Source organism: Hoplias malabaricus, chromosome 3, assembly GCF_029633855.1.
Source record: "Hoplias malabaricus isolate fHopMal1 chromosome 3, fHopMal1.hap1, whole genome shotgun sequence".
Taxonomy (NCBI): domain Eukaryota; kingdom Metazoa; phylum Chordata; class Actinopteri; order Characiformes; family Erythrinidae; genus Hoplias; species Hoplias malabaricus.
This window is the reverse complement of record NC_089802.1, coordinates 20,008,114-20,080,202: the sequence shown is the minus strand read 5'-3', so window position 1 is coordinate 20,080,202 and position 72,089 is coordinate 20,008,114. Positions and strand designations below refer to the sequence as shown.

Here is a 72,089-nt window from a genome sequence, read left to right as displayed (position 1 = left end):
GAAAGACCCCCCTCTGCCACACAACTATGCCAAAAATGATGAGTAACACCACTGCTATGAATGTAATGGGACTTTGCCACAGCACTGGCGAGCTCTGTGCTCTTGTTCTTTTATGGGCTTATGCTGTTGGTCAATGTGCGTGTTAAAGACATGAAAAGGCATGCGAATGTGTTTATGTGAATTAACATTCATGAGTGTTTACAGGCCGCCTTTGAAATCATATTTTTTACATCATAGCTCTAAGGTAATGCTTAGTAATGCAGAATTTAAGGTCTGTTCCTCAGTTTACTCCCTGTGAAGCTAAACGTCTCCCCTCCTCCTGTATTAATCTAATTTGGACTGTCATTGTAAATTACTGCAGGGGTGGTGCACTGTCCTTAATCCAGACGCTTGGTACAGACCATGCTTGGAGTCCCCCTAAATACGCTCAGGGTGAGGATGGGCAGTATGCCGATGGTAATACACAATAACATGTTTAGTTGCCCTGGGGTTTATGAACAATCCTCAAATAAACCAAACTGTAGATGGATCTGCTAACTTAAGGCCTGCAAAGGTTTTCTTATCAATGAGGGGAAATGCTATGTTGTTTCAATTCCCCTTTAATAGGGCAACGAACAAAAAGAAACCAAGGTGGAGAAAGGTCATTAGGAGACAGGAAAAAGCGGATAAAGAAGGGTGGAGTTAGTGAGTGAAAGCCTGGAATAAGGAGAACAAATGGAAGGAACATGGCACGGAGAGAAGGAGAGAACAGATGGCGCTTACAGAAGCTACACAGGGAGCATGACCTTACAGGAACTTTTCCTCAGGATGTAAAACCTTTTATGTTCGAGTCACTTCTGGACTGAACACACTTTGGAATACATGTTTATTACCAATTTGTAGGAGTGGGATTTTTTTTTAAAGACACTATTTTCCTATACCCATTTAAATAATAGACTATAATAGAAGTTGATTTTGTGATTATTCGCTATGGTTAGTCAGTGCCCATTACAGGCATCCACTGCTCTGTGTGTGTGTGTATCAGTGGGTTGCATGCATGGAGATGGCATGTTTTTTGGAGGGTAAGGCGACTCCGTCTGTTGGAAACTGTTGCCAAGACAATCCAATTGTCATGACAGCAGGAACCTTAGATCACACAGCCGTAGAGGGTATAGCAATAGTGACATCCATGTCCAAAACTGTTCACTACTATGTGTAGCCTTCTTACAATGCATTCCAAAAAGCCCCCCCCCCAGTAGATGTCTATTATCCATAATGCAACATGTCATGTATAATGAAATGTTACTACTGTTGCATAAAAATAGCAAAATAATGTAATATTCAGTCCCTTTAACACAAAAAGAGGAGCTGTACAGTTCCCAATAGAAAATCCAGGTAATGTCCAATTGAGCCATGTGTGACTAGAATCCATCTGCAGAACATTTCCTGCTGTGAAAACAGATCTGACATGGAAAATCTCCAGCTGTACGCTACATGTGTGTAAGGGCAAGAGACCTGATTCTCCAGGCATTTTCTGAGTTTATATGCTCATCTATCTAATCATTTGGTTAATAAAAGTAATAAATCCCCAATTTCACAAACATTTCTACATAGATGATGAATAAATTTCCTTTACAGCAATTTCTACTGTAGAAAACAGTGAAATGAAAACTATTACATTTCTGTGTTTTCTTTAAAAATTGCTCTATATATTTCTATAGACTACTGAATATTTGCAGCATTGCATGCTTTGATGAATTGCTCTGGTAACGCTGACAGGAAAAATGTTCAATGTACCATTTTAAAGACAATCTATGAGTGAACCAGAAAGAAAGGGACAAGAGAGAAAACAAAGAAGGCATATAAATATATTGTTTCACATACAGACTCATTTACTGTTCCAAGATAAATAAGAAATGTTATCAAACCAGTTTGACTTTTCCACTGTATTTATGAGAATGGCTGCCAAAGGCAAACAGGAAATGGACATGGAGGATTAGTGACAGGGTGGAGCAGGAAAGTCTACTAAAATGAGCAGCATGAGTATAAAATGTAGATGCCTTACCTGGCTTTGCACTTTGCTTTGCTGCATGAGCCGCAGGTTTTCTGGAGTATCAGCCACACTGGTGAAGGACGTCTTGGGGTAGTGTCTGAAAAACACAAGTGCAAAGATGCTTAGTATATTAAATAGGAGTAAATTTTATATTATATGTTTTATTAGTTATAAGATAGATTAAATATTTAAAAAGAGTGAGGTGAATCATAACAAGCCTCAATGTAACACCAGGTAGACCACCAAAACAGATAAACACAAATAGAGCTTTCACTTCCGAGAGAGACTAGAAAAACAAGCTCCACACTTGTTTTAAATGGACAGGTTTTTTGAGTATTCTCCTTGCGTGAGAAGAACTCAGGGATGCAGAACTTATGCGGAAAAATCTGTTACTGAGTAAGGGAAACTGACAGAAATGGTGCAGAGGCCTGGAAATCACTTAATGTGTTTGGGACTTTGGTGTTACTTACACACTTATATAAATAACCCTATAAACTGAAAGCAAGTTCTTCAAGACAGGAAATTGTATCATTTTATGTTACATATTTAGGATATGTTTTTCCCCTCAACACTTACATTCAACGGCTGTTGGTTTGGTAATAAAACAAATGTATGGTGGTGTCTTTAGACTTTTGCATTGCACCGCACATGGTACTGTTTCTAACTATAATGACCTTTTCACATATGCACTCTAATCCAGAGATTTTCTGGGGTTTCCCTGGATGGGCTGTGTGTGTGACCACAACCACCCAGAATATTCATCACAGACATTACCTGGACTTTATCCGAGTAGCCTGGTAGCATGGTGAACATGGCACAAAATGTTACGAAGTTTGCATGCACTGCCCTGGTGCTACTCCATGTCTAAAGCATGTGTTTCATTTCTCGCTGCAAGAGTGCACCTAACACTGAAAATCTCCTGCTGAGAGCTGCATGTGTGCATGACCACTCCGGGACATCTCCTGATATTTCTCTAAAGATTCTCTGGAGTTCACGTTTAAAAAAGGCATAAGAAATATAAGTTGGGGGTTTGAAAAAGTAGCTTTCGAAGCTACAAATTACTTGTGATTAAAAGTACCCTCTTAAGCTAAACTATGTTACTGTGAAAGACAGGTAAATAAATTGGCACTACAAAAACATAAAAGTTAGGATTTTTCGGAAGTGCAATAAAAGTTTCAGGATTGTTCATTCTCTTCATTTAACAGACAAACACACACATAATATTATTTAAAAAACCCAACAATGTTTTCATTTACCAAATTAAAGGGAACATCTACGATTGTGGGGAACTGCAGTTCTCTCTGATTTGGTAACGTTCAGAAGCTCTGCATATTTTAAAGTGGAATAGCATGTTTGAAGAGAAAAATTACTGTTGTTTTTAAATGTCTGAAGTTTTTATTCACTGTTTATATTACCAGAGAATCTCATTTGTAACTAGAGTTGTCTAGTTTTGCCACATTTTTGATCTATTTACTTGCATGCAGTTAGCAGTAAATACTACCCACATATGGAGCAGGAACAAAGTATTTTCTAAAGAAAATATTTTCTAAAGGAATATCTATTATCATGATTTTCCACATTCTGAGGTCTATTTGCTGTTTTCTGTGAATAAAGATAGAGAGAAAGTCCAGCATGTCTGACTGAGCCACTTTGTTGCCTGTAAATGTATTCTATATATACAAATTCAGAATTTAATGCTTGTTGCACACTCCAAAACGTTGGGACAAGGGCACAATAAGACTGAAAGTTTTACAAAATATTCAAGTTATAACATTTAGAAACATTCCACAAAGATTAGGTGAATAGAAAGGTTCAAAATAAACCTCCAACAAGGGCTCACACTTTGCAAGAATGACTCACCACAAATTTCATGATTGCCTGACAGTTTAAAAAAAAAAAATCCTCAACACATGTTTTCACCATTTGAAGCAAGCACTGATGAATATGCATGACTTTGAGCCATTGGGTGGCACTGCATTAAAAAATAAATAAATAATAATAACAATAATAATAATAATAATAAATAAAAAATAAAAAGGCATCATGCTACTGATATAAACCCATGAGCATGAGAGTACCTCTGAAAACCTTTGTCCCTTAACAAGAAATGCGACCTGAAACTCAAGTATACAAGGAGAAAGCCATATATTAATTGTGTAGTAACTCAGCAAGTGCTCTAGGCCAAAGCTCATCTTACATGGTCCAAAAGATGATCCAAGGAAATATGTGCTGTGGGCAGACAGTTTTGTTTGTCTTTAGAAAAAGTGGATATTATGTTTTCTGTGCCTAAGACAAACAAAACCATCCATAATGTTATAAGTAAAAGATGCAAAAGCCAATATCTGATGTTGTTTAGGGGTACACAAGTTAAAATTGTACATTTTTAATCATTTGGAAACTGAGGATGCCAATTGGTACAGTTTTAACACCGTTGTAAATATGACTCTATCCCATTTTTTTTATTGTCACAGGCATCAAATGTAAATGAGTTTTATATTTACAAAAAACTGATCAAGTTACTCTGTGACAACATAAATTCTTTTTATCTTTTGTAAGTAGCTGGACAACAATTCAATATCAATATATATCACAATATAAAATGTTTCAATAACAATGATATAATTTGTATACACATTTTCAATATTTGAATGTATATTATTTACAGAATTTCTCACTGACTGACGGTCATTACAGGGAGCTGTCGTCAGTTCATTACACTCAATTTTAAAAGTTAAAAATATTAATAATGACAAAGCCAAGAGGTTTTTGTTTGATGATGATCACAGGTTGCTTTGAATTCTTGCCAGTTTTTCTGTGGCATTTTTATTGTTCATATATGTATTGGAATTACATCGCATTGACCAAAATTAAGGAGTATGTTGTAATGTAATTTTTTGCCATATAGCCAGCTCTAGTTCAAAGTGTCAAAAGAATTGACTACGAATTGTTTTCTTGCATTTTACAAAATAATAATAAATACATTTTCTGGAAAACAGTGGTTGTTTTTCAATAGGAAAAATTATGTGCTTATTTTACTTTTAAAGCAAATTAAGAAGAATTTAAATGTATGCAGTTAATGCAATTTAACATTAACTGCATTTCTTTATGCAGTGAATCATATTAAAAATCAATAAAAAAGTATGATATTAAAAAGTGTTTATTTATATATCTCACATGCAATATTAGTGCACAGACCCCGCTTTTAACTGCAAGTTTTAAAATGAACTGGATCAGAGATTTTCTAATATTCTATAATACAGTATTCTAGTTATAAATACTGGTGGACAGTCTCTGGCTGTGTCTTAGCTTGGCGAAAAAGGCTGGTTACAGTAGGAGAGATATTCTCACCTGCCTCTTTATTAGATACGCCTACCTTTTATCTAAATACACATTGTCCTTTTTACCAGCTCCAGCTATAATATATAAGCACTTGTGTAGTTCTACTTACATACTGTGGTCCATCTGTTTCTCCACATACTTTCATATTCCCCTTTCACCCTGTTGTTCAATAGTCAGCACACCCACAAGACAGGCATAATTTGGCTGGTGGACGATTCTCAGCAATGCAATGACTGATGCAGTGCAGTTAATGTGTGCTGGGCTGGTACACATGTATCAGACATCAACTAGGTGGGCAGTGTGTGTACGCAATGTTTAAGGACCTGTTTCAGATCCACTCGTACCAGTGCAACACACACCAATACATCACCACTATATCAGTGTCACTGCAGTGCTGAGAATAACCCACCAGCCAAATATTACCTGGTAATAAAATGTGTGCAAGCAATATTTAAGTGGTCAGTGATCATACACAGGGTGGCACGGTGGTGCAACAGGTAGTGTCACAGTCAGACAGCTCCAGGGACCTGGAGGTTGTGGGTTCGATTCCCGCTCCGGGTGACTGACTGTGAGGAGTTTGGGGTGTTCTCCCAGTGTCTGCGTGGGTTTCCTCCAGGTGCTCCAGTTTCCTCCCACAATCCAAAAACACACGTTGGTAGGTGGATTGGCGACTCAAAAGCGTCCATAGGTGTGAATGTACGTGTGTGTGTTGCCCTGTGAAGGACTGGTGCCCCCTCCAGGGTGTATTCCCACCTTGTGCCCAATGATTCCAGGTAGGCTCTGGACCCATCACGACCCTGAACTGGATAAGCGGTTACAGATAATGAATGAATGATTGTACCCACACACACTTCTGGCAATAAACAACAGTGTTTTGCCACACTACACACTAGTGGAAAAAAAGTAGCTTCACTACCCTCAAGCTACTGAAAATGCAGTTAAGCTACAATTGTCACCATTCATAGCTAACAACTTCCCTGCAGAAATACATATAGGAAAACAGAAATATGCATTATTAAACACTATTTGTAGCAAATTTGAAGAGAAAGTAAACTGTATTAAATTGAGTTTGACTAAACTAATGTTATTTCATTTATATGCGCTCCAGGTAACAGAGGAGTTACCTGAATGAGTTGGGAAAATGAGAGGAGCAATTTAAGGAAGACATTTCAGTTTGAATATAAATATTGAGCACCAGAACTATTCCTGCAGCAGAAAACCTGCTTAGACATGTCTTTCCCTGCATTCTAAGCATCTTTCTTCACTGGAATTCTGGAGCAGGGCTGGAGATAAGCTTAATTACTGTGTGAAGTTCCCTGTAACCCTTCAGTCCATGCTGAGTCCCTCTACAGAGAGACACGTTCGCTTTTTGGTGAGACTGAGACGGAACTCAAGTCAGGATGTAGAGCAAGTGTGTGTGTGTGTGTGTGTGTGTGTGCGCACTGACCACAAGTCTAATAAAAAAAAAAAAGGTTTGTTTCAACAGCGTTTATATAGATTTCAACACTTACATCATCATCCTGCTGCAAAGATAGTTGCGGGGTGGAATTACCCTAAAACTGGAATAAATTTGGCTTGATTGTTCATGATAAAGAAAGAAAAAAAAAAAGAAACGTATACCTCAACTTCTCCTTAATTCCATTTTCACAAATTCTTGTGACCTGACCTGTGGGTGCAGCAGAGCGAGTGGACAGTACTATGCACTTGTAAGTGTCCAGCTGGGAAAAAAACATAGTCTTGAAGCCCAATAACCCCCTAGATATTTGCAAGTGCACAAGGAGAAAGGGCATGGTTCAGTATTGCTTGTATATTCAGCCCACACAACCAAACACTGTATATTTCACCATGCTCTCAAGAATGTGCAAAATCCATTCCAAAATCCTGGAACCTGTACTTAGTGACTTCACCGTGTTTGTGCATGCATGAACGTGTCTCTGTTCCAGTCCTGACCTTAAGTGACCTCATGGCAACTTTACAGTCCCTTGAGGAATCATGTTTGAGCTGGTAGGTAAACTACAAATGCACAAAGACCTTATTCACAGAAAATAATGAAATAACAGGAAATTGGACAGCCAAAAAAGCAAAATATCCCAGAACATGATTCAGTTGTGGTTGTGATGTCATATATAGAATACAAGGACAGTTCTTTGCTTCTATCCTGATCCAATTCATCTACAGTCAGTTCATGAGCTCTTTATTGTAAGGATAAATTTCCCTGCTGAAAATGTGTTAATAAATGTAGGCTACAATAAAATGCTTTTGAAATTTATTGAAAATTTATTGAAATTTGAAATTTTGCACTCACAATTTATGATCTCAGTTTATCTTTCAGTACTATCTTAATATGCTAAATGCAAAATGTAAATGTTAACATATAAGCACTGAGCACAAATTCCGAATTTGTGAAGCAGTTTTAACCCCTTGCAAATGGAAGCGAAGTAAGAGCTAACTAATAAAAATAATAGCATAATGAGGGCACTTGGTATTCTGCAGCCAGTTACTATACACTGGATGTAGTTTTACAGGCTCTGTGCAATTGTTCTAAACGTAGAATTCTCATAACATTCTTACTGCATTCCCTTTTTTTTTTATTAAAAAACAAAAAAACAAAAAAACACCCCACCGATTCAGTGGGAATTAAAAAAATAATAATAAATAAATAAGAATAATAATATTATATATATATATATATATATATATATATATATATAAACTAAATCAGTGATATGAAAACAATCGAGCAATGTTGCCATGTTCCCCAAGAAACAGTTTTGGTCAAAAGGCAAATCAACTGAGCCCTGCAGGCATGGCAACTAGGTGGAAAATTGAGCTAGTATGAACATTCCCCTTCTCTCAGGTATAGAGGAACAGACAAACGAGTTCAGAAATAACTCACCATCTTGTGTATTTAGACATCGTGAAGTACTATCCTGATTTTAAAATGGATCAGAGAGAATTGAGGTCAGATTAAACCTCATACGGCTGTCTAAATAAAGCCTGCTGAAATGAAGTGTCTCCGAAAGAAATCAAGGATGAAATCTCTCTCTCACCCTCTCCTTAAGACGGTAAACAAATAAAGGCCATGTAACTCATGCATAGAGAGATATGTCCGAAAGTATTCAGCACTCTGGCATTAAGGCCTCAGCCTCAGTTTGGCTTAATCCCTGAAGAGTGAATGGAATCAATCTATATTCAGAAGCTAAAAACACATGTGGCCACAGAATGTTTTGTAAAGACCCACACTCAACTGCTCATGCTTGGCGTGTAAACAAATTTACCAGAATGTTACATGCACACATACAGATTTGTATTCCTTATATAGAGTACAAATGAAATTTGAACAAAGCATCGTTTTTCCTGGTAACCCATGACATTTGCCTAAGCTGCAACTGTAGCATGACACATGAGAAGGTCATGAGAAGACACTTTATTTGGCACAAAACAAACATCAGTGCATTGTACAGTTGGTGCAGAAGTGAGACTTGAAAAGGTAACCTTTGACATTTCCATGTGAAAGTAGCATTCTGATGCTTTAGTCAATTACCTTCTATGGTTTGTTTGTGCATTCAATTAAAATCTGTATAATAATCCCAAATCATATAAGAGGCTATGGGTTACTTTATAGAGCCATCAGTTTTACAGATTTTGTACATATTGGTTCACAGCAAACTACTTGCTTACTAAAACTTAATATTCTACTTATTTATTTATTTAAGATGTGATGGGAGTCTTGGTGTTTCTTTGTCTTTAGTGAGCTGTTCTGGGAGTGATGAGCTGCTACTCCAAAAATGGCTTCAGAGAGTGTATTTTCTACAGTTTAAATAAAGCTTAAGCACATTTTTTTGCACTTTTTTCAGCTTCCAAGACTTAAATATGATAATGCCTTTTTGCCCTGTCCCATCATCCGCACAATTGGAAACAGCCCTACATATGTTTATATGTTTTTTTTCTTCTTCAAAACTGCTTCATCCCAGACTGACACAGAACACCATTGAAAAATATTTTTCAATTCTTAGAGGGCTTATTTGTATTCTGCAACCACAGGCAACAGCTGTAACCCTAAGGCCTGTACTGATATAAGTGGTTAACCTTTAACAGATTTGGCAACCCCAGTTCAATTCCAGTTGAGTAACTGCAAAAATGATTTGGCATGAATCCACTGAATCCCCCAAAAACAAATAAATCTTGACACCTCCCCAGTGTGCTGCATTTTTGCAGCATGACCAAGTGACTGGGCTTCAAATGAACAGAAGCTTGGGTGTTTATAATGGGTGACCTGATTCAATAAGGAACCAAGCATGTGTTTGCTTGTCTATGAGACCTTGCTTTCCTTTCAAGATTTTGGACCAGTGACCAAATAGTCAAATGTTTAAGTCCTACACAAATTTTCCAATGTGAGGAGAACCCAGAGCACAATAAATGTCAAGTATTTGCATTTGTTTGTACTTAATTTGTCACATCACTGCAGATGCTGGCTCACACAGAGATTCACACACTTGAGATGAATTCAATGTCTGCCAAATCCCCAGACCCTAGTTGCACTTCCAGGATGGAAGACAGATTGAAAACACACTCTCAAGAGGCACAGGGAGAGATGGAAGGGTGGACAAAAAGACAGAAGATGATGATGATGATGAAGAGAGGGACTTACTGGCTGCAGTAGGGTTTCTTGTCAAAGCCTTTGTAGTTCTTCATGTTTAGAGTCATTTTGCAGACTTCGCAGCTGAAACATCCTTTGTGCCAGTACTGTAAGAAGCATAAGGGAGAGAGAACATTATATTAGAACAATGCTAAGAATGCTGGGGTCACCAAAAAAGCATAAGTAAAGAAGGTGCTGAATTATATACATACATTCTGAACTTCTGATATTTTTCAGTAAATAGAGACCAAATACACTGCAAATCTAATGCAGTTAGATTCTATGCTATGAATATATTAGCCACACATACTGATATTATTTGACATAAGCAATGATGATGATAAATTTAATATATATAATATATATAATAAAATTGTGATCAAAATGCAGTTATTGAATACTATACTTTACCGTACAGTAGGGTTTTGCCACATCGTATCATTCACAGTAATATCATTATTATTTTAAAAAAGATTTTAAAAAGTCAATATCGTGATATTCTAACATGTTTACCTAATGACATCATCCAATTAGCCATACAATGGCATACGTTCTTTGCATGAGTCTTTTAGGCGCAGTGAAGTATGGTGGAAAGTGGCTCTGGATGATTTAAATTACATTTGTATTAAAATAAATCTTTTTTAATTAGTAAAACCATTTAATACTTTTAATATATATTACATATAGTTAATATAATGATTATTAACAAAAAATGTTTGTTGCAATCGTGTTTTTGAAATTAATAAAAAGCATTTTTCATAGTTTTGTCATATCGCCATCGGGTATCGTTATCGATAACATACCCTAAATTATCATGATATCATTTTAGCGCCATATCGCCCACCCCTACTGTATAGCACATATTTTCACTGATGATAATATAATTACCATATATTTTGCCCCTTGGCTGACTTCTACTATTACTTGGAAACGTTTTCATTTGATTTGTATATTCACATTTACATGTTGCATTTGTATACAAAGGAAGTTATTTGTTATCTAGGGAAATTACTTACTTGTATGTGTTTATAATACATATTTAATGCACCTGGAGATTAATTATCAGTGGTGGTGGTGGTGGTATGTCTTCAATCAATCTAATTTATCATATTGTGGTGTAAAAAAATATTAACATTGATAGTAATATAGCAGGTATCATTAGTTATAACAATACTATAGTGTTGATTCTAGGATTGTTTTTACACTCAGGATGTTGACAAAACACAGAGGCCAGCGTTTTAGGGTCATGAAAGCAGTGTGTTGGTTAATGTCTGGTCATCGTCATTTAGGGCAGTGGCTGGGGCGCTCTCATTCTCTACCTTGATTTTAACAGATAAATATAAATTATTCTCAAGAACAAAATGTGTTAATAAATGTTATGTTTTACTATCTCAGCCATGATGAGGTGTTATGTTTCAGAAATGCACCCTATTTGTTTACTGCAGTCTGCATACTACTCCATGGATCAACTTTTACAAATGCTACGTGATGAACACCAGTGTTTTAACTCTTGTATTGAGTATCAATATATTGCAGTGAAACAACTAACTCCAGCCAAGTCAGAAATGAATGCCATTGGTCTGTAAACTCTGTACTCCCTTTGGTGCAGTTTGCAGGAATAGGATGTTGTAACAACCACGACCGTGTTACAGTTTTTTCTCACTGAAGGAGTGTAAGATATCAAATATTCCTGTAATTATTTTAAAAAAGTAACATACACAGTGTGGATTTAACATCCGTAAATCTGTTGCACACAACACAAATTGTATTGTGAAATGTATGCATTGGCACAGCCTTTCCTGAGTGTCCAAGCTAAACAGGCAAATATTATAACCTAACTTAATTGCACTAAACTCTGATTCTGGCCATTTGTCTACACTTTCCCTGACTCTCTAGCATGACTTTTTACCTCTACTTAATAACATCTACTGTAGGTCTAGGAAGATATATTGTACATTTGAAGAGAAGCTGCTTGCAGATGTTTCAATATAAACAGGCTGTTGGGTTAAAATATAACATTTTTGTAAAATTAAAAAGAGACTCTAATGTTTTGTCATGCCATTGGAAATTAAAAGTGATTATTTAGAAGCTGAGTGATGCTATCTGAAGCAGGTCTCCACAACCTCCCTGAATTCAGGCCACTGCAGAGGAAGCAGCACTATAGAGATGCACAAGTCAGTCCAATCTGCAGGTATTTGACGGTAAAGACCAGAGAATCGCCTGACTATGTTTTCACACTCATACCAAGGATAGCATTAGTCACTGCCCATAACACGCCCACACAATTATAGGAGTGTACACAGGCTTGGGGAAGTCTCTTTAATGGGAAACAATGAGTGTTTGAGTTGACTTATGAATAAGTGCTTCCTTTTTTTGGGAACGGGATTGGTCAAGCTAACAATTCCTTTGTGTAATCTATGTCCATCCTCTTTTCTCTGAAACCCTATGAGTGATAGTGTGTCATGGGCACAGTGACACTTTGGGATTGGACATACAAATTATTTATAAACTATAAAAACACATTGCTGAACATGTGATGTCTTGCAATTGTTTTGACCAAACTTTTTTTTTTTACATTTATTGGATCTTGTAAAACTGTGACCCTGAAAAATATGATGAGGATGATGATGGATCTTTTGACACCCTTAATTCATAAAAATGCACAGAGAAGCAAAAACAGCTGTGTCAGTATGATCCCTGAGCATAAAAAGTAGGGATATTTTGAGTGTCTTTTATTTTATTTTCCTTTTTTTTGCTGTGCCTTTCAGAATCAAATGATCACTGTTGTGATTGGATGCCCTGAATTGTGTTTCAAAATAAGCTGTGTGGGCTAAAATTTGTTTTTAATTTTTCCCGTAACTAAATGGAGTTAAGCAGCTACAGGCTGAACATGTGAATACATACATTTGTTGAATTTTGCTAATATCACAAAAACAATTCATTTAAAAAAAGCCTAGTTTCCATGTATGGACCGAGTGAAAAATACGTTTTAATTTTCTACATTATAAGTTAACCGTATTACAAAAAAGAAAAGAGGTGTTGTACAGACCAACTAGTTAGTTAAGAAAAATTGTAGGATATCAGGTAACATGACATTATCAAAAGGAAAGGCTGGAAAGAATTGAAAGGATCTGATCCAGTCTTTATATACATCATATAAATTCATGTTATTTGCATGAAGATTTCATCCTGTGGAGTAGCACATTGTTTGACAGCATACTTTAAGATGCTCACCTTAAATGCATCAATTAAAAATGGCTGAAGGTTTCTATATCGATAGCAGCCAGCACTGTGTAATCCCTAGCTATCAATTCTCTATTATACAACTCTCAATGAGATTTGCTCTTCATTGTCTCTCCCATTGATACATGTATGCATCATTCTGTCTTTCAAATTGGCTGAGGCCAGCAATGGAAACTGATGGGAACTTCCGGCACTTACAGATGTACAAATGCAAACACCAGTTAATTCCATCCCTCCACCCCTCCTCCTAATCAACCCTGCTGATCCAGACACAGAATGCAGAGACTCAAAAAGGGGCCCAATATGGGAGAAATTGAATCAGTGGTAGACAGTCACTGCAATGTGGAGTAAATCGGCAATGACAGCATGAGAACATTCCAGCAGCTGGGAGAGGAAAAGACTCTGCTCATCTGTTCATGACTCACCAACCATGCCATGCAAAACCTGGGGATGTAGGTTTTTCACCACTTCAAAACTGAAATGAAATGACTGGTTCACACTGTAGATTGAGGCCAAGTTAAATTAGACATGTTGCAAGTTCTACCAATATTCTCAGCAAAGGCAGCAGAGGATTTCCTCTTTTTTTTTGATGGTGTTGTCTACAAATGTGACAGCAGCTTGGAAAGAGTTGAGAGATGACTTTGTTTTGAGAAGCTGGTGTTCAAAATGTATAACATTTGTTTCTTTTATGTTATGACCTGATATTTATCACGTACAGCTCATCTTGCAGCAGGTCAATGGCCTACAGTTTTCCACAAACACGCCTTCACAAAGGCTTTGCTGAAACCTTGCCACAAATATTACACTCAAGCTAAAAAGCAACACATCCGGAAAGGGTGTTGTCATCACCACAAAGTAAAATCCCCATGGCCATCTACTTTTCAGGTTAAATCTGCAGACGAATCTCATACATACACTAGAACATGTTATATTAAAAGCAAACGTTTAAAGAAGAATTATACCTATTTCAGTATTTTAAACTATAAATCTAAATAAAAATAAAAGAATCACTCAGAATGCTCTGATGTGAAATGCTCCACCACCTCTGTAAAGAATGAGTCAGTAAATCTATCTAGAAGGCATCACTCCTCATAGCACCACTGTAAATGCCTCTGTTTGAAATCCCAATGTGTGAATATTGGATTTTCTTTAAGTAGAACAGTACTGTAGTGTAGTGTCAGAAGTTCATACAGAATGAATGATCCCACAGATCAAGGATACAAGCACAATACACAATAGCACTACTAGAGATCATAGGTTGGGGGAAAAACAGTCAGAATAAGGTCATTTGAATTCCTTTGTCTCTCTCTGTAAGCACATATTTACAACTTCAATTCTACAGTTTGCACTGACACTTATCTAGGCCTACATTAGCCTGCACAAACCAGTGCAGCAAATGGCAACGCCCACATTCTTCTTATAACACAAGAGATGTACAGAAGCAAGAAATAGTGGTCTTACACGTGTATATTGCAACTACTGCAATTCTTAAAAAGTTCTAAGTGCAACCTGGACAAAGCCGTTTTACAGTGGAGAGACAGACGACTGCAAATTTAGCAATGTGGCACTCTGAGAAATGCCTGTTTAAACAGGAAGCGGTCGTACAAGAACAAGCACAAGTTACAAAGTGGAGACAACTCAGCGAGGTCGTCTTTGCTCACTCTAACGACGCTGGATGATATAACTGCACATGTATTCGTGATTTTTATTAAGGTTGGTCTCTACAGAAATCAGTAAACGCTGACATTAATGATAATTACAGCTCGTACTAGCGAAAGAGGCTCCCTTTGTTGTGAAAGTTAGGATTATTGACCGGTAGTGAAGTGTAATATCGGCTAAAAACGAGCTGTTAATCGGAGCTTTATTCTATCAGAATGGACAACGGTAGGTATGACTCACCTTGTCCAGGCAATTGACTTTTTCCGTGGGATACACGATCTTGTTACATCTGCTACACTGGGGGTTCATCTTGCTCGGCTCCTGCTGCCTCTTCTACACGTCTGTGGTGGTCCCTGTCTCGTCAGTGGGTCACTGCATGTATGTATGAGGCGGTGTAAGGATGATCCACTCTCCTGAGCAGCGCTTCAAAAGCCTGCCTTGAATGTGTGAGAAGAACTGGGCGCGGGCACGGTACTGTCCTCGTGCACGCGCGAGAGGGAGTGTTCTGTAAACGCGGGTGGGCGGGGCAAGTGTAACACGCTCACAGCACCATAAAAGGAGTTGAACGGGTAGGGCGGGGCCTGGGGAAAAGTGACCGTTAAAAAACTCGTTTAAACTAAAGCCATTTCAAACTGGCTTTCATAAAACTCTAAGTAACAATGAGTGAAGGTCTTATTTATCTAAACATTATTAAAACATATGTATTTATATGTGAGGTACGAGTTGCTGAACTCGTTTCAACTCTAGACTGTTTGTTATTAATTTACTGCCCCCATTTGGAATTTGTTGACATGACAAGCCGCACTGTAAAAGACAAATGAAACGTTAATGGAGCAAAGGTTACTTACATTTTTTAACCCATAAGACATAAATGGGGTAAAACTTACACAAACTAGTATGATTTAAATATGTAACAAATTAATACTTGAATTCCTTGATATTCCATGTAGATAAATATGGTTGGTGAGTCCCACATATATTGTTCACACATTCTGAAAGAATAAAAATATTGCAAGATTTGGAATGACTTGCAGTTATTATCACATGTGGCATTTTACATAGAATAAAAAAAAATCAGTTTAGTTGGATACATATATTTAACCTGGAAAAATGATTTTCATTAAATGTGCCCATATTTTCATGAATGAGATGTATCATTTGTATATCATGGACTAATACTAATTTTTTGTTTAGCAAACACACGTTTTAAAGTTGTTTTCAAGAATTCACTGAAAGTGACAACACAATGTGCTGCATTCAATGGATGATGGAACATGGCAAATACCATTTTCCCACTTTTAAGTTTGATTCAAATTTCTGCAAAAAAGTTGTTTTTACTGGTAAACCTGGGATTCTATACAATACTTGACTTTATAGGATGACATACAATAAATTCTCAGTATCAATATAATCTCATAATCCTGCTGTTAATTTGATAAAGATCCTAGTGACAGTTCCTCAGGTTAGCCTATAGAACAGAAACATCAGCTCATTCAATAATTAGCTGTATATTGTTACATACAAAAATAAACCATTATGAGCAACAGGAGTAAATTTGGACATTTGGAAATTTGGACGGTTTCATGTGTGATTTTCTTTATATCGCTACTGAGAACTCACTGAACACCCCTCTTCCCCTGGAAAAAAATGGCAAGCCTGTGAATCAAGTTGTTATGTGTTTTAGATAAAAAAAAAAACAGTTGTTAAAATTAGATTTTTTTATTAGTAAAAAAAACGTTATTTAATAAATAATTTTTTTGGGGAGATGGGTAAGATTTGGTACTTTTGCTCCTGGGCCCCCCTTACCGTTTCAGAGTGTAATTCACTTTTACAGCACCGTTTTGAAATCAAGAACGAGGAAGGGTGTGTGGTTTACTCATTCGTCAACTTCATACTGTAGTTCCTGCCGTGTTGAGCCCGGAATAACAACGACAGGGACCCTATTCTCCTTATCACAGGCCAGTGAAGTATCATGACGAGGCTGTAATTTTTTGCAAAATATATTAACGAGTGTTGCTTTAACATTCTTGCGATGAGCTCCCTATTCCCTCTCACGCCTGCATTCTGGGTTACTCTGCACACATTATATACTTTCTATGTTCACTGCTCTCGTTGTCAGATACGGGTTTATATTAGGTTATAGTGGTTATTAGGTAACATGATTATATCTCATGGGCGTTAGACACTCCGACTAGTATAAAAAACAAATTTCTCCGTAATGGAAAATCAGCAGCAACTGATAAAACGTTGATTTAGAATCGCCATTGTATTTGTATTTCGCAACCTTTTAAAGCTATATTTCTGCTTCCTTCCAGTGGATGGGGGTATAGCTCAGTGGTAGAGCATTTGACTGCAGATCAAGAGGTCCCCGGTTCAAATCCGGGTGCCCCCTCTTTAATGCTTTTCTACGTTAAAGAAAAATGTAATTTAACAATGAAAAACGACTGCATCGAGGTATAAAGAAAAACAGAAGCCTATCTCTATTTGTCAAAATTAATTATTTTTGAGAAAATACTTTTAGGGTGTTTTGCTCACTGTAGTTGAATTAGAGTAAATAATAATGTTATAAGGCTATAAGCCTATAGACTGAGTTTAGGTAAAACGTGACAGTGTTAATGACAAATGATAGAAATGATCAGACCTTTAATTACATTATGATTTTTCATCAGCCAAATTTCCCTTTGATCATATAAAATGCCCTGTTACATTTTAAATAAACAATGTGCCTAAAGGTTTAGCAAATGTCTAAATCTACCTTAACATTTAATGACTTGAAGAATAAATGCATTAACGCTGGTTCGACACAATATATATATCATTAAGATTTGGTATATCTGTGTCACCTCTACTGGCCTGCAGGTGCTGCTGTTGGCCCAAGTTTTAAGTATTGAAAGTACACTATACGGCCAACCGTTTGTGGGCAAATCCTCATCCAACATTTCTTCTCAAATGAAGGGTATTAACAGGTAGTTTTCCTTCGGTCCATAATCAGATTCTACTTTTATACAGTTTTACACTAGATATTGGAACTGTTACATAAGGATTTTGGTGGTATCCACCATTCAGGTGTAATTCAGTGAGGCCACATACCTGAAGGTGGATGAATAATTCTGGATCACCAATGACTTTCCAGCTCAGTTGAATAATGCTCCATCACTCAGAAACTTTAATTCTACTCCTCCACAGCCCCATAATGCATCATTTTATATCCCTCAATGCATGGCACTGTGCAATGTGGTTTAAGCTCATCTGCTCCAGAGTGTCCTATTTCATTTTAAGCTTTTCTGTCAAGATTATGCCAATTGTGTGTGCACAACTGAAAATCTGTGTCCACATGATGTGTGTGTGTGTTTGAAGAATTGCAGTTCTACATATTATTTTATTAACACTGAGTTTTAAAATATTTGAGAAGTCCTTCTCCATGTAAAGGTTGACCACAAGCCCCCATTAACATAACACTTACTTTTTTCTTTCTTTTAATAAAGAGCATTTTACTTTATTGGTTCACTCTTAGCACACTGTATGTTCAAAATGTGACACTGTAATGTAATTTGTAAAAAAAAAATTCAAACTTTCGATATCATCTCAACAGATTTTCTTATGTAACCATCTGAGCTTACAAAAGTTCTTATTAAGTTCTTTAAGTCTAAACTGTAACAATCATATCAGTATTGTCAGTATATGTAAGTATACTTCATACAAGTCTTTTAAAGACCCCCTCCATTGAAAAACAAGTTGTAACATGCTGATATTTTATATGCAGTGAAATAAGGAGTCAACAACATGGGTAAGCTATTCCGCTTTGAAATTGCGATGTATCAAAGATAGTCATAGACATGTGCAAATAGAGACAACAAGGATTACTTATGTACTAAATTTAAGGATCCAATCCAATCAACCTATGGGTTGGGTCTTTGAAGCTGCAGACAAACAGCAGAGGGTTAAAAGGAGATATTTACTGAATGAAGGCGAGGGTGTAGAGTTACAAGGCATGTTATTTGTTTCTTGGAAATAACTTTTAAAGTTATTTTATAACTTCTAATAATTTTTATTTGACAGATATGAGTCTTTAGGGGTTTAACTGTTGTCTAGAGGGGGACTTTAAAAACCATAACTGTGAAGGCAGACATTTGTTCGCAATGTTCTTTATTGAGTTTTCTGTCATTTTGGGTAATGGGCTTGAAAGAAACTTAATCCTAAGGGGCTAAATACAAAATGTATTAGATCAGATTACGACATGTCACTATTACTAATGAGATATTTCATTTAAAGTGCCGTCCAGTCCATGTAGCTAACTGAGTTCATATACCACTTTTTGTTTCATTGAACACATCACATTAGAAAACACAAAATATATATTTTTTCCAAAATGAAAATTCTATAACATCATATTGTACTGTACATGAACTGCAGGATTTCATCATGGTCAACACAAGTCCCATTCACACTGGCTTTGCAATGTGTGTAGTCAGCCAACTTGCCAGTAACATCTGCAGTTCCTTAATTTAAAAAAGGTAATTTCTTCAGTTCTAAACGTATAGCATGAAAGGTGTTGTAGAACAGACTGTAGAATTTAGGGAGTGCAGAGAAAGCTTGCAAAGTAACTATGATCAGTCTCAGGTATCCCTTCAGAGGTGGTTAATAGCCCATCATTGTTCCTTGGTCTTTGAGCTTTTTCCACCAAAGGAAAGAGAGATAAAATGAAAGATTCATAGATGGCTCCTTTGTGCAGGAAGTCCAGCCTCCTCAGCACTGCTCTGCCTCAATAAATCCCTCTTTTTCATGAACACCCAGTTCAACCTCAGCATAGCTGGAGTGACAGCCCTGGTTCCGAAACTTCATGGAGGGCCAATAATTATTGGTGCGACGCTGCAGAACAGAAAAAAAATGGTCACTGCTGTTGCATTTAGACATCATTCTAGAAGTCTTTCCAAAAGCATGGACAGCTAACGCCTTCAGTCATTAGAGTTTATTTTGTTATTCTGCACAGAGTGATGGACATTTGTAAATATTTCAAAAAAGTACGTAAGCCACGCAACAGAAAACGTAACAATAGCTCATAGCTATATGTTTAGCTTATGGTCCCAAAAACAACAAAAGTAAATGTATTATTTATATTAGAAAATGCTAGGTAGTAAAAGGGGCATTGATAACACATGCTCAGCAACTAAGGAGATTTATAGTATTTCTGTTTTTATTTTCTCAAGAAAATGCTAAATGAAAGCAATAAATAAAACAATTCCTTAGTGTTAATATATTCTACATTTCTCATGTAGAACCAACAATAGTGTTCAATCACTTCAACAATGTAGTGTCTAACAGGCTTTTTACTAGATGCACAATTGTGGCAAGCAGAGGGTACAGCTGTGCCCCTCTAAATCCTGTGTGTGCCCCAGTAGAACAAGTAGTCTAGACACAACACTCAGAAAGAAATATAACAAACTGTCACTGTGGTGGTACACTCAACAGATTGTCTTCAGTAGCTTTAAATAAGTCAAAATGATGTCACATTCAGTTGAGATAATATTATTAGGTTCCATTAAAGGAACACTAGGTAGTATTTTAACCTTTAATTAGCAAATTCAAAATTATTGTGATTCTCCACTGACCTGTGATAGAGAGAATAGAGTGAATAGAGCCTCCATCACAGCAGAAACTGCTCTATGTAACTTCTTGATTTCAGGATAGTGCTGTAAATATCCAATTACACTCTGCAACTGTAGGGGGAGCCCAGGAGCAAAAATACCAAATCTTACCTAGTGTTCCTTTAATGACATACACTTCATCTTGACTCTCCTTATTTTTCATTTACAATTAGACCTTACTTTTTAGAGGTCTTTTGCATTGGTTGTACCTGTACTGTAGCTTTTTACTGGCAGTGTATCATTCAGGTTTTACCTGCATGAGGTAGAATGGAGGTGCTACAGTGGGATGTGTATTGATGTAATAGACAGCCAACAGGGTCAGGAACACCAGCAGAACAAGAGCGGCTACTACACCCGCGATGATCGCTGTGTGCTCTGGAGCTTCTTCCTCCCCTGTAGAATCTGTCTGCATATCTGAAAAATACAATGGAAATTTAAAATAAATGCCGCAGCTGTTAGATGATCCCTGTTTCAGCTACAGAATAATGCATACCACAATAATAATAATAATAATTTAATGATACTGCAAAATAGTCCTTATTCTGTAGAGCTGTGATACTTCTGAATAATTAAAAAAAAGACAAAAACAGGTCATCACAGCACATTCATTGTGGCCATCAACTCTGGCACTATGCTCTTAAAAAAGGATCTTCTGAGAAAATGCCAGACCACTTCCTTGAATGGCTCCAAAATGTGTCATTGTCTGACCCTTTTATATTTCAAATGTCTAACCACCTTCACTCAGCCCTAACTATTCAGCTGATATGCATGAGTTTTTAGCTGTTGTTAATTTATCTTACTTATTACTCTAGAAATTATCTGAATATTTAATTTTGTTTTATTGGCTCTGTGTTAATTCTTTGCCAGTGACTGTGTTTAATTTGAAATCTTTCTCTTTAACAACTATTGAAAAACTGAACAATGGTTCTGATCATATCTATTTTAGCATTTTATACATCTTCTTTGTCATCTTATTTTTCAGTCCCTTTGCATAGTTACTTTTGTCTGGCAGCACAGAAAATGAATGTGAAACATATTACACTTTATGCTGTAGGTATAGACTGTTCAAAGTAAAAACACATGTTTTTACACCACTAATCTCTATGTGCCACATAAGTAGCTTGTGGTTAATTACCATGACCATAATATGATTAATTTCCCTGTGCTTAGAAAAATAAACAGCTTCTATCAGTTTTGAATCAACATGTTTCTTTTACTATGGACATTTGCTCATTTATTACATGATGTATTACAAATGTATCCACTTAAACATTCTTAAGTAAACTAAAGGCGTTTCATCTGTGGCGTTGTTCTAAAGCAATGGTTCCAAAAACATTTCTGTGCTTTCCCTTTTGAGCCCCACACACAGACACACACATACACATCTTTTGCTTCCAAGTTCTACTGGAATTTATTTTAAAAACCGTGATTTATATTGCAACAATTTGTATTAATTCGCCTTGCTGTGCCCCCCTGCAGTTTGCCTGCAATAATGCCCCCTACTTTGGGAACCTCTGAGAAAAAAGTAGCAGTCAGATGGGTGTTAAGCCAAATATAGCTTGAAAGAAAGATAAGCTGTAGCTCAGTGCATGGCGAAATGTGAAATGTGCTCAGAAATGTGAAATGTGCTCCATCCAAAATAACTGAATGTTTAATTAAACAGAGTAAAAGTCTTTGAAAATGAATGCTACAGCTGAGCCGCGATTACCATGGACCACAAATAAACCAATGACCTCATTCAGCAGAGAATAAGAGTTCAGACAAGGCCAGATAATCTTGATCGTATCTCACTCCTGTTAAAATTTATGCAAGTATCAAATGTTCTCTGCTAGTACCACATTGTAAATCATACATAACCACTTAAATTTCCATAAAAATACACATTAGAAGCACCAATGCAGCGGCTAACTCACCATTGCCATGGTGGCGTAAGAGGAGTTTGGTGTCATCTGAAGAGAGAGAGCGTTGTTGTACATGGAGAGATGGCAGAGCACAGATGGAGGCAGGAACAGCACAAGAGCAAGTTTAACAAAAACGTCCATGCAGTGCATTCACCACACACAAGACAAGCACAGTTAACTTGTTAATGTACTTCACAGAGCAGGTGCAAGGCAAAGTGTTATTTCAAGCTCCTTGTACTGGGTTAACAAGGCATACATTTAATGGCCCAAATGCACATGGCCACCAATTCACATATTTTAGCCACACATATAGCCACACACGCTAACAGGTATAAGATCTAACACAGCTATTCAATTTATTCATTCATTGTCTGTAACCACTTATCCAGTTCAGGGTCATGGTGGATGTGGAGCCTACCCGGAATCACTGGGTGCAAGGCAAGAACATACTCTGGAGGGGGCGCCAGTCCTTCGCAGGGCGACACACTCACTTACACCTATGGACACTTTTGAGTCGCCAATCTACCTCCCAACGTGTGTTTTTGGACTGTAGGAGTAAACCAGAGCATCCAGAGGAAACCCATGAGGACATGGGGAGAACACACCAAACTCCACACAGACAGTCACCCCAAGCGGGGCTCAAACTCACAACTCCAGGAACCTGGACAGTGTCACCACCATGCCAACCCTATTCAATTCCCTTAGTTAAAAAGTGCTAGTAGAGTGAAAGATACGAACATAACTTGTCACTGCCATAAAATGCCACAAGCTTTTTCATATAGCCTAGTAGATCTGCCCTAGTAAGCTCAGATTCAAAGAAGTATACCATGCAAACTCACAAAGGGGGAGGAATTGAATATTGAAGCTTGTAGCATGTAAAAATGCTTTTTTGGTTCACTCACTATAGAGTTTCAAACTGCTTCTGGAAGCAACATCAATACAAGAACTGTATGTTCTGAGCTTCATGAACATGCACAATGCCAAGTGTTAGGTAAAGTAGTTTTTGGTGGATGATTTTTGGTCTGGGACTTTTTTTAGGGGCTGGTCTAGGCTTAGTTTGTGTGAAGGGCAATATTAATGCTACAATTTGTGACATCTGTTGGGGTAGCGCTCCTGTTCATTTAGTCCTGTTCAAGGCAGTCTATAAGAACATGATTAGTTTGACATGGAAGAACTCCAGTTAATTGCACAGAGCCCTGACATCAGTCATATTGAACACTTTTGAGATGAATTGCAATGAAAATTGTGAACCAACATCAGTTCTGAACTCACAAACACTCTTCTGATCCACTTCCCACAAATTCCCACAGACTCACTAACAAATCTTGTGGAAAGCCTTCCAAGCAGATTGAAGGCTGTCATTAATGTGGCCAAATCCATATTAATACCCATGATTCTGGAATAGGTGTTCTGGTCAGGTATTAAGACACTTGTAGAACACATAGTGATTGTGACCTTAATGACACTAATTGTATAAGCATATATCTACAGACCTCTTCAATAAATAATACCAATCACAGATATAGTACCTGTAAAACTACACAGTGTAATAAAATAAATATGTAATATAGTAAATGAATACTGCAAAGATCAAATCTGAGAAGTATATTTGAGTGTATTTCATACTTAATTTATATCAATATATACAAAACTTGAATGTGAAATTTGAAAAGACCTGTGATCAAAGCTAGAGAACAAAAATAACTGTAGCAGAAACCAAGCTTACAGTTCAAGTTTTTATCATTATGACTTTCAAATATTTGAAGAAATTTAGAGGCACTAACTTTGAATGACTTCAGCACATATTGTTTGACTTTGTATCATTCTCTTCCACATTTTGGTAAATGTAGTGGGTTTCTTAGCCATAACTTTGTCAGCTGTAATAAAAATCGCTGGCTGACAGGGAGATGTATGCAAGGAAGGAACCACATGCTGCCAAATGTTCTGAAAAACATTAGTATTTACCTTGCCATGTAACTGTAGTAGAGCCCCAGCTCCTGCTGAAGAATACATCCCCCAAACCAAGACACTTCTTTTTCCAAAATTAACTGGTTCTTCACATATTTTTGATTCTGTATCCCAACTAAACAAAACTTACTCCCATCACTACAGTGAACTTTGGATCAGCTCTTCTCCATCCACACAATATGCTGCTGGGTAAAAGTAAGACTAGCCTTTTGATTCTTCCTGCAGATGAGAGGCTTGGTCTTGGCTGCTGCAGAGTGGGCTTTCAGTCTGAATTTTCTCAGACCACAAGACATTGTATGCAGAGAGAGAACTTTTTAGTGTTACTTTTAGTTTACTTTTTTAAGCCTTTTTAGTGTTAATGAGAAATACCAGCTGCATTATTGAACTGATTCCATAACCAGACTTTCTGTAGCATCCTGTTCTCTTGCACATTTAAGTCTTTTACATTGTGATTGTTCATATATTTAATATATGAAATATGCATCATTTGTGTCTCCTCTATTAATTAGGTATATTAATATATTAATTAGGTGAATAAGGTAAAGTTACATTTGAACATGCAGTGACTTAGAAATTTAGGAATATATATATATATATATATATATATATATATATATATACACTTTATTTCCAAAAGTATTCACTCATCCATCCAAATCACTGAATTCAGGTGTTCCAATCACTTCCATGGCCACAGGTGTATAAATCTAAGCCTAAAAGACCTAGACATGCAGACTGCTTCTACAAGCAAGCTATATTTGTGAATGTATATTCGCTACTAAATTTTCCACAGTCAGTGGAATTTGTATTAAAACAAAGTGTAAACAATTGGGAACAGCAGCAACTTAGCCACTAAGTGGTAGGTCGTGTATAATGACAGAGCAGGGTCAACGGATGCTGAAGCACATGGTAAGCAGTCTGGCATGCTTCTCAGTCTGGCAGGCCGATGGACGAGTTTGAGTTTGGCAGTAGTCAGGAGAACGGTACTTGTCTGACTACATTGTGCCAAGTGTAAAGTTTTATAGAGGTGTGATTATGGTGTTGGGTTGTTTTTCAGGAGATGGGCTCGGCCCCTTAGTTCCAGTGAAAGGAACTCTTAATGCTTCAGCATACCAAGAGATTTTGGACAATTTCATGCTCACAACTTTGTGGGAACAGTTTGGGGATGGTGATAATTTCAATATTGATAGAAACAACATAAAAGCCACAGAAAAACTGCCCAGAACAAACAAGAAACATGACATCACCTTCAAACACAAACGTGTTACCTTCGTCAATATTAATATTTTTAAACTAACTTTAAATTTGAGAGCAGTGAATTGGGCAGCGCTCTGTATTGAATGGCAGTCAGCGACAGATGCTGTAAATAATGCATACTGAAATATTGAAAATGTGTTTATTGTTATTGAAATATTTTACATTGCGATATACAGTACTGTGCAGAAGTCTTAGGCACCTAAGATAATTATATATATTTAAACTAATGCCTTCTCTGTGAGCGTGGTGCTTGTATAAAGTTATATAAAATCACAGTAAATACAAAAAAAATAAATAATAAAAAACAAATGAGAAATAAGATTTATTTTTCTATAAAGTAGTAGGTAAAAGTGAGTTTGAAGAACAATGTTTTGTTCAGATTGTCCTTGATTGTATGAATTTGTTAAATCATTAGCACACATTATTTCAGATAATTATTTCTTAATCGGTAAAACTAGGTATTGACTGATAACCTCAAATATTACGGACTGCCACGAGGAGAGGTTTGGAAAAAGTTAAACCAACACATTCACACAAAGAATATCACACTCACTGGAATAATGTTATCTGGTTTTATTCTAATGTTGGGCATTATTTGTTGTTTGTTTTTTGTTATTTTAGCAAGTAAACACTTACCGCTCAGATAAATGGCTTTTTAAATCTCATAATCTCTAGTGCCTAAAAATTTTGCACAGTACTGTATATTGATATTCTCACCAGTGCACAAAGCAAAAGTCATAGCTAAGCGAGTTTTGTGTGGAAGAACTTGACTGGCTTGCACAGAGTCCTGACTTTGGGATGTTCTGTCAGGTCAGGCCTTTCTGTCCAACATCAGTGTCTGATTGCACAAATGTGCTTCTAGAAGAATGGTGATAAATTCTCATATACACACTCCTAAACCTTGTTGGAACGCCTTCTCAGAAGACTTGAAACTGTTGTAGCTGCAAAGGGTCGGCCAGCATTGTATTAAACCCTATGGATATGATATCACTCAAATTTATATGTTTGACGGCAGACAAGCAAATACTTTTGGAAATATAGGGTATATATTTGACCCCTGTTGGACTGTACTGTTTGTGAGAAGTAAATGTGTAAAGGTGAGGTCACTCACCCTCGGTTACTGGGCTTCCTGGCCTTGCTGCAGGAGAGGGTGTGGCTGGGGGAGCAGAGGAGCTATATGGGCTAATGGTGCTGTCTGCACCTCCCTGAGCATAATCTTCACATGTGCCCTCTTTTGCCTAACCACACAGGAGAAGGATCATGTAAGACAGACATTTTCCAAGTATTTATGGGTCCTAGGCTACATATAGACTACATATACATAAACATATAGGCTAACATTTACCTCACCTCTTCATTAAGCTACAGTCAACATGATAAAACAGTAAACTGCTATTTAGCCCCTTGGTTCAGATTAGCATTCAACTAGCATGAAACTGCAAGCAAACATTTCCCTAAAACCATGCTGAATTGTTAAGACATCCTAAAGTGACTTATGCTTAGCTCCTTGTATCTTAAAAAAATAGTTAACCCTTTCTTTTTCTGACCAAAGATAGAATATACAAAAATTCAAATAGCCTCCAACAAATAGAAAATCACCATTTAATTGGTATCATTTTCACAGTAAATGACCAATAATTTCAAGTTACCAATTTTTCAGTGTGAGAATTTTGAAAAAGAAAAACCACAATGTATCACATGTAATCTATCAGTATTTCATTTATCTGCTATTAACTTACATGCAACCTACTTCTCTACCATTCTTCAGATCTTAAAACCACTGATTTACAACTGAGCCCTCCAAATGGAACTACCGAAACACACCTCAGCTGCCTTTTCAATTTCTTATGCATGTGCATCAAAACTGGCTAAAGAGATCATTTTGAGTAAATTAGATACAAATCTACCTTAATAAATAAGAAAACCAAGCAAAAATTAGTGTAAAGTCTGAACATTCAAAAATCTAGATTTCCAAATATTACTTAATCATTATACCTCCTCTGAGCAGCTGTACTCGAGCCATTCTTGTCTGTGTCTGTCTATCCCATCGGAACACCTGAACATCAAAAAGCAAACAGGTGAAAGGCATTTCACCGCTATTTGTGCAAATAACAGCAATCACAAAGTCATGCATTGTTTCTACCTCTGCAGGACATTGCACCAGCCACACCCTGATGTGAGGTTTGAGTGCAGGCACTGGTCACAACTGGTGTGCTGGAGACAGGCTGGGTGAATCAACATGGAAGGAAAAGGGAAAATATCATTAAAACAAATCCATCCCTGTAGATGTGTGAAATATAATATTGACATTGCACCAAACACTCACTAGGTAATGGAGTGAACTCAAAAGCAGAGTGGTTTACAATCTTCGAAGTGTCCACTTCAACACGATGATACTCATAGATTGTCCTCCTTCTACCATCTGCTGGATGAAGAATGAAGCTATGTTAGCCATTTCTCATCCCATGAGATCTGATCCCATGAGAACTGAGGCTTTTGGAAAGATGCTAAAAAGTAACTTTAAGAAGGAACAAACCTGCTGATTGTGAAGAAGAGAGTAGGGCCATGAACGCATCAGAAAGCCCCACCTTCACTGGGTGCTCGGTGGAATTGATTTTCTCCACAGGTAAAGGCACCTAATGAAAGAAGACAGTGACTGTAAAGAGGATCTGCATGAGCCTTATATCTGTGTTACAGCCTTTGAAATAACTTTGGCTGAGTAACTGAAGTGTTGGTCATTTAATTAACTTGTTTACTGCATGCATGGCAGACGTCATTGAGCAGCTCTTCTGTTTTTTCAAAGTGATATCATGTCGAGGCCCTGGAGCAACAAAGGGTAAGTGCTTTGCTCAAGGAGACTTGTTTCCAGCCCAGACCATCTTTGTTACTATGCTATGATAAATATACATCCCCATTTTCTCACTATTATGGTGCTATTGATAGTAAATACATAATAGTAAAAATGTGAAATAAATTACTACATTTAGAATATCTATACTATGTCATCCTATGTCAGTAGTTACATACCCTGTGCAAACCTGCAACCTTTCTCTTGAAAGTTATCATTTCTTATATAGTTATATAAGCAGTAAATTTTTAGTAGCCACAGTCTGCAACACTATACAGACTGATTTGTCCTTACTGAGAGTTGATTATTTTTCAGTTGATTTTGGAATGGTATTTACATACACAGAGTATGATTCTTTGGAAATGGACAAAATATTCCAGCTTACCAACTTCCAAAAAGCAACTTGAATTAATGGAAAATGGCCAAATATTGTTCAAAAGTATTTATGCAACTTGAAATAATGTTTTCTCAACTGTAAAATGATAAGTTTACAAATATCATTAGCATATTTAAAAGCAGGGCTGTCAAACTTGGTTACTTTCAGGCCACAACTGTCCAGTGACTCTACTCCAGTCAATTCATGAATTATACCTTTGCTGTCTAAAGAAAGGCTTATCTCCAAAATAGTAACCTTATAGGAGAAGGGGACTAAAACCCTTACATTTCAATGGACGTTAATGTAAAAAGATTTAATCCAAATCTGCAGAGTTTTAGCATAGATGGAACTATAGCACCTACTGAAGTTGTACTATATCATCTAACAGTAATAACTCTATCTTTTCCAGGTCTCTTTCCTCTCCCATCTGCTAACTAGCTTTTCACATTGTGCTATATTAAGAAAATTCTAATTTGTGTTCAATTTTTGCATTTTATTGATACAGAACCTCAACAGAACAGATTCTCTGTACGGTAGTAACACTGACATGGTGTTGTTGTTTTTGTTGTGTTGGTAATTTGGTAAAAAGGTAGGGTGCTGCTAGAGATACTGACGATTGTGCCCACTAACTGGCCACTATATTAAAAACACACCTTGTTGGTCCATTTTTAGATGCAAATTCAGAGACAGTAGCTCATTTGTTGCTACTACAGTTTATGTTAATCATTTCCTATTCCTTCAAGAATGATCACTCTAAGCGGCCCAGAAGACACTGCCACTTTAGTTGGTGGACTGTTGTCAGTCCAGCAGTGACAATGATGTTTTAAAAACTCCAGCAGCACTGCTGTGTCTGATACACTTTCAGGAATGCAGCACATCTACAGGCAATGAGCCACCATGCAAATAACGCCATCTCTGGTGGTCCTGTAGACGTCTTAACCACTGAAGATCAGGGTGAAATGGAGGCACCAAAAGACTGCAGAGATTAAATACAGCCTGAAATTTTAGAACTACAAAGAATGAAGAATAGGTGTTGAAACAATGTGTCATTTTAATGTTATGCATGATCAGTTTATCATAAACGTTTGCTTACAATTTATTAATGAGAAAACAATTCAATGAACTGCAAATATTGATTACAGGGCCCAAGTTCACAAACAGTAACTAGAAGGTAGCTTAATTTGTGTGGGGTAATTATGGGGGAGAAGCTCACCAGTGTAAGATGTCTTCCTACCTTCTTTCTCTCCTGATCAAATGATTAGGACAAATCTAAACTCGACATGTTTCTTGAGTACTTCACACTGATACTGTACCTTATATTTGCCAATTTCACCACTGTGTTGTTATTGTTCATGTTAAAAATGATTAGAACTTCATCACAAAAAATGGACAGGTTGAGAGGGAGGGCTTGTTGCTGCTTCTGGGAATAAACCTGGAATGTCCCAGCTCCAGCATATCCGAATTTCTGGCCCGGAGCCCCGATATGCTTTAGCCAAGAGTTTTTCTTAGGTTTTCTTATATTTCTTGGCTCTATTCATTTCATGGATCATTTTTCTTGAGCTGACCAGAATCAGTGTACTAGTGGATGGACTTACATCTCTGTAGCCAAAAACTATGGTGCCGTTTCGATGAAGAACAGTTTGGAAGGTGAAGGATCCCTCTACCTCCCTGCCCTGAAGCCGCACCTTGTCCCACTGTACCACAAACACTTTACCTAGAAGACCAGGGGTTAAAGGTTAAGTCAAGGCTTTTAGTAACTTGTTAAATTCACACTGTTTATAAGCACTTGTGAAATACAATCAGGTGTACTACAACAGGTTATACTACTCTGAGAATTTTTCAAATAGCAAACCATTTTTGTCTCCTGTGCTAAAAATATATGAGATGTGCTCATCCAACGTTTTTTCCACAAACCAAAAATATTGATTTTGCTGCAGTAACAGCTTCTTCTATTCTGGGAAGTCTTTATATTTACGATCTTATTCTCATGTGCTGCTTTTTATTTTATTTTCTTAGTCAGTTAATAATACAGAATACATTTTTTTCAGCTGCAGTAATTTATATATTGACAAGTTTATTTTAGTTGAGTGGAATCCTAAGTTCTCAAAAAAAACTTGAGAATTAGGGCCTCCAAAAGAGCTGGACACCTCTCCATTAGGGTCATTTTTAACCTGCTCCATTTGCAGAACTTGTACAACTTTTCTACATTTCTTTACTGCTTTTCTTTAGTCATACAAACTGTGTGTGCTCAAGTGAACTTTGTCAGCAATTGATTTTTGTTTCTGTAGAGCAATTATAAATTGTATATATATGTTACAAAAAACATTTGCACATTGTTTTCTTGTGTCAATATTTTACCATCATGTGATTGTCTCTGGGTGTGCATATGCCACAGCCCAACCTGGAAGTCCAATCTGTCCAAGCATTTACAACCGCATACCAAAGAACATGGGAACAGCCTCCTTCAGCACCTTAGCCAGGAGCTGACACACCATGAGGCATAGAAGGGTGGAGCTAGGAAACAAGACACATCTTTTCCCCAATTATCTGAGGTGGGATGCAAAATAATGACCAGAGAGAAGAGAGAGAGAGAGAGCTCTAAAAGGCAAGAAGACTCTTCTACTCTAACCCTTCTAGTCTTCTCCCAAGCAGTCTCAAACGACTCAAAATTGTGAGGCTTTCCACCTTACACAGACAGGGAGACTGCATGGATGTCCTTAGTTCTCTCCACCAGGTTTCCATGAGTGACCAGCAGCCACCCAGGCCCACAAGGATGCCCACCTGGCTCAAGGATTTGTGAATAGCTCCACTCTCCCAGCTAATTCCCCTGCTACTGGCTGAGAACTTTAATTTTTCACGTCTCTCTGTTTTACCCCACGATTTTGGTTATGTGGCAATAAAATGACTTTTGCAAGGTATGCGTCTGTGCCCTGTCTCACAGGACAGTCTCACACTACACCACCCTGTCTATTACTATCAAGACCAGGAGTGGAGATAAGGTACAACCCTGACTGAGAAATGTGACGTACTGCCGTGAATGTGAACACCGATCACGCTCTGGGAGCACAAGGATCAAAAATCTGACCTCATTAACCCTAGTACCACACACTCTAAGATCAGCTCCCACAGAATATATCAGGTGTATAATTGAAACAAAAATATGTTTTGTACAGCTTTTCTGTTGTTTTCACAACTGTAAATATATTAAATGTTCTCTTTTTAACCTGACTCACCATTGTCCAGGTAACGCACAGTGGAGTTCTTGGAGAAGCTTGGGTCAAAATTGGCCATGAGTGGAGCTATGTATTGTGTGGCTGTCAGCATACGGTGTGTAACCTCACCAGTAAAGATGAACCCTGTGAAAGGTCAGGAGTTAAAAATAACTGACTCGAGTCAAAGAAACCTAAAGAACAAAGCAGACAGGTTTTTTTTTGGCATGTACAATATTATCTAAAGTATTAAAGATCATTGTACTATATTCCACTGTGGTATAAATCCATTTCCTCTCAAAGACATGAAAATAATTATGAAAATTAATTAGTGCAGCAGACTGTGGATCTGGGATGCATCGGCCACAGACGGATTCATGGTCACTTTTCCCCCCTCAGTGAAAGATATGCAAGAGTGAATCTTTAATTAATAAAGCCTTCTTCATTATCGCTCCATTTTTCTCAAGCTAATTTAAGAAGCAGCCAATATGAAGAAATCATTATAAAGTTTTTAGGTAAAGTATAGCCCATCAAAGACAAAAGAAACTGACCCATCCATACACAGAAAAAATGGTCTACAGAATATCCACTTGGAGCCCTTAAAATGCCAATGTATTATTCAGTAACAAATATGAAAATAAAATGCCCATTCAGTAGTTATTATAGAAAACACCTGATAATCCATGTTCTGTGCGTAATTACATGAATTTATTTTAAACCATGGTTGATTCACATTCATTTTACAAATTCCTAACAATGTCAGAATTCTCTGATAAATCAGTCAGTTTTTTTTATATTGTGAAATTAAACTAACCATTATTTAATTAATTTCAACAAAATAATCCAACCCATTAGCAGAGTTTTTTTATGCTCAACAAGGCACTACAATATGTAGCAAGTGTGCTACAATTTCACATTTGGTTAAACATTCATTCACTCATTATCTGTAACGGCTTATCCAGTTCAGGGTCACGGTGGGTCCAGAATCACTGGGGGCAAGGCAGGAACACACCCTGGAGGGGGCTCCAGTCCTTCACAGGGCAACACACATGAATACATTCACTCATGCACACGCTCATACCTACTGACACTTTTGAGTACCAATGTGTTTTTGGACCGTGGGAGTTAACCGGAGCACCCGGAGGAAACCCACGCGGACACTGGGAGAACACACCAAACTCCTCACAGACAGTCACCCGGAGCGGGACTTGAACCCACAACCTCCAGGTCGCTGGAGCTGTGTGACTGCGACACTAACTGCCGCACCACCGTGCCACCCTTGAAACATGATTCAATAAAGTTTGTCCAAACAAATATTACCTGGTATTTTTGTGTATTTATAGGTCAGTCCTGGAGGAGTTAAGGGGTTAAGAAGAACAATATTCCTGGGACATATCATAACACACTGACCTGCTCAATCCTGACCTGATCTAGAGGAACTATAGGTTAACTGTATGTGTGTATGTGTGTAGTACCTCCAGTTGCTATGGTGATTTGCCTCACTTGGTGTCCATAGAAGGGGAAGTCAAAGGACAGAGCCACTCGCTGAAGCGGGTTAGAAAGACAGCAAGTGTGAGAGAGAGAAAGAGAAGATGTGAGTGACGGAAATGTGAAAAACATAAAATATGGATTTGAAAATGGCCAGTGAGTACATAATTATAAAGTAAAACAAAATGTCTGCCAGCGTTCATAATCGTGCTGTTGCCCTGCATGTAAAAATACTGTTGTGTGGGCATGTGCCTTACCGCTGCCTGTCGGTGTGTGTTGGACAGAATGCCATGCACCCGCACTTGACCCTGCTGGACTGAGTTCAGGTCCACCCAGAGCTGCGCAGTCTGTCTGTCGCCTGGACCAAAGCTACTCCATGAATAATACCTCTGAGAGTCCTTCTTTGTGAAAGAGAGAGAAAGAGAGAGAGAGAGAGAGAGAGAGAGAGAGAGAGAGAGAGAGAGAGAGAGAGAGAGTATAATGAATAGGTTTCAGGTACAAATAGGACACATTCTGCTTTTGTATGTACATATGTGGTTTACGAGTCTAAATGTGATTTATAAGCAGCATTTCAGCTGGATGACATATATGCATCAAGAAATAGATATTGGTGTCAGAGTAGTGTTGCCTACTCGGAATTACTGGACACATGGCAGGAACATACACTGAACAGGGTGCCAGTAGATCCCAGGGCATCACACACACTTACTCAGTCACTCACACCAGTTGCCAATTCCACAGCCAATCCACCTACCAGCATCTGTTTTTTTTTTTTTTTTTTTGACTGTAGCAGGAAACCAGAGCACCCATAGACAAACCACACAGAATATGAAGAACACACCAAAACTCCTCAGAGGCAGTAAACCGTAGCAAAAACTGAACACAGGACCCTGAGGTCCAGAAGCTGTGTGGCACCGACATAAAGCACCACCCTAGATAATTTTAATGCAAAATAAAAATTTTATTTGGGACAATGGTGCTGTGAAATATCAAATTTTGAGACACTGAATTTTATCACTGCTCAGCATTATGTCTTTTTTGTTTACTCAAACATATGCATTTCAGTCATGTTTATTCTTTATCTGTAACCATTTATCCAGTTCAGGGTTGTGGTGGGTCCAGAGCCTACTTGGAATTATTGGACGCAAGGCAGGAACACACCCAGGAGGGGGCGCCAGTCCTTCACAGGGCAACACACACAGGTACACTCACAGACCCTTTTTTTGAGTCGCCAACCCAACTACCAAATTATGTTTTTGGACTGTGGGAGGAAACTGGAGCTCCCTGAAGAAACCCACGGAGCAGGACTTGAACCCACAACCTCCAGATCCCTGGAGCTGTGTGACTGCGACACTACCTGCTGCACCACCATGCCACCCTCCAGTCATGTTCAGCTAAGTTCAATACAAAGTTGAAACTATACCTAATCACACTGACTAGGTGTAAATCTGTAATACTGTTTCAATGGCATGTTGTTTTGGAGGCTAGACTGAGACACAGGCCTCAGCCATGTGCCTGAAAAGAATAACACTATTTCAACAGAAAAACATTATATCAACTCAGAACTGCTTCAGCGATCCCCAGTGACTCCTTTGGGTCTCGTGCCAGTTTCATACATTTGTTTTGAGGCAGAACATATCTTATTTGCACCTGAAACTGGACCAAGAGCCTGAGTACATCTGGCCTTATGAGAGGCAGGAGAGACAGACTGATCAGAGACACATGAGGCAGGGAAGAGCGAGAGAAGATGGAAAGCACCAGACCCAGATAACATCACATCACTCAAAACATTAACTAAATTTATTCATTAATCTGCCTGGAACAAGCTTGAACCCATGTGCTTTCAATTTAATACTCGCACATAATGCAACAGGGTGAATTGTGCAGTGGGATTAAGGAAGCTGTAAGTCATGACTATTTTCAATTCTTTGCAGTGACACGACAAACAGTTTACATCAAGAATATGCAGGGAGGTCACTACAGACAAGCCAGGGAATGCTGGGAGAGGGAATTTCAGCGTCTGACGAAGTACAGATACAGAGAGACAAATGGGTAACCTGGGATATCTCATGGTATCATTGCAAGAGTGAGTGAATGTGTGTGTGTGTGTGTGTGCGCGCGCGTACGAGTAACAATGTGCTTGCTTTCCACATCTTTGCTATTATAAATGCATTTTCTGGTTGAAGTTGACAAGAAAGGATGAAGGCACTGTGTTAGAGAGGTATGGGGAGGAGTAGAAAGTAGAGCAGTTAAAAGCAGTCTCTCTCTCTCTCTCTCTCTCTCACACACTCACACACACACACACACACACACACACACACACACACACACTGCAGCAGTGCTCCATATAAACGGCTGCGACCCAGATTCTGTGATAAACGCCTGTGTTTCTGGGGGAAGCCTCCAGCTCCAGCTAGCTCCAGAAGAGGTGCCATTCTCTGCTCTCCTCTCCCTGCAGCACTCTCTCTCTCTCTCTCTCTCCGGAACTGGGATGTTGCTTGAGGCCAAGAATGCCCACTAAGAGTTTAAAGTCTACCCAGAGAACTCCAAAACAAAGCCCCAAAGGCACCCATAAGGCATCTCAGCTATTATAATTGCTGGGTTGCTTGTGAGACGATTATCTAAATAAAAGCTTTATATGCAAAAACACTCAAATTTATTTGAACATAATGTCAACAACGTGGGGTCTTTCTAAAACCTGATAATTAAAAAATATATACATTTACAGTTTGGAAGGCAGATATAATCACAGATTTAAAGATGCATTGTTATTCTTGTCCAAGGACTGTTATACACTCATTGATCACTGGATTAGGAACACCTACGTTGTATCTACCTTTACTTTTCCATTTTATCAGCTCCACCGATTATATATAGGAGCACATTGTAGTTCTACAATTACAGACTGTATGACTGGATCAGACACAGCTGTGCTGCTAGAGTTTTCAAAGCCTTCAGTGTCTCTGCTGAACTGAGAATAGTCCACCAACCAAGAATATCTAGCCAAAGGTGTCTTCTGGGCTGCGTCCTGTGACAACTGATGATGGACTAGATGACGATCTTCACAAACTGCTCAACAGATGAGCTACTCTCTCTGACTCTACATCTACAAGGTGGACCAATGAGGTAGATATGTCTAACACAGTGGACACTGTTTAAAAGTGGAGTGTTTAAAAACTTGAGCAGCACTGCTGTGTGCGATCCACTTGTACCAGGGCAAAACACTATAACACAATACCACCACATCAATGCCACTGCAGCGCTGAGAATGATCCACCACTCAAATCATACCTGGTCCTGTAAGGGTCCTGACCTTTGAAGAACTGGGTGAAATGAATAAGAAAATATGCAGTGAAACAACAGGACTGTAATATGTAATTGTAGAACTACAAAGTGTCCCTGTATGGTCTGTGGAGATGATCAAATGGACAATGAGTGTAGATAAAGCGTAGGTGTAACTGTTTCACTGTGTTCCAATTCAAGAAAGTTCACTAAGCATAGTCTAATGTCTGGTAGTGGTGGGATTTTTTGTGAAAAATCCTACTGTGATTTCATATATGTATGAAAGGATTTCTTATACGCTGATTATTACTCTTACACTCACATTTCAAAACCTAATATTACACTCAGTAGCCAAAAGCAAAGCTTTGGGGGAAATAATTTTACAGTGTCAATATATGTATTATATATATATTATATATATATATTTCCTACAGCAGAGCCGGACCGTCTAATACGCTCATTACGCATTCTGCGTAGGGCCCCGCAAATAAACGTATTCCCCCAGCTCGTCTCCCTCTCGCGCCAAATTAGTGTTTCACCCAAGGATTAAACGAAACTATCTTTCAGCATTTGAATAAAAATACACCACGGGACTGAGCAGCGGGAACAGCAGACAGGTAAATTGGTGACTGTTCTTCTCGAGGTTGAATCGTAAATAAATAAATAATAGTCTAGTAACCTGTATAGGGTGACCAGATCTGAGATGGTGAAAAAGAGGACACGTCTCGGTGGGGGTGATGAGCTCTCGCCCCTCGCTGCCATTGTATGCATTGTTAGCTGAACCTATGTGTGCTTTTAGGTCCTTTACACCTTTATTTGCTACACAAAACATGGGAGGTTCTTTTTTAATTCATCCGGGAACTTACATTTACATTTCGGCATAGCTGCTCGGGATGAGGGTGGGTACATGAGCTTTGCCTGACGTAAACACGGACTTATGATGTGCAGACTGACCAATTTAATGTTTACAGAGAAGGTTATCGACCAATAACGGTAGCTCTACAGTCGGACCGTCCAATCAGAAGATTTTAGGCTACTTCACCACTTTCAGCAGCGTAGTTTTGCAGCATTACAGTAAACCTGCATGAATCAAACTTTAAAGCAGAAAAGTAAAAAAGTGAACTCATAATCTTAGTTTTATAGTATCTGATGCCCCTTTAAACTCCCCCAAATACACCAGTTCACTCTGAAAATTTCTTACTAGTAGTAGTTACTTCCAACTGGTAAACTGAGTTCTCCAAATTCATTTCCACCTTAAATGCTCCCTCTATATTTACACACTCACACTAATACTGGCTTATTTTATGTTTTTGTTACACCTTAAACAGTGAAGTAGTTACAGGTGCCTGGTTGAAACTGCTGCACTATTTAATTTGACACAAACTGCAAGCTGGTTTTTCTTCTATTTTCACCTAAAATGCTGCAGCTGTTATAGAATTGGTGTTGGCTTCTTGTTCACCAGCTGCTTATTTGATTTTTTCTGTTTCACATTAAATAGTGGAGTTAAATTAAAGTGCTACAACTTGGTTTCTTACTGTTATAGTTATTCCACATTAAATTATACATCTGCATCTTTAAATCCTGTATCATTTTAAAACAAGGCAATGGTTATCCAGTCTCTCAAGTTTAGTTGTAGCCTAGTTATATCCCCAGTAAAGATTTAGCGTTAATGACTGCCGTCTAATCAATGTTTTGATTATCAGAATTTTGCTTAGGGCCCTAGGGAAGTCTGGACAGGCTCTGTATAACAGTCACGAAATTCCTCTTCTAAAAATATACAAAAACACATGTATACACACACACAGGCAAAAAATATACACACAATCACAATCACACTTGATGCTTTAAAAAAAACATGTATTGGCACAGCTAGTGGTTAATCTGGTTTGAATATGTTTTGAGGAGCAGGAAGCATATCACAATTTATGGAAATTATCCTTAGGTGGTTGTTAGAGAGAGAAAAAAATACAGAGGAAGACTTAAAAAAAAAACCACACATTGAAGGTTGCTGTAAGATGTCTTCATCCTCCCACTGGGATATTTAAAGAATGTTTAGGACCCGCTCTTTCATCTGCAGAATTTCATCATTCCATTGCATAAAATAATAATTCCTAAATAACTTTTTTTGAACAACCCTACCGAACATCAAGTGGTTTTCTACACTTCATTAATGCAAATTGTAAACATACACCATGAAGATAGGTCAGATAAAGTCTAAATTGAAACGTTCGAAGGTGAATGACTGCTAGAAGAACAAGACTGCATTTCAGGGGACTTTAATGGTAAACACATGTGGAAGAATCATGTTATGAATGAATGTTATGAAAAACAGAACTGAGTGGATTACAGCAAGTGGCTCATGTAAATACAGCAGCAAAATCGGGGATGACTAATGTGAGAGTGAAAAAGGAAGTGAAAACAGAAAGGGGAACAGCCGAGCATAGAAAAGAGAAAAAAAAGCAAAAAAGGAAACATGAAAAATAATAGAACACAAAATAATAGAAAAAAAAGTGAAAAACGGAAATAAGGAAATGAAAAACAGAGGGGGGGAAACATTTCAAAAGAAAAAAGTATTCAAGGGAAGAGAAGAACAGAAAAGAAAAAGGAGAAGAAAAGAGAAAATTATTACCCACCATCACTCTGGTCATATTGTCCGGCAATGTATCTATGTCCAGGCCTGTGGACACATCTTGGCCGGGCTTGTTCTGTAAGCGTCTGCTGGACTCCTGCTGATCTCTCCTGACTCTCTGGACTGCAGAAGAGTCTCCATCTGACCGAGAAGTTCGGCCATGAAGTGGACCTAAGAACAAGACAAATCATTTAAATCTCTCAAAAAAATACAAGTGCAAACATTCATCATCCTACACCAAAAATAAAGCAGCCAGCAGCAATAGCAATTATATATAATAGTAAAACAAGAGAACAGAGGGTGTGTTACCATCAGTAATATCTAAACCAGGCTGATATATAGCATCATGATAACACAGTTTGATTGTTCTATTGCTTACAGGTTTTCAAAATAAAGTAACTGCTAGTAGCACCCCCTTGTGGAGAATTTTCACCCTGATAAACATCAGCAAGTGAGTTACAAACCAACCCATGAAGAGATTAACTTCCATAAACGTGCAGATTTCAGAGATAACAATAGGGTAACCATAGATATACATAACAGTGATGTAGATAGCTATGGATGTCATACTAGGCCATGTGATTCATTATATTATAAGAATGGCTGTTTTAAACATAGATGAGGAACCAAAAGGTCTTAGCCTCAGGCTTGACCATAAACCATGCTGACACAATGAAGAATGACTGTTCGAAACATGACTTGACATGTTTAATGTCTGGAAATAAGATGCCAGTCTGCCAGAAATACAAACAAAACAAAACAAACAAGCAAACAAACAAAAACACTTATATAGTAGACACAGAAGATTCAGTACATCAGGACAGTACAGGAATAACACAAATACATTGTGATTGGATAGGCTAAAATTATTTTGGTGAAACTTACAAAAAGTTGGAAAAGTATAACAAGTAATTATGTGCTTCCACAAAGCAAATCAACATATCAAATGAAAGATTACAAAATTAGAAAATAAATGTATAGCATCCAAGAACTGGGCTAGAGGCATGTCAAATTTTACTGCCAATGAATATCCTTTCTAACTTTACTAAGTTTACAACATTCATTCATTCATTGTCTGTAGCCGTTTATCCAGTTCAGGGTCGCGGTGGGTCCAGAGCCTACCTGGAATCATTGGGCGCAAGGCGGGAATACACCCTGGAGGGGGCGCCAGTCCTTCACAGGGCAACACACACACTCATGGACACTTTTGAGTCGCCAATCCACCCACCAACATATGTTTTTGGATTGCGGGAGGAAACCAGAGCACCTGGAGGAAACCCGCGCAGAACACACCAACTCCTCACAGACAGTCACCCGGAGCGGGAATCAAACCCACAACCTCCAGGTCCCTGGAGCTGTATGACTGCAACACTACCTGCTGCACCACCGTGCCAAAATCAAGTAATGGAAACAAATTATTTTATCAAAATTAAATGTTTAAATTCTAACAGAATTTCTGGAAGTATGCCATCATTTTAAACATAAATGAGGTACCAAAACTTCTGTTTTTTAGTCAGTGCCTCTTTCAGTTACATTTAAACAGTAATTATGTGACATAGCCATATTCAATGTGTTGTGTTCTTTTGTAAAGACCCTAGGCTGCTCAAATATGTAATTATTAGAAGTTAAAATGCTAACAGATATTTGATATTTTCTTGAAATCAGCAATGTTTTGACCAAGCGCCGTTTTTTTTTTTTTTTTTTTTTTTTTTACATATTTCTAAGTAAAAAGCCTTAAAAACATATTCTAATATAAGATATCTTTGAAGAAATTGTTAGTCTAGGGTGTCTGTTAGTTGAACATAGGAGCATTTTTGATGATAATTTATTACACTGCATGTTACTGTGACAAAATAAATGAGTAGCATCAGCTGCACTTATTTTTCTTGAGATTTTCAGCTCTAGGATCTATGACTGATAAAACTCAAACAGTCACAGCAGGCCCAGCTTTTGGGCATTTTGTTGATGAAATAAATACTTGTTTATGTAGAATACACACAATGAAAAATTATTTAAGCTTTTTAGTTATCTGGTGATCTAATCCAATATTATTTGATCTGAAACCTCATAATTTTTTTTTTAAAAGTTGCATGTTCTTTGTTTAATGGCTCGTTTTTTTTTCCTGCCCAGAAATAGACAGGGTGGACCCCAGACTGACTCAAAACAAATGTGTTTGAGCAAAAAAAGTGAGTTATAATAGCAGAATAAAACATGCATTTTGAAGGACCACATATTTTTAAGCTGTTTTTCACACAGGATTTCTCACAGAGGCTTCACCACACTGTGATGAGAGTGCTATTTTTTATAAATGGTAGAATATGTGGATCACACCAATGCAAGTTATAAAACTGAAAAGATAAGGTGTGCTTTACTCCTCAAAATGCGGGATTCGGGTTCTTTAGCTGGTTCCAACCCTAAACAAAAGGATGTGAGGTTAATCAAAATTATTATTTAAAGCAGTATTCAGATCTGAAAGGAAAGAGGAAGTTAATAGATTTGGATGAGAGGTAAGCGTTAATTTGAGTTAAATTCAGCCGAGTTTGCCTGGGCTCCACTTCAGCAAGCAAATTAGCTAGCAGCACAGACTATCATCTCTTACATTTACATTTATGCATTTGGCAGACTCTTTTATCCAAAGCAACTTACAAAAAAGGATCTAGCATTCAAACTACAGCACAATTTATACAAATTACCTTACATTGAGTGCAATATGCCAGGAAGTAATAAGTGTATTAAAGAAAGACTTTCAGTGCAAGTGATACTCTCGGAACAGCTGGGTCTTCAAGGATTTCTTGAATGCGGAGAGGGTTTCTGTTGTGGGACTGCACCTCTATCGACCATGAAGAAGAATGAGATGAGGGGCTACTTCTGCTTTTTACACATACTTCCCCAAATAGGAACTTCGAAATATGGCATAGGCCTCTGTAAAATTGAGCTGCTTTCAGTTTCATGTCAAATTAAAAAGGCAGTAATGTAACATCCTCTGTGGCATGAGGCAGCAAAAGCTGCCCTGGAAATTGTTCAGAATTTGGCCTGATAAGGAATTGTTCAACTTTGTACTTCAAGAACATCTTTCCCTCTTTGGCAAATCCACAAAGTCAATGGAAAATATTTTTTGCCTCACTGTTGAATACACAGCATTAAATGCTGTCGTGCCAAAGACCATTCCAATAGTTGATAACTACTCAACCGTTCTGAATTTGATGTCTGCAAAACAAGAGGTTTTTAGAGCAACAGATGTCGCTAACAGATTTTGGTCTTGATGGGTTTCCTTTACTCCAAATGGCCAACAGTACACCTGGACCTGGTAACAAGGTTATATAGTTGAATGTCAAACACAAAGACATACACATGTCTCTTTCATGTTCACATGTTCATCTTTGTAGACAGTGAATAACAAGCATAAACACCTTCACACACACACACACACACACACAAACTCAAGCACACGGTGCATCCAGTGACCCAGCTCTGCTGTTTTTCTGGAAGGTAAGGGCCAGTTTATCAACGGAATTTCAGAACTGAGTTGAAGAACAGGGCCTTGAGGTAATCTGTCATGTTGCCAAGTCATTCTTTCCAGCAATGTGAAAGATATTGCAGAGCTCTGGATAAAGCGCTGTTGTCCATGCTCTCCCACTCTTTTGCTGACCAGAAAACCGCAACCTTGTTGTGAAGGCCAAAAGTCATTGTCAACAGATTCACCTTTCCAGAATCTTGACACAGATTTTCCCAGGGAGAAGTGTAATGCAGCAATAATTGACACACACTCTCTGGTCCCCATTTTTTAGAAATGGGAACCAAGACCCCAGTTTGCCAGTCCAAAACCACCGTTACCTATGTCTATGAGATATTAGAGGCATGTATGTGAAGACAGGCCCCCAATATTGAGGGCTGTCACTAATTCTGGGAAAATGTCTCCCATTCCATGCCACTGTGGAGATTTTCAACCTCCTCAGTGACTTTGGCCAAGTGACTCTGGCCCTATACCTGATGCATAGGAGGCATGTCTCTTGGGATTAGGAGTTCCTCAAAGTGCTCTATCCAATACAAGACAATACCTGCAGTTGAGATCAGAGTTTTAATATTCTTGTTGACCATAGCTTATACAGTGCTTCCTCTCCTGAGCTGTTAGGTTCCAGAATGTCATGGAGGCAACACTCCTTTCCATCCTCTTCCTATACTCTAGATTTAGCTTCTGCAACAGTCAAAGCCTTAGCCTTATAAGCAACCTTATAACCTTATATAGGTACACTTACAAGCAACCTTGTGTTCAAACATAGTGTTCGTTATGGACATACCATGACTAACACAGATGTCTAATAACATCCCACCACTCAGGTTCAGCTTTGGAAGGCTTTTCCTTCCAATCACTTCTCCCCAGAATTCCCAGTCACTGCCAACATGAGCATCGAAATCCCCCAGCACAACAGTGGAATCAGTGCGTGGTACCCTCTCCAGAATTCCACCCACACTCTCCAAGAAGTCAGAATATGCTTAACTGTTGCTGGGTGCATATGCACAATTTTCCTCCAAGCAAGCTGATGTAGCAGAGTAGAAATGCTGCTCCTTTGCATTGTGAGGATCCACTTGAGGTGGTTCAGACATCTCATATGGATGCCACAGGATGCCTCTTGCAGGTATGGTCAGCTGGGAGGAGGCTCCAGGGTAGGGCCAAGACCTGCTGGAGGAATTTTATCTCCTAGGTTGCCTGGGAATCCCTGGGCATTCCCCTGAACTAGCTGGTGGAAGCTGTTTGGGACAGAGGTGCTTGGGCTTCTTTGCTTGCCCAGCTACTACCGCAACCCTGATTAAGTGGAATAGGAACGGATTATGCTGATGATTCTCAGTCCTGCAGTTACACAGATATGGTGGTGGTGTCTTAGATTGTTTGGCACTGGCCACTTTTTTTTAACATACCTACAATTTTTAGTACATATAGATTCAGAGAGAGTAATTTTTTATTGCTCCACACTGTGTGTTACGCATCACATGAGACCTTCATCAGTGGTCACAGGAAGCTGCCCTCAGTACAGTGGTGGCCTTGGTTGTTGACTACTCTCAGATCTGCAGTTACACTGAGAGGTTTAAAAACTTAAGCAGCACTGCTGTGTCTGTACCTGTACCACTGCAACACATACTAACACAAGCACTGCATTATTGATGGTGCCGTGCTAAGAATTATCCAACATCCAAATAATACCTGAACTTTTAAGAAAAGAGTGAAAGGTGGTTAACAAACTAAGAAGAAGAAAATATTTATATGGGTGAGTTGCATGGACACTGGAGTTGATAAAATTGAAAATGATTGAAGAAACTAGGAAGTCATGGCTGATTTGTGCATATTAATTTGTCAACCATTATTTGAAAAAGAAAAAAACTGTTGTTCCACTCCAGACCAGGTTAGTGAACTCTTAATTTTCTTTACACAGAAAAAGGCTGACATTGAGAGTGCATCCACTGCTCAGATCATTACAGATGTAAAATTATTAATAACCTCCTCAGAAGGCATTAGTTTGAAGCAAATCCTTTATACTGAAATATGCTGACCTCTGATGGGAATCAGCTGGTCAATTCATCACAGCTCTAAAATACAGTAATGGAGTGCCCTCATAATTGAACTATAGTCCTCAGAAGCCATTAGTCTGGATGAAAGCTAGACATAATGAAGGAAATATTGGAACATCAATCCATCGGGTGTGAGCTGCAGACCACAATATAACACAATGAAACACATTCAGCTGGTTTACTGAAACGAGATGGAGATTCACTGGCCCAGCAGTCCAGAAGCTTTAGGAATGGAGTAAACTAGCTCATTACATTTTGAGCATATGTCCTGCTTGTCTGATGGGGGCAGTTTTGTTGATATGAAAAAAATGTTTTGTTTTGTGTTTTTTTTTTTCTTTAAGTGTCCACTTCCTTTTGGAAGGAAAACTCAATTCTCCCTCCAAATGTATCTCTAAAAAATTTATAACTTGAGTAGAAGATAAATAAATCTTCTTGTACTTACACAAATAAGCGGTGAAAGCTTACAATCTGCATTTTTGACAGAAATATTTGTGTTTCATTGAACAAGAAGGAAATAGGAGGAGTTTTTTTAAGCCTTCGTGGAATAACAAGATTGTTTTTTTTTGGTACAGTGCACACGTACATACACACAGACAAACACTCATACCCTCTTTTATGTGTGAGGCTAGTGTTTATGTTTTCACTGGCATGTGTAGCTTGGCTGTCATTTAGAGCTGCTTAGTTGTTTTACAGCTGTCATGTGAAAAAGCTGGCCTGGCATGTTTTTTTTTTTTTTACAGATGTTTAAAATAGCAACGTACAGAAAAAATGGCTAACTGTACACTGCTGGAGACTGAAGCATAAAACACAGCGCAAAAGAGAAAATTAATGTAGGCACATGAACATAAAGCAGTTATTGCAGTAAACTGGATGTGCCTTGAGTGCAAAGTCCCAGTTCCAAGGTCTTCATGGCCATGTCTTTACACAGAGGGTTCTGTTTTACTGCCTTATTAAAAGCAGACATCACTGAACAGAAAAGACCATTAAGATAGCTTTCCAGTCTTTAATAAAAGAAAGTGGAGAATGAGTAAGAGCGAGATGACCCTGCATTCTCTTTCTGTGGAACATTTGTGGAGAAATGTAGCCAAACCACAGTGACTTTCAGAATTAAGTCACAGATTACAACTGCATGTATGGAAGTACAGATAAAAAGGAGGAGTCAATGATGATGCTGTGTGCTCTTCGTAAACAACACGGACAGTGAAGGTCGTCGATTGCAGGTAGTTGTGCGCCGGTGATGTGCTGAGCAATCTTAACCATCCTTTGTAAGGTCTTCCTGAGTGGCTTGAGATGAGAACATACTCCAATCAGTCTTGTGAAACTGATGTTGTAGAGAGGCACCTTCTGGCCACACTTTAACAGTCCTTGTTGATGGTTTCACACGCCTGAAGAGTGGCACATACTTGGGGAGCAGGAACAATAAAAGGTGATCAGCCTGTCTCAGGTGGGGGAGGTAGACAGCCTTGTAGGAATCTTTGATGTTGGTGTAAACATGATCTAATGTCCTGTCTCCTCTTGTAAGGCAGGAGACAGTCTGGTGGAATTTGGACAGCACAGTCCATAAATTGGAGTGATTAAAGTCTCCCGCAACAATAAAAACACCATCCAGGTGAACAGTTTGTTGTTTGTTGCAGGGTGATCCTGTAGTACGCTTGGCCTAAAATGCTCTGTTACCACTCAAACCTCCATAGCTAACTTGGCCAATGAACCAATAGAAAAATGCTCCAAAATGACTTAAAATTAAATCTTTTTACATTAACTGTCATTGACAGAAGGTTTTTCATTGGACAGTGAAGATGTGTATATATATGTAAATTTAAACATAGGTTTTCGTATGTAAAATGCATAATGGTGGCAAGCAAGATGGACTGAGTGAACAATCACAGTGGGCTAGATTAACTGCAGCCATAAAAGGAACATCTGTACAAAGGCATTAAAAAAATTATTATTTCATCAAAAAATTATGTGTGAGTGATGTCCTGCTATAGACTGGCACCTTGTCCAGTGTGAGGTTCAGCCTTTCTCCCAGTGTAGGTGCAAACCTAATAATAATATTAATCCTGCTAGAAACTTGTTAAATGTCTCTACAGGGATATATAAAGGCTTCCTTGGCAGCACTCTGGCCTATAGTTTCCTCCACTGGTTTTTCAGTGGAATGCATGTCTGGACCTTGGCTGGTCCAGTCCAAAATGTTGATTTGTCTGTTAACCGCTTTTGAACCAATTTGCCAATATGTTACGGATTGTTGTTTTGTTGAAGGGTCCAGTGCTGTACAAGGCCAATTTTTTTCTACAGACTGCCTAATGTTTTCCTCCAGAATCTCTATGCAGTCCTCTTTGCTGATGTTGCCATATAATTTGTAAAAGTTGCTTGGCCCAGTGGCTGGAAAATCAAAACAAAATAAAACAAAGCATTACATTCCCACCATCACATTTGACCTTAGGGTTCGTGATCTTGGGGTTGAATGCTTCTCATTTCTTTTACCAAAGAAACCAATGGCTCTTGTGTTTAAACAACTCCTTGTTCATGTCATCCAACCACAGAAGTGAAGACCAAAAGCAGTCTTCTTTGTTCTATTGTCAGATGAGATGAAAACTAAATTGTTTAAACAAAGGGATATGGCTTTTTTTTTTGGTGAAAGAATGTATTCAATAGACCTTGGAAATAATTGTTGGTTGTAGCCCTAGTCTATAATGACTCTCATTAACTGGTCTAAAAAATGTGGATCTTTTTAAACCATAAGGTTAAGCAGGGTGATCCTGTAGTACGCTTGGCCTAAAATGCTCTGTTACCACTCAAACCTTGAGTAGGAAAAACATTTTTGAGTTGAAGGCCACTGTAACATGGATTAGACCAAACAGTCCCAGATTCCAGGCTGCATCCTCTTCAGTGCGAGGATGTAATTCATTGCTGAATTAAATAGAGTGAGAGGTAAAGGAAACAGTAGGATAGATTAAAGAGGGGTGGGTTGGTGGAAGGGGGAGTGTGTCACGGGGGAGCTACTGTTCTAATAATGGGTCGTGTCGGATTTCATTGCCGGAAAAGCTCAGCTATTTCTGCATCCATACAATCAAAGCCTTTTAATTGGGTCATTTAGGCCATAATTCTGTGAGACTAACTGACTTGAACAGGGAGCCGCACACTAAGAAAATGAGGAATCAAGAATGGGAGTGAAGAAAAATAAGACAAGACTGAAAAAATGAGTGATCGTGGCATGGAATGAGCAAGGGGGAGTGAGGACAGAAAAAAAGGATGAGAGAAAATGACAGCAATAAAATCTATTGATAAAATATAGCAGTTTCCTCTTTTTTAATTAAAGTTTTTGTTACACACGTCATTTGACAGTATGAAAGTTGTAGCACAGAGAAAATCCACAAGTACAATTTCAAAAAGAGAGAAAAAAATATATGTACATGCATACACATGAATACAGCACAGAGCAGTTCCACAGGCACCATTCACATAGATTAAGCGTTCATTCATTTTCTGCAAAGCACTTCAACATGTTCAGGGTCATGGTGGGTCCAGAGCCTACTCAGAATTACTGGGCACAAACTGCATTACTATTTTAGAACTAAGCAGATCTGTTAACTGAGGAAACTGTTTAAAGCAGTTTTATTTTACATACTTGTATTTTGTGGGTAAGTGAATTAAAATGAAATAAGTATTATTTTCAAAATATAATAAAAAGTCATTTTGTTTTTTTATAAATGTAAATGGGTGCAATTATTTGTCATTATACAATGTACAACTAAATGTGTCTTCCACAATTAGTCATTTGTGGCAATGAACTATAGACTGTGAATACACACCCAGAGCAGTGGGCAGCCTTCCATGGCTGCTTGGGGTGCAGTTGGCGGTTAGGTGCCTTGCTCAAGGGCACCTCAGCCATAGAGCAGGCGAGGAGGACAGTGCTGTTCAATTAGTTCCCCCACCCCAAATTTTCCTGCTGGTTATAGTACATTACACATTATACTATACTATAGTATAGTATCATTATGTTATAGAATGTTTGACACAGATAGAAAAGAGAAAAGGTCAAATTCTCTGGATATTGTAAAGAAGAAATCTGCATAACCGAGTCAGGTTTGCAACATGAGTTGCAAACAAGAGCTGGTCATCCACAAATACAAAAAGTCTTTGTGCCTCTGCAGATGAAGTGAACAGCAAATTCTTTAAAGAGATGACATGATCATAGAGAAGACCTGAAGATCCAAGGATGTAAAACAGCTCAGTCTTGCTGGGGTTGAGTTTCAGCTGATGGGGTGATATCCTTGATGAAATATCAGCAAGACATGTGGGGATGCCTGTTGACACATGGGTGTATGAAGTCAGCAAAAAAGGATGAGTTGGGTTTCGTCAGCATAGCAGTGGTAAAGGAACCTGAGGCGGTATTATTTCACCAATGGAACAAGTGGCGCATGAAAATAAGAGGGCCAAGCTATGTGAGATACCAGTGGATCCTCTCCATAGATCAGATGTGGCCCCCCAGCCTCCAGGTATGATTCCAACTACCACTGCACTCAGCTGGTGATTCGAAGATTAATGAGGACTAATAGGAGGATCTTGTGGTTGACTGTATCAAAGGCTGCAGAGAGGTCAAGGGAGTCAAGACAAATGAGGACTAATGATAGTATGGCTGATATTGTAGCATGGTGCTTCTTTGTCACTGCAGTTAGAGAAGTCTCTTTAGAGTGTGCTGGTTTGAAGCCTGACTGGTTTGGGTCCTATAGATTGTTCTAAATTAGAAAGAGAGAAAGATGATTGTAGACAGAATGTCCAAGGACCTTTAGGAAATTAGATACTGGTTTGTAGTTGCTGATGTCTTTGATGTCAAGAGTTGCCTTCTTCAGAATGGGGATCACTCTGGCAGCCTTAAAGGTGGATGGTAGATGACCAAAAGGTCTGGAGCAAATAACTGAAATATTGTGGATTAAACAGGGTTTACCAATTGGCAGATCATGTAAACCTTCCCCTCAAAAAATAGTTCAGGGGTGGGTAGTGGGTGGTGTGGCTATAATTGTTGAGGCAGAGTGCGAGACAGAGCAAAGATTTCTGTGAGTAGTGGAAGAACTTGTGGTGTGTGCACGAAAGGCAAAGTGGAAGAATATGAAGGATATGCAGTGATGACCAGAGAGGTCAAGAGGAGTCACTATCAGATCCAAAGCAGGAACGGGTCTGCGGAAGATCATGTCCAGAGTGTTTCTTGCTCTTTTCTTTGGAGTAGACTCTTTGAAAGTGAGATCAAAATATGTCAGCAATGGGAGAATGCAGAATGACTGCAGTTTCTGTGATGGAAGGTTGATGTTACCAAAGAGAATGAGTGAGGTCTCAACAGGGACAATGTCCAGTTCAACAAAGAAGTTGCCCAATGGACCAGGAGGGTCATAGAGAACAATGATCTGGAGAATGAAGTGCCATTGATGAGAAAGAAGTAAACCTGTGCTGCTACCCCTGCCCCTACCCCTCCCAGCAAAGATAGAGGACATGGCAGCAGAAGTTGCAGAGTTCTCTGGAATGATTCACATCTCTGCTCAAGCCAAAAAGATGAGACTGAGCAGATGCAGGAGCTGAAAAGATGTCTGCCTTTTGCACTGCAGACTGACAATTCCAGAACCCCTGAGATAAGCAAATCAGGTAGTTGTGGCATTGTGGTTTCTCCTTTGGTGTCCTTGTCTATGGATGTTGCTGGATGTGTGGACAGGAATTGAAAAGCACAGTTGTGAAGTTTTGAATTATGCACATCCTGATGATGTCTTGATGATGCACAAGTTGAGTGTTCCTGAAACAGTTCTGCAGATTCACAAATGGCTTCATCTAGTCCCTGACCTTGATGTGATGGATCTTCCACTGGCATCAGCTGAAATTTCCCCTAGTAGAACATACTTTATGATAAGCATTGGAGAAATAAGAAAAATATAAACCTCACAATGATGCCTATTCTGCGCAGGTGGGAGTATACCATGTTGAGCAAGTATACAACTCCATGACCAACTCAAATGCCATGTCGATATTGAAACAGTTGTTGTTGTTCTTGGGAAGAGGGAACACACAAGAAATTTTTAATGTATCTGGACTTTTTAGGCTTCAGGTTAGGCTACAAATGTGCTGAAAGATTCCACATATCTCCTCAGCATACAGTTTCAGTACTACAGGCTCAATGCCATTCAGTCCTGTGGTGATGGGGCAAGAAAAGAGCCATTGTTAAACCACAACTGGTTTAACTTGCTCGCTGATTCACAGTTCTCTTCCGCTGTTCAGGCGCCAAGCTGGTTGAAGCCTGTGATGTCTTACAGGCCTCTCCACACATCACATGCTGTTCCAGTTTGGTCTCCGGCTTAATCCTGCACTCTTTCTTGGCCTCTTTAATTCTTGTTTTGAGCTCTTTTAAAACCCGCTGCAGCTCATCCATGACCCCTGTCCTATAGGCCTCGATCTTCCAGTTCAGGAAATACATTAAGTTGCTTGTAACCCATAGCTTACTATTGGAAAACATATTCTGTGGATTCAACAGAGTCCACACAGAAATTGATGTTGTCTGTGAGGTTATATTTAATATTACTTGTGATGTTATCCCATTTAGTTAACAGAGAACATCCCACTGTGTGGCTGCAAAACAGCCCTACAGTCATTTCATGGCCTCAAGTTACCATTTTCTCACAGTCCTGTTGGTACACTTTATTGAAAGATTCCATTCCTGAAAATAGAACATGTGGGAACTTTCAAAAACTTTGAGTATCTTTAGAAATAATCACAAAAAATAAAACAAATAAATAGAAAACCCAGACAAAGTCGGTGATGCATGTGCAGTGCTGGAATAATGGAATTATGAACCTTCTAAAATCACTAAGAAAGTTTACTTACTAATCAGTACATAGTATTAATATACCATTTACTGACTATACAATTATGGAAAAACCAAAGGATATACATCAAGATCTCAACATTATATCATGACTAGTAAAAGTCTAGAGAGAGTCTGGTGCCTTTAGCCACTTAACGTGGCCAAAAACCATCTAATACTACAGAAATAGAAATCTGACTGACACCCAATAGGACCAATCAAAAGTCTGCTATTTGGCATTATGTGTAGAAAGAGGCAGTCTTCATGACTCAAGTCAGACCAGTAAGAATCAGTACAAAACAATACATGAAAATGCATTTACACAGATATACAGAGAGCCAATCAGAATGCAACTGGCAGAATCCTGACTGTGAGGCCTAAAAATAAATAAAAACTGAAATTATCAGACTCTCCGTTAACTTGTGAGACTACAATATGGTTAACACAATGTAGTGTAGTATTACTCTTATAAAATGTTATTTTGAATGAAGTGTAGATTGAGAATGACAGACTGAACAAGTAACACTATCATAATCAGCATCAGACTGACAATCAAGGTCACTTAAAATCAAAATCAACCAGAAAATGTCAGAATCTATCATAATAAAGATAAAAAAATATTAAACAATATTAAACTACAAATCAAATGATACCTCAACAATATTAATCTAGTTGATGAAATTAGGCCATGTGCAGAAGACACACTACATGAGACGTGCCAGAATACACACTCCCATGCACACACACACACACACACAGAAACAGGGAGAGGGAGAAAACTTTTCTATTTTTCTCTGTAGTCCAACAAATTTTAATTGAATCAAATCAACAAGGATTAGTATATTTTCCACCCCAACCAAAATCCCCTCTTTGTATAACAGCAGAAGAACTGTCACATTTTCCATTGGGGACTTCAGAGCCTGTATCATAAGCCTGTAGGTCTCTGTTTTCTCCCTGTTTTGTGTGTGTGTGTATGCATGGAGTTTAGTCACTTAGCTACATTTTTGCCACAGTGCCCAAGCCCTCTGGTGAATAGTGAGCCATGTTTCTGTTTATCAGCCTGAATTAAAGTTGCTTTCTAACAAAATGCTATCTTTGGTTCTATCTCCAGCTCTTCTCTCTCCACTGGATGGCCACATTGTGTGCGTGTTTATGTGTATGTGAATGTGTGTGTATGTAGTGAGAAGTGTGTGTGCGTGTGTGTGTGTGTGTGTGAGAGAGAGAGAGAGAGAGAGAGGGGAAAAAGAGAGAGAGAATGATGAAAAGGTGAAGTGGAAGAAAGACAAAAGAAGAGGGGAGGATATAAATCTTTCATTTAGCCTGTTTTTATTGCAAAGATACTTCGTCGGTACTGCAGCAGGATAAGCCCACACAATGCCACAGAACTCAGTAAGGCACTACTTGTAAAACATCAGGATTAAAAATCAGTCCCTTGAAGAAAAGGGTCTTTTGTTGGGCCCTCGACTGGCACTTGCAGTGTGAGTGGGTAGCGTTTTACTGTACTCCAGAGGATAACACAGACACTATAAAAGAGTAAGTGTGTTATGACCAGACAAGTGCTTCCTGGAAAACTTCCTGTGGGTCAGTGGGACCTGTGTTTTTCTCTGTGAGTGTGATGCGAAACAGGGTAGGCCTTTCACCTGCAATATGTCCAGGCATGGCTGACTGGCCAGGTGAGTGACTTCAAGCAGCATAGGAAAAGGAATGTCAACTAAGGAACCAGTCCTGTGAATGTTGTTGACACTAACAAAGCCAAAATCAGATTGAAAGTCCTAGCAAGCTTGATTGATCACATTTCCATATCAGATAAGTGAATCCCACATTAAGCCCTTGCTTCAGTCTGAATCTATAAATTAGTCTGGCTGTCACTTTGGACTCTGTGAGATCAGTGAACATGTATGGGAATTGATAGCTTGAGTTCAAAGTTCCACATGCGCGCTTCATGGCACATGCAAAGGCGTTCGACTCATGCAGAGGGGAAGAGTATGATTTGGCCCAAAGATGTATGATTTGGCCCTTTGATTTGGCCCTTTGAGACTGTAACCATAGCACACAATCACAAATAGAGTCAGCTGCACAGATAGGCGAAAAACTAGAGAGAAAAAAACAGAGAGGGATCATAGCTGAGGTGCATGGTTGAACTCTTCATCTAAGACAATGCCTTGAATTCAAACCATATGAGGATGGCTTGTATCAGAACAATATCATCAAAGCCTTTCAAGTGCGATGCCCAGGGTGACCTAAAATGAAAACACGTGGTGAACTTCAGTTCATTATCATTAATTTCTGCATCAAAGGTCTGATATCATCTTGTATTATAAGAGTGAAATGTCAACTTTCCAATTGAATCAAGCAAAGTAGTCATATTCAGGGGTCGGTGTCAGTGTTTATCTTGATGACGCAATATAGGTGCAACAGCATTCCAACAATATACAAAAATAAGACTTATATAAAACTTGAAATCTCATTTCCCAGCATTACGTTAATCCATAAAGCAACAGTCCAAAATGAGAAATGTTGGAGCAATTCTATGTAATATGTTTACTTCCAAATTACAACTTCAAAATCACTGTGATGCTTCACTGAGCTGTAATAGGGAGACAGAGCCTCTGCTGTTGCTACTCTGGACTGAGCACTGCAGAAATGCACTATGTAACTTATGGAGGATGGTAGAAAACCACCTGCTTCTCACCATCTGCCTTGATTTCAGTACAGTGCTATAAAATTTCAGTACACTAGGGGGATTCCCAGGATTAAAAAAAAATCTTACTTAGTCTTCCTTTAAAGCTAAAGACAAAAATTGTAAAGCAACATGTGCTAAGTGGCACATTTATAACTGTTAAGGGACTGTTAAAACTAAACAGCACAAAATGTAGGGGAATTTGTGTTTGATAGATAATTTCTTTGTTGTAACAATGCTTCTTAGCAATAAATCTTATATTGTTGGTAAGCTTTTTAATTTTCCTTTTTAATGGTGCCACATTTGTAAGGAATATGCATTTGTGGGATGAGCAGTAGAGCTGAGTATATGGGTTGTGCCCATAAAAAATTTGCCAATGCCAAACAGCTTATTCTGCCATTGACTCGTTTGGTGGGTTGTGACTGGCTGATTGAAGGTTGAAGAAACAAGAAATATTGGCAATTTAACAATTTATTCATTTAATAAACATGAGCCTTAGTAGCGTGTGGAAGAACCATACAAAGCCACAACAGCCTGGCACCTCCTCCTCAAGCTGGTCACCAGCCGGGTCACACACTGCTGGTCACACATGTGGTTGTGTTGGTCACTGTGGCACAAACAGCACACCCAAGCTGATCCCACAAGTGTTCAAGGGGGTTGAGGTCAGGACACTGGCAGGCCATTCCATCCTCTCCACTCCCACATTCTGGAGGTAGTCTCTGATAAGCCCTGCTCTGTGGGGGTGAGTGTTGTCATCTTGGAGGGTAGAGTTTGGTCCCAGACTGTGGAGATATGGGATTGCCACTGGTTGCAGAATTTCATTTTGATATCTCTCTGCATTGAGATTGCCTCCAATGAAGACAAGCCTTGCTTTTCCAGTGAGGGAGATGCCGCCCCACACCATCACACAAAATAAGCTGTTTGGCATTGGCAGAGAGGATCTGGCAAATTTTTCATGGGCGCAACCCACATACTGAGCTCTACTGCTCATCCCTCAAATGCATGTTCCAAAACATGCACAAAAGTGGCACCATTTAAAAGGGAAATTAACAGGCTTTCCAATGGTATAAGATGTATTGCCAAGAAGCATTGTTACAACAAAGAAATAATCTACGGAACACAAATTTCCTTACTTTTTGTGCTATGTTTTATTAAGGGTAGTTTTTGAAAATATGACAGAAACAACAGATAGATTGTGAAAACATAGAGTCCTGAAGTTTAAAACATAATTTTATGTTCTACTGACTAGCCTATTTCTGCATTATTCAAATGCTGTCAAATATGTAGTGGAAAAGTTGGATGAACAGAGATTACAGTGACATCACCCCTGTTTCAGAAACTTGCTAAATGGGGAAAATCACTGATGTCAACTCCTTGGCTCAAGTACTTGGACAACATGTACCTGTCTTACCTTCAACAGTCAGAGTAAAATGTAGCTTATTGATTTGGGTCATTTTGTTGTTTTATGGCTGATGGTAAGACTGAGAATGTAACAACTCAGATATATATAAGAGAGTGAGTTAATATAAAGGAAAATAAAGAAATAAAGAATGGGTGTGTGATAGAGACTGACAGGGAGAACACTGTCTGCTAAAGATAAACAGTATATTAAAAGAACAGGCCCTGCTTCTGATGTGGGCAGTGATCCCTACATAGCCTTAGGTCAGTTCCTCCACATTTCTTGGATTATTTTCAGATGTCAAGATTCCTGTGATGCACATTTACAAAGGATGTAACTATGAAGTTCAAACAGTATGAATATTTTGTATGATTTCAACAAATTACCACAGAGAGTTAGCTATTCTACCATGCTGGGCAGTTGAAAGCTAGTACATACATCCTCTAAGATGTACAAAGTGCCAAATGCACATTTTCAAACTGCCAACTAATCCAACATCACTGAGAAGCTCATCCAACATGGAGGAGAATGCAAATGCTGTCCAATTCTTGTGCAGAAAAGCAAATGAATGGGGTACATAATTCATGTCACTTTTAATATTTACACTCTACAAATTATTTGTCATTTTATTTTATTTTGTTCAATAAGAAGGTTTAGTTTTGCATAAATTACAATGTTTAAAGTAAATTCCAGCTGAGATTGGAAGCAAATGAAATGTATGTGTGTCAAACTGGAGGGAGGCTCAATATTCTCTCAAATATTCTTTTCTACCAAATGGGGGTAGTGCAGAAAAAATTGCTAAACCACAGGTCTAAGGTAAGACATTTTCACATATGAACACACATGCTAATCCACATTTTCATATAATGACCTCACTCAGACATAACCCAGGCTTTGTACTAAGGGGCTGGCAGGTTAAAGTCCGGTGCGACTGTTAAGGACATTTGTCTTCACATGTACAGCTCCTCTGGGAAAAGTTTGGAAAAGTTCTGTGTTAATGGATAAAAGGGGCTGTAGAAAGCCTATACCTCTCCTTTTAGGGTTAGGGCCTGCAGCAAGTTATTAAAAAAAAAACTGGCTTCACAGGATGTTAATTAATATTGATCCATGTTTTTTTAACAAGGAGACACTACACCTTCAGATGAGCTAATGCTAAAACCGAAGCCAAGAAAACTCTTCTCTACTCCAATCCATATGTTCAGCTTTTAATATAAAAATAAACACCAACATCCTCCGGATTATCTGGAAAGTGGGTCTGAAGTGCATTTCTCAATAACATCTCTTCCCTTAGACCTTAATTTTGACTAATTTCCTATTACTGCTTCTCTCTCTATCCAAGTTTATTCGGTGGGGGGTTATCTGTGAGCCTTTACACTTTCTTTAAGGGAGGGGGGGAGGGAGTAGCACTTAGCCATGTGGTTGTGACTGGCTGAGAGAGATGTCAGTCATTATTTTGCAAAAAGCCAATTCTTACCTGCTCCTATGAACTAGAAAGTCATTATGGTTAAAGACTTGTACCTTACACAAATGCTTCACACAAATAAGCTTTGTGGGGGTCATGGTGACACAACATGTAGTGTCACTGTCTAACAGCTCCAGGGTCCTGGCAGTGTGGGTTCAATCCCCATCTTGGGTCACTGTCTATCAGGAGTTTGGTGTGTTCACCTCATGTCTGTGTGGGTTTCCTCTAGGTGCTCCAGTTTCCTCCCACCGTCTGAAAACACATGCTGGTGGGTGGGTTGACTATTCAAATTTTTTCAAAAAATGTCTATAGGTGTGAGTGACTAGGTGAGTGTGATGGACTGGTGTCCTTTCCATGGTGCCTTACACACAATGATTCCAGATAGACTTTTGACTCACCATGACCCTGAATAAGATGAAGTGGAATGAAATAAGCTTAATCAATCAGTAAAGTTTGAGTCACTGGTAAACACTTTTTATTTTGCATGAGCTTATTTAGTAGCTAGTTTAAAATAATTTAGTTTATTGCAGTTTAAGGGATTAACATTGCTCTGCTTTGGGAGTTTGCACATGCTCAGTTTGTCCTCGGCTGCGCAGAACGTGATGCCCAGGTGTAGAAATGGATCACACAGGACATGCCTTGATATAGGTCACTCACAAACAGAAAGCTGTTTCTCAGACTCATTGTACTGCTTTTACTGAATGAAAATTATGAGTTACAATCTATGTCACATGCATGCACACATATGGATGTATGGACACACACACACACACACAAAGTGTTTTGGTGAGCCTTTTCAGCACTCTGAGGGAGCAGCATAAGAACTAAGAGGCACAGGAGGGACAGAGGCCAGAGAAAGTAGAGCAGCGCTGCTGCCTGGCAGAGAAGAGAAGAACCAGGACTTCTAAAAATACAGCATCTCCAAGGAGGACAGAATTACACACACACACACACACACAAGTATGTGGCACTCATATAGGCTGTGTACCACTAAAAAGAGAAAATTAATAGATTTACTTATTTTAATATATACATATGCAATGCAGTGACAACTACTGTTTTAATTTAAAGTAGAGTTTTATAAGATCAGAATACATATCTAAATGATACGGTAACACAAGCTGCATAAAAAGGGGTGCATTGATATGTTGTGGGACTGTAGTCAATGTAGGGACAGCCATAGTGTCACCAAAATGGAAACCTTCCAAGAGAATGGAAAAAGCCATCCAAAATTTGGACTGAAGTTACAAGAACACTAGAAACCTGTAATGTAGGAGTTACATTAATACATTTTACATCACTAAATTTATAGCACATTTTAAAGGGTAGTATAATAATAAATCAAGAATGGGGTTTTGTCCCAAAATGGATGGGTATGTAGAGCTGAAGCACACAGATGCATTAGAAACTAAATTGAGTGCATCATATTCTTTCAGGGCATAAGGACTGAGAGAAGGGTTAAACTAGTTTATATTTTATATCTGTTTATGATTTTTCAGACCAATATTATGATTGTGATTTATATGTGTTTTTATATAAATTCATTTCTACAACTTCTATTATCACCAGCGTTTAGTGGGTTGTATGCTGAATTTTGTGTAGAACTGCCAGTTCCATGCTCTGAATTATCAGGTTAAATGCTTTGTCTTTTTTTTGCAAGACAGCACAGAAAATGTGTAATTAAATGTGTAGTGCTTGCCATTTAAATATTGCACTCTTTCAATTTGTGATTAATTGCCCTAATTTAGAGTATATTTATAACACTTTGAGGGTATTATCTGTTGCTTTAGTGGACCTTTAAAATGAATTAACTGAATGTTGGCTTTAAGCTTTCCTGTATAGTAAGCAAGCTACATTAAATATCTTAATATATTTAAAAGGAAATAATAATAATTATGAAATGATAAATGTATCACATACAAGAAATGTGTTACGTAAGCCTTCAGCAAATACAATTGCAAAGACTTCTTAATCTTCAGGTTTACAGGATTTATGTGGAATATGTGTGGTTGTGTGTAGTTCTGCATGTGTGTACTTTATAACATGGAACACAGGCAGACATTAACACATAGCATCACTTTCTTGCTTTGTGTGTGTGTGTGTGTGTGCCAGGAGTCAGGGCCAGTACTAAGAGAAAGACTCTACACAAACACGTGTGTGTTGTCCATTTCCTCTGAGTCATAATGATCCTTTGAGAGAAGCACACAGGAGTTTACTGAAGCATCATCATCATCACACACACATACACAAACACAAAACCTTCTCACACAGGAACACACCAACATCAGCACAAGACCCAGAAAATAGCACAAATGATTATCCACCCACATTCACTGGTTCAAATTAGCATTTTCATAATTTAACCCTTCAGATCTTGGCCATCCTAAAGCTCAGTGCTAGTTAATTACATGGACTGCAGTGTAAGTTATTTTTTAATTACAGGACATTTATATGAGATGCTGAGATCCTACTTTTAGATCTGTTTCAGGGGATCAGTGGCTGAATAGATGGCTTTAACAGAAAAGACAGCGTGGCTTATGCATGTGCTTCATTTACCATGTAATTAGAGCATGACTTTGAACATCGTATTTTACGTGTTGACAAATGTGATAACTTAACTTTTACTTGCATTTCAACATAGCCACTTCTTATATCTACATCTCAATGTTCATATTATTTTGGCATCTCTTGAGCATTACAGCATCCCTCAATGTGAGCAGTTCATGATAAATGGACCAGCAGAAAAGCACCTGTTAGAATATCAGAATAAAATCTACATAATGTTCTACACTTTGGTTTGGGTGGATTTCTGTTGCTGCAGACTAGGCTACTAATGCTTATTTTTGTTTCGCAATTTGTGCTTAGGGTAGAGTGCACTCATTTTTTGTTTATGACCCATAATCTCCATTTTACATGCACATAAAACAGGATGTTCTTCGTGTATCTGGAAAGATTGTGCGGAGATCTAATTTATTGGGTCTTTGTGGATTTCTTGTGTTTGTATAAATGTCAGCCTACTACTTAATCTGTAATTATCTACTTCCCGTAATAAACAGGGCTTTGCCTGAAAGTGCAATTGTAATAATACTAAGATAATAATAAGAAGTCTGGAGCCTTCCACTCTAGAGGTAAAAATATGGGAGATAAATTACATCAACACCATCATTGTGTAACAAATTTAAAACTAAACATTTGAATTAAGTCAGTTTTGTACAGGAGTGTTTTCAGTACTGTGCTGATCTAATTCAGAAGAACTTATCTTGCACAGGTCTATAACCTGTGAGTGTTTGAGTTTAGTTCTTACCTGACAGTTCATGGCTCCATACCTTGACCAGTTCAGCCTGCGACAGACAGATAAGCAGCACAGCACACAGACCCATGGCCACTTTCTCTTCTCTCTTTCACTCACTCCTCTCCTCTTCTTACTCCTCCTGTCCTCTCCCTCCTCGGCGTCTCTCCTCTCTCACCTCGCTCCTTTTTCTCCTGTGTGTGCTCTGACAGACTCTCTTTCCTCCCGCACTTTATGCCTCTCCCTCTCCCTCTCTCTCTCTCTCTCTCTCACACACACTCTCCCCTCCCTCCAGTGTCCTTCACTCTCTCTTCTCTTTTTCCACTCTGAAAAAATACATCATCATCAACAACAACAACAACAGAATTCAACAACAGAGTGTTGTCTAACCTTTTTTTCTCTGCCTCCGTTCCTTCCCTCACTAAATTCTGGGATGTGGTAGTTATGGTAACACAAGAGTGCAAGGGGACAGTCCGGCAAATAGTTCAAGAAGAAAAAAGAGCTCTCCTCCCTGTTTCTTTTCCCTTTCTTATTTCTCTATTTCTTGATTTTCTCTCTCTCTTTCTCTGTATCAAATTACCTCTTATCTCTTTTCTCTCTCACTTTACACATTTGTTTTATGTGTTCTGTATTTGTTTCTACTTCTCTTTCTGTCAATTTTGTACTCACTCCCACAGAGACTTTAAGCTTTTGTTTTCCCCTCTCCTTCCACTATGTTCTTTCTTCTGTTTTGATTTCTGTCTCTATTTCTGGCTGTTTGGCTGTCTTCTTTTTCTGTTTGTTTTTGTTTTGTTTATTGTTTTTTCCTCCTCTCTCTCTCTCCCTCTCTCTACACTGGTCTGGGCTTCAGAAAAACCTGTCTACCCCTCATACAAATATTTATATATTTCTGCTTTTCTCTTTTTGCCTCAAAAACAAGCTGGACTGAAGCTGTACACAGCTCCACCTAGTGGAAATGATGCAGAACAGAGGAGGTGTCCATTCATTGTGCCCAAGTGTCCTGATGAATGGGTAAGAAGATATTCTGTAAACAGAAATGCATTATAAAACCCTGACAGGCTCTGAACCACAGCTTCCCAGAGTGTGGCCTACTGGACAATAATGTTTAGTAAAGGTGTTTGACTTTGGTAGACAGTTACCATAAATAAATAAATAAATAAATAAATAAATAAATAAATAAATAAAATTATAATTAATAGTATTATTTCTATAGCATTTCCTTTCTGGCCCTTGGCCATCAGAAACACAGCACTTTACCCCAAACATGCTATTTTAAATACAGATAGAGACAGATAGTAGCAGGGTTGTCCAAACATAACATTACACTTCCATTTGTGGAAACTTACAATTAACTTTCCATTAAGAACTATTAACTTAACCCTAAGACTAGCCCTAACCCAACTTTAAAACAGGTTTTCACCTACATTATGGGGACCAGCTGATGGGCCAAACAAGGACTACAAGTCTCTACAATGTGAGTGTGTAAACAGGTATTAGTCTCCACATTGTGAAATATTCCTGGTACACACATACACAAACACCACACATTTACAAATGTTACACCACAGCTAGACTTTGAAACTTAAACAATTCCATCACTTGGATCTACATGTAATAGAACCTAAAGGCCAAGCAAAATATTTACGCACACTCACGCTGACCTACGGCACATCACCATGGTGACAGGTGAGAACAGTGTAATTCTACACAGCTCCACTGGCACGGCACGAGAACCGAGTGGAACAAGCCGAAGAAATCCCACACAGCTGCTGAACATGATCAGATGCCAATACACCCACACACAGATCAGCGCTCCAAAACCAGACCTACGAGGACACACACACACACAAACAGACAAATACAGAGAAACACACGCATACACATTGGTCTCGCTATACTTGTGAGGACCTCAGTTGCCATGTAATTACTACTACACAAACACCATAGCAATGACCTATTAACCAAAAGACCATCTGCTATTTTAGCTTTTTGGAAATAAAGAAGTTAAATTTGTGGTGAAAACTACACATGATGTTTTCTTTTGTACCCATATCACTCTATCATTGTGAGGGGGAATATTTGGTCCTCATAGAGTTAGAAAGACAAATGCAAACCTACACACACTCTCAAACCAGTTTCCACCAATACTGACAGTGTGACAGAACACAATTGGCAGAAATGGCGATCCTCTGACAGGACTGTGGCCAGCCCCTCGGTTCACATGGCTAATCCGATTTACAGGAAAAGAAAACATTTAAAGAGATGCCATAGTAAAAACAATACAACCCAAATAAATCTCAGGATGAAACTGTAAAGGTTGCTTTACCCATCTGATCTGAGACTAGAACACCTTGCCCTAAAGCAGTAAATCAGTCATATAATGGATATAAAAAAAGGACAAAGACCTGCAGCTTTGTTGAGATATGGAAAGCCACTCTGTGTCCCTTGTGTCCTTATTTAGGTGTGAATGGAGTGTGATGGATGCAGCTTGTTAGGTAGGCGGACTGTAGCTCTGTCACTAAACACATGGCAGGCTTACTTGTTGGTCGTGAGAAATGTCACTTTACACATCTCAATTACACAGCAGCTACAGAAGCAGTCGTATTCCCTCTTTGAGCCCAATCGCCCCTGTAATCCCTTAAATACTATGGCAGGCTCTGCATGGTGAAACTTTCACACAGCTGTTTGCAGGCTGCACAAATGTGGGTAACAACTTCTATTTAACTTAACACTTATAAATATATTACAATTAGATAAAAACAAATCCAATGTTTAAAAATAATTTTACGTATTCAATTTATGAAGTAAACAGTACTGTGCTTAGTAGGCTACATTTATAATTTTGTAATTTTTCTCACATTTTGTCACCTAAAGGAATGTTTATCTGATTCAGCTCACCAGACTGCTTGACAAGACTAGGTCATACTATCCCTATTACTATCCCTAATGATGAGGCTGATCAGACTTAGAAATGTCTCAAAGCCAGATGCTGGGCTTTTCTGGGGCTCTGCTGTTGATCTAGGTTTTATCCATCCTTAGAGCAAATTTCCCGCTAATTTAGGTGAACATTTGGAAAGATGAGAAGTGTTTTTCAGAATCAGCAGAGCTTGACATCCCTACTTGAAAGTACATTCATTTATTGAATGTAACCACTTATCCAGTTCAGGGTCGCAGTGTGTCTGAAGCCTACAACTAAAGATCACAGAGACACCTAAGTACTAAAATTAGTAATAAGTACTAAAAGACATACAGGACTGGAAAACTAGGAAACAGACTTTAAAACAACAAACAAAAGGACCAGCAAAATGATCTCATGACAAGGATAACATGAGGGCAAGAAGATCACGTGACAAAGGGAACACATCAAGGAACTAAAACAAAACAGAGCACAGGAAAACAGAACCAAGCACCATCTCGGTTTGAAGGTTCCATTCAGCATTTAGTTAATCAATGGTGGACAGTAACAAAATAAATGTAATATGTTACTCTACTTAAATACTTTTTTCTTATATCTACTTTACTTAAGTATTTCCATTTTGGGTAACTCAAATGTCTTACTTTTTACTCCACTACATTGTAAAAATCTGCCATTCCTTTTGGTTTATTTGTGAATAAACCAGTAACATGTCTGAGCAAATCTCCCTGTTCCGCACAATTCTCCGTGCGACACCCCGTTTCTAAGAGACGCTAAAACAAGACAAGCTTTGTTTTTATCAGATGTTGTGTGAATTTGAGACTGCAGTCATTTCAGTTCTTAAAACTGTTATGAATTAACAATAGTGTACAATTTAGTATTTGGCTGTATTTGACTCATCGGTAACTAATATTCATTCATAGATAGATAGAGATGATAGATAGATACTTTATTGATCCCCAGGGGAAATTCAAGGTCTCAGTAGCTTACAGACTTAGACATCACATACACGAATCACTAAACAGCAATGGACTAATAGAGTTTAAAAAAAAAATAAAAAATATCAAAATCAAATACCCAAGAAGTTGACAGTGTGCTTAAGAATAATCAATCAATCAATCGTCAGAGTAATCAAACATAGCCTGGCAAGAATCTGTGATACTGTGAGCAGCTGGGGATGATCTCTTTAGTGCAGCATATGATTTAAAAGTTGAAAAAGTGTGGATAGTGCAAAGGGTATGGAATGTGCAATATAAGTACAGTGCAATGACAGTGCAGTTTCAGAATTAGAAATAAATATATTAAATAAAATAGTGCAAGGCAATTTAGTGCAATGTACCTGTATTAAGTATACACCTACTATTGTAGCTGTCAGATTATATACATGGTCATGTACATGGTCTATGGATCTGTAAATGTCACAAATCACTAACAGAGGGTGAGAGTCAGTTGAAGAATTATTCAACACAATACGTGAAGCGAGGCCAAACCAGAAGAAACATTCCAAAACCCAAAATCAGTGCAGAGAGATAAACATGTCCAAAAGACAAAAATGAGTATCAGGCAAAAAGTAAAAAAAAAAAGTGTAGAAACAGGTGTCTCAGAATTCTAGAAATACCTCAAACTATACTCTGCAACTAACAAAACAGAGCTTAAAGGAACCCTATGTAATATTTTTAACTTAAAATTACAGCTTTAAAATTATTTTGATGTTTCACTGACCTGAGAATAGAGCCTCTGTTATTGCTAATCTCGGCTCAGCACTGTAGAAACTGCATTATGTAATTTTGGAGTAGGGTAGGAAACCAGGACCAGAAAAAAACCCTCAAATTTTACCTAGTGTCCCTAAATGAGTAAAAAAAAACTCAGTCAACATATAAAGCCCAATTTATGCTTTGCGTTGACTCAATGTAGAGCCTATTCTCTAGCCCGTACAAGTGTCCTATGCCATTTTGAGAGTTCATACTTGTGTGTTGGCATCTGTGTCACTCTGCAATTACACCGCCAAACCACTAGGATAGGATTTCAAACATCTTCTTCAACCCTATGTTCTGCACAATGTAGTGGTGTAGTGGTATTATTTTACGAAGTTTTGAAGTGCATCATTTAGAGAGTGTAGTGTGGAGGAGTTAATATTTCTAGACTTCTTGACTTTAGTCAATGGACCATGTTTGTCCAACTGCAGACCACTCACAGTTGTTATGGTCTGCGTAGACTTCTGGAGAGGTGTACATCAGTCCACGCTACCTATGGCATAGATTTAACACAAAAGCATAAATTGGGCTTAATACTCTGAAAACAGCCACCTCCGTATAACATCATTCATTGTATTTAATCTTTGGCCATTTCTGCTGTGTTTATCAGTGTCAGACTAATTAATGACATTCTATTAAAAGACTGGGGAATCAAGAGTGACACTAGAGTCTTTTCACCTACAATGGGTTAAGCATGAGTCTTGTTACAAAAATGATAATAGGACATTAGAGGCATAATACATCATGGTACTTTTACTTTCAATACTTAAGTACATTTGAAGGTAAATACTTTTGTACTTTTACAAAACTTGCTCTTGGCCGTCCTACATCACTCCAACCAATGGAAGGCTAGGCTTAACGGCAGCTGGTGTTGCTCAAGTTATGCATTTTTACTTACATAATTTAAACTGAAATTATTAGCAACTAATGCTAGCAGGAATCTAAAAACCTAATTAAAAAGCCTCCTAGGGCTCCCATTAGTGTAATTAATTTTTACAGCACTGTGCTAAAATCAATGGGAAGGTTGGGGGTAACTTCCTACCCACCTCCATAAGTTCCATAGTGCAGTTACTGCAGTTCTGAGCTCAGAGAAGCAATATCTGAGGCCCTATTCTCTGCACTATCAGTCAGTGAAATATCACAATGATTATTTTGAGCTGAAAATGTAGGGTAAATACACACGGTTCTTTTAACTGTGTAATCCTTAAACATACAGAATGCTCTAGTTCATATTTTATCTTAAAGTCACTAAAGTCTAGTTGAGGAGTTCTTCATAGTCCTGCCATTTGTTACTGCAAACATAATATTGTGTTTTTACACCCTTATTATTATTATTATTATTATTATTATTATTATTATTACACCCTGGGTGAAAAACATTTAGGTAAATGCATTCAATATTCAAGAATCTGTTTTATGACAATTAAAGCCAAGGTATTAAACTCTAATTGAGGTGTTCATATTGGGTAAATTGGGTTTTTGTGGCCTGAGCTTCAGATGAAAAGATGTTCTTAGATCTTCACACAAAAGTAACATCCAGACGGCCATACTGTCTGCCAGTGTGGGAAAATGGAAGATGTTGGATGTTGTACATATGGGAGCAGGTGGTTCTGGAGCAACCCAGCATTAAACTGGGGCACTGTGTGCAATGATCAGAGACACAGTGTGTATAATGGGGTTATGCAATGTTTTTTTTTTTTTGGATGTAGGGTTTATGCAAGAGATAATTATAAGTGCTTTTATTAATATAATATTAATATTAATATACCAATAAGGCAGCTTCAGCAGCTCTGAGTTGAATCTTCACAAAGAAAAGGTCATGATCCTATACTGTGCAGTCCAGATGACAATGAGTATTTCTGCTATTTTTGTGCTTCACATCTAAAGCAGTTTAAGTGGTAAACTAATGAGCTGCCTGTTGGTGTGGGGTATTTACACCATGTAATGTGTTCCAAACAGAAACAGCTGTACAAATCATCTAGATGTAAGTGAACCGGGCTTATCCAGGCGAGAACAGAAAGGTCTTTATCTGTGTGGCCTCAGTTAAGACTGTCAATAAGCACAGAGAATGTTTCAAAGTGTTCAGTTGGGGTTATTTTCACAGCAACAAACGTCAAAGCAAGGAAGTGATGATGAGCATGATGGTGAACAGATCAAGGTTTGGAAGTCCAAGTCAATTCCTTTTTGTTGTGTAGTGCCTTTTAACATAGACAGTCAAAAAGCAGCTTTACAGGAATGTGTTCCAGATCTCTAATGAGTAAAATGTTTTTGAGGGAAAAACCTTCCAAAGAGTATGATGAAGAGGAAAGATGACATTACTACACACAACGAGAACCCTGCTGTCTCTGGGTTAAACCTGATGAGTAGCAATTTCGATGTGACATACAGTAAAACCATTAAAAACGGTTGAAATTCTGCCCTATTGACACTAAATTTGTGCCAAACTTACAAGTTTGCCATCTGGAGATTGTTTCCTTAGTTCTGGACTGGAGATATTATATATAGTTAACAAGTAATGGGAGTGTATGACCCACTTATTGCTGTCACAATCCCCTGAAATGGGGCATGCAGACAAAATCGTTTAAGACACTAAGGATGAATAAAATGTGTGCACTTCTTATGGGTTGGTTAACTCATCAGTATTGACAAGTAGGTAAACACTGGACAAAACTTAGCCAATGCAAAAGGTTTTTAAAAAGGTTTTTTACTGATGATGTATGATGCATTTTCATAGTAAACTAGTAATTAGCTTCCTCACACTGGAATCATTGGGCGCAAGGTGGGAATACACCCTGGAGGGGGCGCCAGTCCTACACATACACTCACACATTCACTCACACCTACGGACACTTTTGAGTCGCCAATCCACCTACCAACGTGTGTTTTTGGACTGTGGGAGGAAAACGGAGCACCCGGAGGAAACCCACGCAAACACAGGGAGAACACCAATTCCTCACAGACACCCAGAGTGGGAATTGAACCCACAACCTCCAGGTCCCTGGAACGCTGTGACTGATGGACATGTACAATAATAATAAAAATAAATAAATATAAAAAATAAAATAAAAAAACAGAAGCTCTAAATAATTTTAAGGTCAACTCAATTTGAATTCAACTGAATTTTAAGGTCAACTCAATTTGAATTCAACTGAATTTTGAATTCAATAGGTAGTTTATAAAATATGAGGCTGGATTAAAGGAGTGTAGACATTAATCTAATGCATCAAACGACAGGTGCAAATTTTATTGCACTGATTTAAGTGTTAATTCTGATATTCTAAAACCATTGCAAATTTAACTGAATACCAGAATTTAATAATTTTTATAATCCGCATATTTTATAAATAATGTTAAAAATATTTGTTCCCTGTCAAAAATACATTTAATGTTAAATTTCTTTTTTTTAAATACAAAATTATGTTTTAAAAAATGGAGTATCCGTACTCCTCTGTATTTATTAACTCATAATTAATTTACAAAAATCATTTGGAATCTTGTCAGAAAAAAACTAATTTCATGGAATCATGGTGATTTTATGATAAATTAAATAATATTAGCTCAATCAACCCTTGCTCTAGATCCTCCTCCCCATATGCTCCTCCTCCTCCACCTTCTTCTCCTCTCCCTCTTTCTTCTGGCAGCAAATGGAGAGGCATGTTTCCGATTAGAGCAGGAATCCCACTCGCCCTGCTGTTATTAGGAACAGCTTTGGAGGGGGAACGGACCATATGAGAAACACCAATGCCAGAGCAGTCAAGCAATATAGAAACAACTGAGCATATTGTGTAAGTCTTGTGAAGGCCACTGTAAATATCAAACATGTTATGATTTAAACTGGGTTTATGTTTGAGAGTTCATGTTGAAGTGTGCGCTTATGTCATAAATATGTGCTTCTGCCTTTGAGATGCAGGGAGTTATACTTGTGTTGGTTACGGGACATTACACAAATGGTCCCACACTACAGACCTTTGCAGTTATGAGAGCTGTCTCCTGATAGCGCCAGCACCAAATCTTTCAGAATTAGATGTTTGATTATTCCTACTTAAAGATTTCAAAAGCCTTTAATATCACAAGCATAAATTATATAAATCCTATCAAGAGATTTATTAATGCTTTCAAATATATTGTCTGCGGTTTCCAACATATGTACTCATAAATATCTATAAATTATTTAGAAGCAAGACACACATGCATTACAAATGTTTTATATAATACATCCTTAAGAAGGCAGGATTACTCTCCAAGCTTATTACTAGGTTGTCAGTTATTGATTTATCAGTTCAATTTACATAATTTTAAAACAAATTTTTAATTAAGGAGCATGTATTAAAAAACAAAAACACAATCTGTTTTTGTCTAAATTAGTCTAAATTTGTCTAAATTAATGCAAAATCACAAAAAAAATAAAGTATACTTTTTTTGTACTATTATGGAGCCAAATCCATTAAAAACAAACAATGTAATAACAATGTATTCAAAAAATGTTTATTTTTTGTGTATATATATTTTTAATTAGATAGATGTTTAAGATGTTGATCTTATGTATTTTTCTTTTTGGTTTCACATAATGTTTTCACATTCATATTTTTTTTTGCATAGATTGTATTTTTTCATTCTTAGATGTTTGGCCTTGAAGTGAGGTGGGGGGGGGGGTGATATAATGATTAACATAACAAAAATGGCTGAGGACCTTGATCAATATTGTGAAATATGTCTCAACACATTCCGTACACCACATTAAGTGAAAAAACTGATGCTAATCACATAGTTTTGCTTTAGCAAGCTCATTTTAGACAGGATTTGGCACCAATGACAGTATGAGAGGGATAAACTATGCCACATTGTGCATTTCAACAGCTACACTTTGAAGTTTCACACTAGCACTTTGAACACAGCCGGGTGACTGTTGCAATGGGGTCGGCTCCACATAAACAAGGTGCTGGCTCCAGGTTAGAAGGTAATAAATGTTAACAAGGATGAAGTTAGCTTCTTATTTGGCATGTACCTATTTGGAATTCCTTGAAAGGTGCTGAGATTACATTTTGTCACCTGAAGATGTGTTAACACTGATATAAACAAGCAAGTACAACACAGTAAATACCCAGAATAAAAAGGAGAAACATACGGAGCAGTAGTGCAAGATTTCTTTTGAGCTGAATATATCTGAAAATGTATTACTCAAGACTGTGAAATCACAGTGAATAATGATTGCATTGTCTGCTTGAAAATTAATATCTTAACACCTTTCTCAGTGTTAAAACCCGCCACCTACAGATGGCAGAATGTAACTGCAGCACCTTTTAATCTGGAATAGGAGATTCAAAAGTTTGCTAAACAGAATATTGTCACTAGCGTCATGTTGTTTAACTGAATATGATGGGCAGAAAGTGTTTATTCTTGGAGACAACATTGAAGACGTTCCTCAGCCTTATTAGTTGTCTTTGACTCCCATCTGATTTGATGTAATGCCACTCACAGCAGATCAAAGGTCTTAAACAAAAAATAATTATGAATCTGAAAACATAAATCTGGAACTGAAAAAGATCGAATATTAAAATATACAAAAGTGAAAATGAAAATAATGTTTCTTTCACTTATTTTTATTTTGAATAAATTCAAATTCTCAGTATTTTGACTTTTAAAGCTCAGTAGTTTAACTTTTTATATTTATGCCATCAATTCAACTTCATAATCTACAATTAAAATTCAAATATTGTAAATTTCCTAAACGAAAGTTGGTAAGGCTGTGTGGTTTCCATCAAAGTGAAGGATTTCTGGGAGTGTGGCTCTGTGTGATACAGTCTTCTTGGATGTTGCCTCACAAGTCTGTTCAAACGTAACTACGAGTCGCGTCGATGCAGACCGCAAGGACTCTGATTGGTCAGAGTTGGACAGACACTGTTTATATTGAACCGAAGAAATACAGGAACATGAACACCTCTTCTCCACACTATAAAGACAGCAGCAAAGTCATAGTGAGAAATACTCAGACATGGTGTGGGACGAATAAAAAACAAAGGAAAAATACGGACGAGAAGCGAGACCCCACGGGGAAAAAACATTTGTTTCTATCCTGGCATCTCATGTAAACTATACTCTATCCCAAACAACTACCTCCTCCTTAAATAGTGCACTTTAAAGATTTATCAAAGTAATTTTACTGCATTGTTTACTACATAGTGTAGATGTAGATGTTTGAGATTCAGCCCTAGTGGTGTGGCGGTGTAATTGCAGAGCGACGCAGGCACGAACGCAGATAAACGCTCACAATGTCGTAGGCCTTGTGTAGGCTTTGTGTCAAGTCAGCACAAAAGTATAACCTACCTATTAGACGTATACTTTGAAAACAGCCGATGTTTTCAAATGCAAAATGCAGCCTTCATTAAAAAAAGTATTGATTAGGGTGCAAATGAAGCACCATACCGTTTTACCCACAGTGCAATGTGCATGGACAACACTGATGAAAAACAATCCTAAAACATGTGAAACAACTGTTACTCCTGTAAAAAAAAAAAAGAATAAATACATACACAAATATATACATTTTAGAATGCAATATAACCATCAGAACTTTTCAGTGACTTTCAGTCTTGCTCATGTAGATTTGAGTCCTCTACTGCTTTCAGTTCATGTTTATCTGTACACATTGTAATATTAAGATATTGTT

General features: G+C 38.1%; 2 protein-coding genes and 1 non-coding gene across 8 annotated transcripts in view; 1 reads left to right on the top strand and 2 right to left on the bottom strand.

The window, feature by feature from the left end:
* LOC136692575 (LIM and SH3 domain protein 1-like) overlaps positions 1 to 15,403 on the bottom strand; it is a 23,914-nt gene extending 8,511 nt beyond the window's left edge. The window contains exons 1-3 of the mRNA XM_066666100.1: positions 15,153 to 15,403; positions 10,023 to 10,117; positions 2,045 to 2,129 (exon numbers count right to left, since the gene is read on the bottom strand). Of these exons, the coding sequence (XP_066522197.1) occupies positions 2,045 to 2,129; positions 10,023 to 10,117; positions 15,153 to 15,221 (249 nt within the window). The 5' untranslated portion in view covers positions 15,222 to 15,403. The remainder of the gene's footprint in view (positions 1 to 2,044; positions 2,130 to 10,022; positions 10,118 to 15,152) is intronic.
* Positions 15,404 to 17,232: 1,829 nt separating this feature from the next.
* On the top strand, positions 17,233 to 17,304 carry trnac-gca (transfer RNA cysteine (anticodon GCA)). The gene has a single exon. It is a non-coding gene; the product is annotated as a tRNA-Cys (tRNA).
* Positions 17,305 to 18,435: 1,131 nt separating this feature from the next.
* Positions 18,436 to 60,947, bottom strand: plxdc1 (plexin domain containing 1). Of its 6 annotated transcripts, none has more exons than XM_066665256.1 (14): positions 60,770 to 60,947; positions 39,520 to 39,686; positions 33,862 to 34,002; positions 33,592 to 33,661; positions 32,141 to 32,263; positions 30,503 to 30,621; positions 28,220 to 28,319; positions 28,010 to 28,108; positions 27,827 to 27,908; positions 27,679 to 27,739; positions 26,795 to 26,921; positions 22,471 to 22,506; positions 20,811 to 20,971; positions 18,436 to 19,781 (listed from the first exon to the last, which is right to left on the bottom strand). In XM_066665256.1, the coding sequence occupies exons 1-14, from the start codon at positions 60,843 to 60,845 to the stop codon at positions 19,659 to 19,661; spliced, it is 1,485 nt and encodes a 494-aa protein (XP_066521353.1). In that variant the 5' UTR covers positions 60,846 to 60,947; the 3' UTR covers positions 18,436 to 19,658. The 6 variants fall into 6 exon arrangements, with proteins under 6 accessions (XP_066521353.1, XP_066521354.1, XP_066521358.1 ...); XM_066665257.1 differs by having other exon boundaries at positions 28,010 to 28,105; XM_066665261.1 differs by lacking the exon at positions 60,770 to 60,947 and adding an exon at positions 42,209 to 42,277.
* Positions 60,948 to 72,089: the final 11,142 nt, after the last annotated feature.

What these genes read in the sequence shown, in the direction of transcription:
- plxdc1 (XM_066665256.1), bottom strand. Translation starts at nt 60,845, where the DNA reads ATGGGTCTGTGTGCTGTGCTGCTTATCTGTCTGTCGCAGGCTGAACTG. An exon ending in TGTGCGTTACCTGGACAATG is followed by an intron (nt 30,622 to 32,140) that starts GTGAGTCAGGTT and finishes CTGGTCTTCTAG; the next exon opens with GTAAAGTGTTTGTGGTACAG. An exon ending in TAGTTTTTGGCTACAGAGAT is followed by an intron (nt 28,320 to 30,502) that starts GTAAGTCCATCC and finishes TTCTTTCATTAG; the next exon opens with GTGCCTTTACCTGTGGAGAA.